We start from the raw sequence: 72,089 nt of genomic DNA on the forward strand, positions 1-72,089 counted from the left end.
GGCTCTAATACCATGTAGGAGTTGAGAATCCAACTCCAAAAATGCACCAAGATCACCTACAATGCAAATAGCTTGCTGAAGAGAAACCTAGGGAGCAAAGAGCTTGAAGCAAATACCACACAAGATAATATTTCACAATAAAAAATTAGAATTTCTATGTGAATGGAATGAATTTATAATGAGAGAGAGGTCACTTATAAAGACCTCAAGGAAGCTTGTAGAACAAGCTTGGAAGGTGGTAGAAGATAAGTTTGACAACTAAGCGCACCTTCCACAAAAGAGTGGAACATGCTAGAAGGGAACAAACTCCCGTGTTGTCAACAACTTATCTCTACAACTATTAACTACATGCATTTACCTAAGTAAGCTTAAGTAATAGAATAAATAATTAATAATTAATTAATTAATTATTTACTCTAACATTTTCTTTCCTATCAAGTTCTTCACAAGAGCCTTGAACTCTTGGAATCGATTCAAAACCTTGTGCTTGGTCTTCAAGAAGTATATTTAGGTTTTTGTGGAGAAATCATCAATAAAAGTAACATAGTACTCATATCCTCTAAGAGATTTTGTTAGAATTGGTTCACATACATCTAAATATAGTAGATCAAGAACACCCATAGATCTGGTGTCAATCCTTGGAAAATATGCTTTCTCAAACTTCCCCAACACACATCCTTTACATACATCATCATGCTCTATGATCACCTCTGGAATACCCATTAGTGTTTCATGACACAATTTAACTTCTCTATGATGAATATGGAACATCATCTTATGCCATAGCTCTTTAGGATATCTAGGATTATTGTTTCTTATGAGTGCCTTATGATGACATGAAGAAATAGAAGTTTTATCAGCCCTTTTTGTGAACATTTATCTATAACATACTAAACTTTATCATGCTTTAGTATAAATATTTTGAACTTCTGATGTATAAAGTATGGACATAGGGCATAAAATGATAATTGGAATTATATTTAAAAAGGGTTTCATTTTGTGGTAAAAATCTTTCTTCATGAATGTTTGATATGGTTAGATCTTCCTACAGTTGAAGAGATTGCAAAAACTGTTAGTTGAATAATTAATGCCTTTTCTTTATAAATTAATAAATGAAAATAAATGTTTGCAGGAAGTCTTGTGTTTATTAAATGTTGATTGCAAGATACAAGCTGAGTGGGAATTAAACAAACTACGAAGGAATAGTGCTAAAGCATTGATGAAATTAAGGAGAAGTGTTATGACACCGTTGCAGCTAGAAGACTTGGCATCAAAGTCAGAAGGGACCTATTTTAATGAATAACCAAGTGAGACCTGATAAAGCGACCGAGCAAGAAAGTAAGCATTAAAGAAATTAGTTAAACATGCAAAGCATGATACCTAGATTCCTAGAAAGCAGTTTGAAGATAGATAAATGAGAAAATCTAGCATTTGCTATGATCTCTATATTTGTGGGGAATTTAAGGGAGAATTAATGTCTTTCCAATTGCATGTTTGTAGTCTTAAAGTTGTAACTGACTTTCCTTTATGAGGAAGTCGTAGTTTTAGGAGTTTGCTATTCTTCCCTATAAATAAGACCTTGTCTGTATCTATGAGGTTAAGTAGTGAATAGAAAAACAGAGTTGATAGACATCTTACTATTTTCCTAAGTTATTGTAATACTGCATATTTGATGAATACATGCCTTTGTTGAGTTTCTACACTTTTATCTCAGTTTTTCTTTCCTACATTCTTCCATGGGGGCCCACACAGAAGGTGGAGTTTTACTTTAGTAAGTAGGAGTTAAACTCAATTTTCTAAGTTAGAGTTAAAACTACTATTCTTGTAGCCATTGGAAATAGAACCAGTCACTATTCCTGCAACAGTAGGTGCATAGATGTATGGCTAAATAATTAGAATTTCCTTCCAAGTATTTGATAGTCATCTTTCCTTTGGATAAACTAGATTTCCTTAATGGTTATTGCATTCAAAGTAGTAGTGAATTTTAGTGAAAATTAGAGCATATACTTTGCAGACATCATCTCAAGTTCACGCTCCCAGATTGACATTTAATGAAAATCAGCATAGTACTTTGGTGGTAAGGGATGTCCAATCCTGCAACTAAAAGGGTGTTATATTGATTAGACATATTTTTGGCACCATTTCCAGGGATGGTGTCAGTCTAGTATTTACTATTGAGTCATTTAGTTTCATTTTCAGCATTCTTACATGCATAGAAGAAGAGATCACCTTGGAAGATTTCTTCCCAACTTCAATCAGGAAGAACTTTTTTATCCGAACTCTGAAGAAAGAGAAGAGAGAGAAGAACTATTTGAGAATGTATTTGCAAAAGTATCAGAACAAGTACAATCACCAACTACATCTGAAGAATCTTTTCATTTGAATAATCTTTTTGCTGAGCCAGAATATCAAGATAATCCATTAGCTCTAGTCATTTATCAGCCACCACTAGGACATCTACAAATGGTAGCAGCTCAACCTACCTTTCCCTTTCCAATTCCTCCTCAGCAGGGTAATCAAAATTTGAAAAATATACCCTTAGTTGCCTTACCTAAATTCTATGGCCTTATTACTGAAGACCAAAAAACTTTTCTCTTTGAATTTGACATCCTTTGTCGAAGTTATGACTGCACAACTGATGCCCATAAGCTGAAATTGTTTCCATCAACTCTCAAAGAAGCCACTTTGAGATGGTTCATGAGTTTAGGTGCCAATGCTATGATAGATTGACCAACTATGAGTAACTTGTTCCTTAATAAATATAAGGAATATTGCAGAGGCCATGATTTGAAAGGAGATGACATTTTTAAAATGTCACAAAAGGAGGATGAGAATTTAGAGGACTATGTTGCCCGATTCATGTTTAACCTACAGTGCAACACACAACATCAGTTGAATGAGGAGTCTCAAAAGCATCTCTTTCTGAAAGGAGTACATGACAGGAGTATGGAAGCTTTAGACTTAATGGCTGGAGGTGACATTACACAAAAGACGTGGGCTGAAATCCAAAATATTTGTTTAAACTATTCCAGAGCAAAACAAAAAAAGGATGAGGTTTGAGGGATTTACTCCAAAAGACTCCTGGGACAAGAGTATCTAAGAAAAAAATGTCAAAACTCTTATTGGATTTCAAGCAAGACATCATTCATGATGTTACTACACAATTGGATACCATGCAAGCACATAGGAAGAAGGAAGATGCTGATAGTATGTTGGCAGAATATTGCCCCCATTGCAAAGAAAAGAAACACAACTGTTGATGTAAGCCTATTGCTAGTGTGGAATCACAGCATGTGCCTACTGAGTTCAAGGCAATTGATAAAGATGGAGATGTATTTTATGTTGCTCAACGAAGGCCATGGGCTCCAAGATCAGGATTCCTCAAGACCCACTCCATAATTATGGTAGTAATAGTCAATGGAAAGAACAAGATGGTAGTTATAATCATTGGAAGAAACCTTACCAAGGTTGGAAATAGCCTTACCAAGGTTGGAAGTAGCCTAGCCAAGGTTGGCCATAGACTAACCAAGGGTGGCAATAGCCTAACCAAGGTTGGCCGTAGACCAACCAAGGGTGGCAGCAGCCTAACCAAGGTTGGCACCAACCTCAACAGGGTTGGTAGCAAACCCAAAATTGGCAATAGCATCAGTAGCAGTCGGCTTTGACTCAACCTCTTCAATAGCAAGCCTTAATGCCTCCTGCAGCCAATACAACCCTTCCAAAATAGCCACAATTACCTGCACAACCTGCACCTAACCCTAATAGTACAAAACCTTCAACCCAACAAAAAAGTTATTCCATCACCCTAAATGATATTCATCTAAGATCTGGAACAATGCTTACCTCACCTCAGTAGCCCATAATAACAGAAATAAATGATACAAGTGCTGAGTTAGTTCAAGAACCTACCACCACTATTTCTCTCACAGCCAAAGCACCACCATTTCCTAGTAGATTAACAGAGTAAATACTGCCAAGTGAAAATCAAGCTGCACTAGATTTTCTTGAGCAACTCAAAAAAATGACGATAAAAATGCCCTTACTTGATGCAATCAAGGAAGTACCTATATATTCAAAAGCCATCAGAGAAGCCTATGTTAAAAAGCCAAGAAGGAAAAAGAAAGACCCAAAGACTATCCATGTCCTTGGACAACTTTTTGATCTTATGCTTGATAACTGCAAAATGCCTAAGTATGCAGACCCTAGTAGCCCAGTAGTAACCCTCACCATTCAAGGAGTACAAGTACATAATGTCTTAATAGACCTAGGAGCATCCATCAATATAATGACCAAGGAAGTAGTGTCCAAATTAAGTATCATTGGTCTCAGGCAGACGTCAACAATATTGCAATTAGTAGATAGTTCTACCATCATTCCTGATGGTATGCTAGAAGATGTCACTGTCATATTACATTCATGGGAATATCCAGTTGATTTTGTTGTACTCTCTCCAAAAAAATTACTGGAGGCTACCCTATCATTTTAGGATGACCATGGTTAGCAACAATAGATGCTTATATTGCATGACGATCAAGGAAAATGACTATTTCAGATGGAACAAACACTAAAAATTTGACCTTGTATTCTCTTGCTCAGCCTTTGCTATAGGATGATCAAGTTGTCTGGCCAAATATGGATGACTCTGATATGGACATAGATTCTATTCAACAATTGATGATGATCTCACAGGACTCATTTGTAAACATTAAAGAAGAAGATGATGTCATTTCTTCTATTATATTGAATGAGTATGGAACACAACCTGAGACATCTTCTACACAAGATTATGTCTTAGAAAGCATTCTACCTTTATCTAATGAACTACATTCACTTCTACCACATGAGATAGATTCACAACCAATTGTACAAATTTCAATGGCTGAAAAAGTAGTCAAAACAACAATCATTCCAAGAAGATAATTAAATATAAGTAAGTCCTTATCTCAGGCACAACATCATGATACCTTGCAGCTGTTACAAAAGCATCAAGATGCTTTTGCTTGGGAGTATACAGATATGAAAGGATTGGATTTTGCAATTTGTACCCATAGAATTTATATTAGTCCAGATTATAAACCTGTGAGACAACCTCAGCGTAGGATAAACCCGGCATTAAGGGATATTGTCAAAAATGAATTGCAAAAGTTACTCAATGCTAGCTTCATATATCCTATTTTTGATAGCCAATGGGTATCACCATTAGTTATTGTTCCCAAAAAGGGGGGAAAATGGTGAGTCTACATAGATCATAGAGAACTTAATTTGGCTACCAAGAAGGATCATTTTCCATTACCTTTTGTCTATCAAGTGCTTGACAATCTTGCAGGAAAGAAATAATTTTGATTCTTAGATGGGTTCAGTGGTTACAATCAAATCCAAATAGCACCAAAAGATCAGGACAAAACAATATTCACATGTCCATGGAGAACATTTGCTTATTCTGTCCTACCATTTGGTCTGTGCAATGCACCCACAACCTTCCAAAGAGCTGTTATTAACATTTTTTCTGACATATCTACAAATATTTTGGAAGTGTATATGGATGACTTCACCACATACAGGAAAACATTTGAAGAAGCCAAGGAAAATGTGGACAAGGTTTTACAAAGATGAAAAGACTACAATTTCTCTTTAAATAGTGAAAAGTGCTTTATTATGATGCAAGAAGGAGTGGTCTTGGGACACTTTACTTCTCCTAAAGGAATTGAAGTAGATCTGGCAAAAGTAGAAGTCATACATACATTAGGTGTACCAGCCAAATTGAAAGAAGTCAGGAGTTTTTTAGGACATGCAGGATATTATCGACGTTTTATCAAAGATTTCAATCAAATTGTGGCACCCTTATACAAATTGCTTCGAAAAGATGCAGAGTTTGTATGGGATTCATAGTGTATAAAAGCTTTCTTGCAGCTTAAGGAAGTCCTCTCAACAACACCAGTGCTTCGAGGACCAAATTGGGAGTTACCTTTTCATATACACATAGATGCTTTAGATCATGCCATTGGAGCCATACTTGGCCAAAAGACAGATTCAGTAGAACATGCAATTTACTATATCAGAAAAAATCTTCAAGGAGCCGAGTATAACTACATAGTGATAGAGAAAGAACTACTTGCTGTAATTTATGCTCTGAAAAAATTCAGACATTACATTACAGGATACCAAATATTTGTACATATAGATCACTCTGCTATCAAATATCTGATGAACAAGCCAACAATCTCTGGATGATTGGCTCGATGGTTGTTACTAATGCAAAAATTTGACATCACCATTATTGACAAGCCAGGTAAAGCAAACGTTGTGGCTGATTTCTTGTCTCATCTTCAAACACTTGATGATCCTACAACCATAGAAGATAGCTTTCCTAATGAACATCTCTTCCTTTTGTCAATGCAAAATCCTTGGTATGCTAACATTTCCAACTATCTAACTACTGGCAAAACTCCTTCACATTTTTCTGCAAAAGAAAAATGATTGCTAGTAGAAAAGAGTTTTAATTTCTCATGGATCTTAGGATTCATGTTTTACACTCGACCAGATCAGGTAACATGATGATGTCTCAGAGAAGATGAAACATATAATGTTCTTCGTGCTTGTCATGACGAGCCCTATGGTGGACACTTTGCTAACAAATGGACTGCATTAAAGATTCTAAATACAGGTTATTATTGGCCTACACTTCACAAAGATGTGGCTCAGTATACAAAAAAATGTGATAAATGTTAAAGAATGGGTAGACCAAAAAAAATAGGTGAAATGCCCCTATAGCCACAGATAGTAGTAGAACCATTTGATAAATGGGGAATTGATTTTTTTGGCCCTATTGAACCACCATCAGAAGGGAAAAGTTACATATTGGTTTGTATTGATTATGTTACTAAGTGAGCTGAAGAAAAACCCATGAAGCATCCCCGTGACAATAATGTTGCAAACTTTCTGTACGAATGTATCTTTACCAGATTTGGTGTTCTAAGAGAATTACAATCAGATCAAGGGCCTTAGTTCACATCTAACCTGATAGCAGCACTCATGGAGGAATATAAAATTTGGCATGGCAAATCATCTCCATATCATCCACAAGCCAATGGACAGGTAGAAGTAACAAATAGAGAGCTGGAACATATTCTCACTAAAATAGTATCTTTGCATCATAGAGATTGGGTAGCTAAACTTCCTAAAGCCTTATGGGCATACAGAACAACATGGAAATCCACTCCTGGGTTTACGCCTTTCCAAATCCTATATGGAAAGACAATTGTTATGCCTATTGAATTTGAACATAAAACTCTGCGGACAACTTTAGAACTTGATATTACCCTTCTTGTAGCACAACAGGATTGCATTCTGCATCTCAATGAGTTGGATGAATGGAAAAAATGAGCTCTTCATAACACAAAATTAATTCAAAGTCAAAGGAAGAAATGGCATGAAAAATTCATTAAAGACAAAGAATTCTCTGTTGGTGATTGGGCACTCCTGTATGATTCACGATATCAACATCACCAAGGCAAGTTTCAAACTTGATGGCTTGGTCCCTATGAAATCATTAGAATTTTTGACAATGGAGCAGTTCAATTATCAACAGTTGATCCAGTTAAATTCAAGCTCCTAGTTAATGGGCATCGCCTAAAGTTATATCATAAACTAGCAACCAAGGAAGAATTTCTTCAATAGTTCACAACAACAGAAACATCTCTTCCTGTAGCCACTTCATCTGAGGCTTCCACTCAGATGCCTATAGCCCCTTGAATTTATTTTCAAGGCCTTCATAATAAAATTTTTGCACTCATGTGCAAATTCATTCCTTTTCCACCTCATTCCATCCCATCTTCTTGTCTTTCCATCATCATTCCATCTCACTTTCTTTCTCTAAAAAGACACTTCTCAGTTCATCCTTCCTATCGCACGTCAGGTCAGTCACACTCGACCCCCTTTGCATTTATTTAATTTATTATTTATTTAGGAAAGCATGATATTTAAATTTTCAAAATTTGCAATCTTTACAGTCTAGTGGGACCCAGTCTTTGCTAGGTTGGGGGGAGGGGAAATCGAAATCATGAATGCAAAATCAAGGAAATCTTAAGTTAGCATATAGGATGTACGGGGAAGGCTCATTTCAGTAATGAGCTGGCAACCCTTTGTACTTCTAAAATGTGTGAAATAAAATTAAATCATGATTTTGCATAACTCCTCATTAATATGGCGTATGTTTTTAAGCACGAACTTTATTCCCATTATGGTTTGATGATTAAAATGTCGTCATGAAGTACTGAAGGGTGTGATGTTTGGAAAGTATTGAAGTATTGCAATTTCCCTTTGTTGAAACTCTAGTACCTACACTTGCATAGTCACCAGAGCACACATCACCTACTCCTGAACATAAAAATAATCCTGAGGAAATTCCCACAAAATTGAATAGTCCTATTAATGTTGATAGTGACACAGAGTCCTCAAAAGAAATAGTGCCCGAGGTTGGAAACCCAGTGGAGGAAACTAATAATATACCACCAGAGGAATATTTATCTATTACACAAGAAATGGTTTAGGAAATTGTTGAAAAATTTCAAGATCAAACGACTATTGCACCCCATCCTGCAGCCATTGCCCCTTCAGAAAAAGTTGATAACACTATTGCTTGTCAACATAATAATTTTGTTGAACAACACCATTCTCAAGATGACAACACTACTGACCACCATCATCCTGAGTACTACCTTGAAGATTATAGACCTATTGTTCGTCATCATACACCATTGGACATTTCCACTCCGTTAACAGCCAGCTTTAATTTGTACCAACAATTTCAATGGGAAAAATAAAATTGGGATTTAGAGAAGAAACAAATGCTCATAACTATTAGGGAATAAGCACAGCAAATTGAAGAAAAGGATAACGAAATTAAGATCCTACAACAACATGTCACAAAGATCATAAAGCTCATTCTAGAGCTTATAAATTGTAGGTCCCCATCTCCAATTTACACACTATTCCTAAAGAAGAAAATGACTAATTTTCAGTTATCTCAAATTACTTGAGGGTGAACCCTTCCTTACATACTCCTTAGAAATTTTATGCAACATTCAATTTAGTTCCAATGACTCTAAAGAATCTCCTCTGTGAATTATATGTTCATAATCTTGCTGTACCAGATGATAAAGATTGGAATTCATTGTTATATGTGGGAGATGTACAGTTTAGGGCCGTTATGTCATGGATGTAGAATGAGATCAGTTGAGAGAACTAGGCTGCTCCTTACAAGGAAAAGGAAATGTTTGAACCATTGTACATTCGACTAGAAATATAGAACACTTACAGAGTATTCTTTGATTGGCTTTTCGTTAGCAATAATCAAAGTCGGTTTGCCAAAATCCACCCCGTTCACGAACAGGCATTTTTAGATTGGGAGCAGCATTGTTCTGAAAATGCCCCTAATGCTATACAAGCTTCTCTTCAAAGATGGATTTGATTGCCAGAAGGCCTAAAAACCAGGGAGTTGCACTTTCCCCAAAATTTGGAATTAGCCATCAGTAGGATGCCCAGGTATCTGACATTGGGAAGAAATCAAAAAAATTATTGGGTACCACTTCATTTCCAACCGCCAATACTTTTGCATCCTATGCTTGGAAAATATGATTTTTTTGTTGAATATAACATGACTACTGAAGAACAAAAATGGGAAAGATTGAAACAAAATCATGGATATTTCAATTATAGAGCTCATGAACCAGGAGAGAAAATTGCCAATGACCTCAGACTGCGGATGAGGATCAGAAAGCTATAGATGCTGAAGGGACCAGCCTTAGGACGGTTGGGGGGAAAAATGATTACATGAAGAAATAGAAGTTTTATTAGCCCTTTTTGTCAACATTTGTCTATAACATACTGAACTTTATCATCCTTTAGTATAAATTTTTTAAACTTCTGATGTATAAAGTATGGACATAGGGCATAAAATGATAATCGAAATTATATTTAAAAAGAGGTTCATTTTGTGGTAAAAATCTTTCTTCATGAATGTTTGATATGGGTTGATCTTCCTGCAGCTAAAGAGATTGCAAAAACTATTAGTTGAATAATTAATGCCTTTTCTTTATAAATTAATAAATAAAAATAAATGTTTGTAGGAAGTCTTGTGTGTATTAAATGTTGATCACAGGATACAAGCTGAGCGGGAGTTAAACAAACTACAAAGAAATAGCGCTAAAGCATTGATGACATTAAGGAGAAGTGTTATGACACCGTTGCAGCTAGAAGACTTGGCAGCAAAGTCAGAAGGGACTTGTTTTAATGAATAACCAAGTGGGACCTAATAAAGCGGCCGAGCAAGGAAGTAAGCATTAAATCAATCAGTTAAACATGCAAAGCATGATACCTAGATTCTTGGAAAGCAGTTTGAAGACAGATAAATGAGAAAATCTAGCATTTTCTATGATCTCTATATTTGTGGGGAATTTAAGGGAGAATTAATGTCTTTCCAATTGCATGTTTGCAGTCTTAAAGTTGTAACTGACTTTCCTTTATGAGGAAGTTGTATTTTTAGGAGTTTGTTGTTCTTCCCTATAAATAAGACCTCATCTATATCTATGAGGTTAAGTAGTGAATAGATAGACAGAGTTGATAGACATCTTACTATTTTCCTAAGTTATTGTAATACTGCATATTTGATGAATACATGCCTTTGCTGAGTTTCTACACTTTTATCTGAGTTTGTCTTTCCTTCATTCTTCTATGGGGGCCCATGCGGAAGGTGGAGTTTTACTTTAGTAAGTAGGAGTTAAACTCAATTTTCTAAGTTAGAGTTAAAACTGCTATTCTTGCAGCCACTGGAAACATAACCAATCACTATTCCTGCAGTAGTAGGTGCATAGATGTATGGCTAATTAATTAGAATTTCCTTCCAAATATTTGATAGTCATCTTTCCTTTGGATAAACTAGATTTCCTTAATGGTTATTGCATTCAAAGTAGTAGTGACTTTTAATGAAAACTAGAGCATATACTTTGCAGACATCATCTCAAGTTCACGCTCTCGGATTGACATTTAATGAAAATTAGCATAGTACTTTGGTGGTAAGGGATGTCCAATCCTACAACTAAAAGGGTGTTATATTGATTAGACACCTTAGGATTATCAAACTATAACCTATAAAAGCATCCACTCCTAACTCCAATAGTTATGGGTGACTTCCAATCCTTATGCTAGGCCAATACATGTGTCCCTCTAAAGAGTACATTATACCCCTTATCCTAAAGAATAGATACAGAAAGAAAATTCATACCTAAGCTTGGCACATACAACACATCATGAAGTGGAATTATCTTTCCCTCTAAAACTAAACAGTCCCTTTCCCAACTAAGTGTAGTTTGGAAAATTTTCCCATAGAAATTTGGTTATTGGTGTTCTCCTCCTTATAACTAGAGAGGTACTCTCTAACTCATATCATATAAAATGATTCCCCAATATATATATACCAAACAAACTATGAGGTTGAGCTAACCATATAAACTATGAGTGCAAACTCATCTTCCATTCTATTGGAAAGTTCTTCCACACTTGTTGAAGCTACCACCTATTTCTTTTCCTTCTTCCTTTCTGGGCAATCATTGATGTAGTGACCATACTTGTGACAACCAAAGAACTTTACCTTAGAAAGGTCCTTCTTCTTCTTCTTCTTCTCACTGTGTGAATTTGAACCTTTTCTAGACCCCTTCTTTGCTTTCCCTTTTCTCACTAGGGAAACATTTTCATGTTCCACCTCACTTTTCTGACTCTTGTTGGTTCCTTGGACTAGACTTAGTCTAAACTCCTCCTAAGTTAAATTACTCCAAATTTCATCCCAACTTAGTAAGATGTCTCATTAACTAACAAATTAAACAAAGACACTTCATTTCTTAGTAAACCCATTTATGACTATTCGTATTAGCTCATCACTGCTAGGGATATCTCCAACAACTACTCACTCATCCTTGACAAGTCTAAGTCTAGTGAGGTAACTTCTGACATCTTCTCCCTAGTTCATTTGGGTATTCTTCAACATCTTTCCAAGAATAATCTTCCTATTGGTGGTAGAATTTTGGTACATATTCAAAATGGCACCCCACATCTTCTTTGTTGTATCTAACTAATATATGTGGAACAATATGATCCTTGACACCAACAAGGATTAACCTCCTTGCCTTGGCATCATCCTTCTTGTATGATGCAATTTGTATCGCATATATATATATATATATATATATATATATATAGTTACATAATTAGTAACATAATCCTTGATACCATTCTCTTCCAATAGTAAAAAAAGTATGGCCTTCTAGAACCAAAATTTGAGGAACCATCAAATCTATCCTAATCTTTCAAACTAGGTGAAGCCATCTCAAGGGATTAAAGAAATAATAAATCTAAAGAGATCAACCTAGGTTTTATAAACCCCCAATTTATTTCTTAGGGAAAAAATTTTATACCCTTAACATTGCTCTAATACCATGTGAAAATTACTATTTTCATCTTTGATTATTAATCTCCTATCTTAAATAATTATTTAACTACCAAAAATAAATTTACGGCTAATATCAAAAAATAACACAGTTGAAACATCATTTATAAAATATGGAAAGAAAAAAGCAACATAATGACACAATATTTTCTAAAAAATCATCCCTAGAAACCCCTTAAGGTAAAACTAGTTCTGCAGATGAGGAATTATATTAAATTTTTGAAAATTAAGAGATACAAAATTCCTTGCCTCTCACTGGGAGAACTCTGATAGCCTCCCAATTTCTCCTATTGATATTCCTCCACAACTATTCCTAACAATAGCATTTCTCTCTTGCTAACACTACAAGACTATTTCCTAACACTACAAATTCTTCTCCAAACTCCACCTAACCCACTTTTATACTACTCATGTTGGAAAACCAATGACCAAAATCAATTCTCAATCGATGGTCAAGATTTAAAACAACTTAACAACCCTAACCGAATTGGTTTCTAGTTCCTTCTTAAAGGAGTCAATTAGTTAATAAATAATTGTCCCTACTCTAACTAATTAGTTAGGAAAACTATTATTTGCTAAATAATTACATAAGTACAAACAATTTTCCAAAGCTACCAAAACTAATAGAGCAAAGGAATGGAAAATTCTGCAAAAAGGCAAAAATAAGTTTAACATAATGACTTTGATAAGACAAGGCCTAGGTGCTTGATATTCAATTAAAATGTTTAAAAAAGAGTTTCCACTATTAGAAATATTATGCAAAAGAAAGAACAATGGGTTAAGAATATTTTGTAAAGTGTGACTTCTTAGTAATGTTTTCAAATCACAAATACAAAGGCAATGACAGGTGCACAACTCGCATGGCATATATTTGATGAAATTTCTAGACTACTCTCTTGTGCGAGGATGTAGAAATATGTCTCAAATTGATTGGTTGGCCTCATGGATATCTTTATTTTTTAAAAAAAAAGGTGCCAATGTAACAAGCAAGATTATGGGGACATTTTATCAAAATCATGTAAAAGGCGGAGTCATACAAAATATTGACTTAATAGAAATTACTTTTAAAATTGCCACATGTCATGCATAATATAAGAATCATAGTCAATTCCTATGTTTACTAGAAATCAAATGCCCCTATAAAATATAATCTAATAGATTCAAAGTGGATGAGATATGTAATTTGCTAAGAGTTCTTCAATCCTTATTGAAGTTTTGCTTGCATATGCATGATAGGACCTCTAGAATTTGGTGAATTATGTAGATAAAACTTGAAAGACTATTCCCATGGAAATTCCCAAATGTTTAGATATATTCCCAAGGGGAAAATAATGTGAAGCAAATAATGAAAAGAGAGTCGTGGGTCAATTTCTTGACAAAATGAATATGTACACAAAATGCATGAATGATGATAAGATAAACCTTGACAGTGAGTGACAATAGGGTACATGCATAAGAGACTTGTTGTGAATATTTGAATACCTCTAAATTGTTTGCCCTCTATTTTGTGAAGTCAAAATTGGGGCAACCCTACACACTTTTCTTATGAATTATTTGGTGAATCCTCTCACTTTTAATATATTGATAAAGTATCATAAAAACAATTTTTTATCCCTAAATTGTACTTAGTGTTGCTCTATCTTGCATTTCTTTTTTTAAGGTTTTCATTGAGTTGAATCTCATCTATTTATTGGTAAAAGCTTTTCTTCTTTGACACAAACACTCAATTTTTGGCAAACCTTTGTATTCTTTCCTGATTTTTCTTTTTATTATAAATAGTTTTTAGTCTTTTTTTCCTTTGGTAAATAGCCCTTGGATTTTTCTCATTTCAAGCTAACTTAGGTCAAAATTAGAGTTGTCTAGCTTAACTTATAAAGGTTAAAGTAGGGTTTTTCAAGATAACTGCATATCTTTATTTTAAAACCTCATAAAAGTGGGTTTTTTTAATGGTAAAAACATGATATAAGTTTATATTTGATAATTTTAGTAGATTTTGTTGTCCATTTTCAAATTTCAACTCATTTTAGGTTGATTGGACTATTGTTTTTTATGTTTTATGAAAATGGCATATTTCAAGACTATTTTATATGTTATTTTATTAAAAACTATAGGTAGATATTAAATTTAATTACATGAGACACTTAAATGTACTTAAAGTGGGATTTTTATTACTCATCGCATATATCAACATGCAGATCACTATGTGAAAACTTACTTCCAATATACATAAGTCTCAACATTACTTTTTCAATGCAATAACACATTTTAATGTGTTAAAGTGAGTTTTAAATATGTATTTGCATATTTAAAACTTATTAAATAAATGTAAGTGGAAAATTCTAATCTATTTACACATGTTATTGTATGTATATATTTATTTTAAATATATGAATGCATTTAAATGAGGTTTTTCTAACCCATTGCATATGCATCTTTAAAAAATACCACTTAATGGACTTTCTAAATCAAATTGCATATTTTTATAACATGCAAATGCATGTCTAAAGTGAGTTTTCGCTTAACTTAGATGACCCAATTGCATGTGTATGTGATCATAAAAAACCCATTTCTACCTAGCCTAAGCCAAAGTAGCAATTTGGGCTTAATTAAATGCACTATAAAACATGTTTTGTGTTTTAAAAGTCCACTAAGACAAAATGGCAATTTTAAGCCCAATTACATGTCTTATGAAACATGTAAATGGTCATGAAAAGTGTATTTAAGTAACTTTTAATACCATTAAACACATGATGGTGATTTTTGACTGAATTACATGACTCTTAAAATATGGAAATGACCTTAAAAAGTGTGTTTTTCACTAAGTTACTTATTAAAAGCTAAAAGTGGCAATTTTATGCCCTATTGCATGATTTTAAAAGATGTTTTTTCTGTCTAAAAGTGCATTAAGGGAAAGATTTGCATACAAAAGGAAAAGTGGCAATCTTCTAACACAATGCATACATTTTAATACATGCATTTGCTCATAGAAATCTCATTTTTTTTTCACTTTTAACATGGATTTGGAGGGTTTTTATGCATTCTTTTCATATGTAACGGTTCTCTAAATGTGCATCCAAATATTAGCAACCATGTGTTAGGTATTTTATGTTAGAAAGGCTAGGGTTGTTGTTGCACCAAAAGATTGACTTATTAATGCATGATACAACCAATAGTCTTATAAAACCACACGAGGTGCTTAAGCCATGTCAAAAACCCTGTGAGGGATGTTGGCCCGACAGTGCCTCTCATGTTTGTAGTCTATACCCTGTTTATTTTGATTCAAGAGATACTTGTTACTCTTATTATTTATACTTTGAAATGACCTGAGGGTTGGATGTTATACTTTGATTTTAGTATCATAGATGCTATAGTGGTATGTTGTTCAGTTTATCATATTTGCATGTTGATGCCATTTTAAGATGACAGTAGGTCTATAATTATACCTAGTTATCTAGTATTTGGATATATCTCTGATTCTATTATGTGATGGATTTTATGCTATGGTGATTTACTTCATTCTATTTCATTATGCTTTATGCAAATGTGAGTGATGTAAATAGATTATTTATGTATAAATTGAATAAATGGTTAAATTATCCATTTAATGCATTTATTGCTTTGGCTATAATATTATATGCAATTGTACTTGATTATGTGTTTTAGTGTATAGGATTTATATCCTTAGCAGTAGCATGTGGACTTAGTGATTCAACTATTCATATTTACTAATGTCATCCTTGTATGGTTGACATATCTTTTAAATGTTAAATTAAACATTTTGGTGATTTGTTAAATCTAGACTTATTTGCATTATGTGATTAGACCAATGAGTGTGTCTGTGTATTTAAAGTTTCACATTTTGCAAAATTATTAAGGCCTTCTGTGATTTTGGTTTTAGGGTTTTCGGGCATTATTTAATTGATTTTTAATTTCTACCGATTTTGCCTTAGGTGAATTCCTATTACGAGGGATAAGCTATTTTTATTTGGGTTGACTGAGAATCTAGTGAGTTTAACTGGCTATTTTCCCTAATTGAATATTCACTCAAAAAGTGAATAAGTATTGAAAAAGGAATTTGTTTCCTCACTTCTCACTTTTCCAAAATACAAAATTGAGAGCTTTTTTGAGAATCCTCTTCTAGAGGATCATGTTTCTATTCATTGTGAGAGTTGTGGGTGTGGGATCTTCATGAGGTCAGTCTCATTGGATCCAGCCCGAGGAGACCTTGTTGTACCATGATTTTTGGCAGTTTTAGTAGTTGATTTATTTTATTGTGTTGTTTCCTATTTCAACCCCTTTTGGTGTAGGTAGGACTCTCCCATTTTCTTGTTTTAGCATAGTTTATGTATCCTTTTTTAGTAGCTATTTTTTTGGAGGCTTAGAACTAGTGTTCCCCTACATTTATGTTTTTTGGTTCTACCCAGTTGATAGGGTATGAACATTTTCTCTATTTTTGGGATGAGAGTTTGGGCTTTTGCACTATTATGCTACTCATTTTTACATATAGTGTCTGAACCCAAATTTTATTGGATTTTTTAGGCTTTTGTGCCCAAAGACCAAATGGGTTTTTATTTGGAAGTTCTTCCATTTTGGGGTTTTTACCTCATTTTGTGTGCCACCCTATTTTCTCAATTTTACTTGGCATGATGTTGGTCATGGACTTAGATCATCCATTTTGATGTTAGTTAGACCATTATTTCACTTTTGTTGTTGCATTGGGATGTGTGTCATATTCATCCTCTCAAGTCTAATTTTGATTGAGTGGTTTTCTACTTATGTTCTCATCCAGTCCTTATGTTATGATCTTCATGATGGTGGTGCACCACATACAAGCATGTGCACATGTATTTGTCAGGTGACTTGCGAGGCTCGATCTTTTGTGGTATTTCTGGGAGTTATGATCATTAGGATTGGGTTGTGAATATGCATGTCCATGGGCAATCATCATTGGATGAGAATGCACTAATACATTTGGCATCATTTTGCAATGGCTATGTGTCACAATTACGACAAAAATGTGTCACCACTGTGACAGTCATAGACGTCGCTATTTTTTAGTCACAAATTATGACGTCTATCTTATACCATCGCAATTGTGATGCCTATCCATTGCTATGCAACCACTTTATTATGACATCAACCCCATCCTAATTCTTGTGGCTGATGTCATAATTGTGACAGACACCCTTGCAATTGTGATGGTAGTTGGGCATCACCGCTACAACAACCCCATCGCAATTCTTGTGGCTGATGTTGCAATTGTGACATACACCCTTGCAATTGTGATGGTAGTTGGGGATCGCTGCTACAACAACCCCATCGCAATGCTTGTGGTTGATGTCGCAATTATGACAAACACCGTTGCAATTGCGACGACAGTTGGGCATCGCCACTACAACAACCCCATTGTAATGCTTGTGGCTGACATCATAATTGCGATAGACACCCTTGCAATTATGATTGTAGTTGGTGTCACCACTACAGAAACCATGTTGCAATTCGTGTGGCTGATGTTGTAATAGTGACGGAGACAAAGTAAAACCAAAAAAAATATTTTTGGCTTCCAGCTACGTCAAACCAAATCAAACCTCCTAAACCCTACGTAAATTCATTTGGTCACATCTTATATTTGAGCAAGATGGTGTCTTATTGGTGCTCCTTCCATTATTTCATGATATATTATTATCAGGCCATCCAATCGGCTATAGGACAAAGATGATTCCTGAACAATCGAATTAGCAATATGGTCGATCTGCATTATATTTGGACACTTGGTTTGAGGTTCATCTCATCAATTCCCATTCATCATAGGATCTTTATCTGATTAGACCTCGATAGAAAATATTGAGATTTCCTAAGCCCCAAGCCCAAATCATGCAGGCTTCAATCTCCACATATCATAAAGCCTATATATAGAGTTGAGCATCCCATAGCTGGAAGCTTCACCTACATTAGCTCTCAGATGGTGTGAGAATGCTCAGCTCTATATACAAGCTTTATGATATGTGGAGATCAAAGCTTGCATGATTTGGGCTTGGGGCTTGAGAAATCTCAATGTTTTCTATCGAGGTCTAATCAGATAAAAATCTTGTGATGAATGGGAATCGATGAGATGAACCTCAAACCAAGTGTCCAAATGCAATGCAGATTGATCGTATTGCTAATTCGATTGTTCAGGAATCATCATTTTCCTATAGCCGATTGGATGGCTTGATAATAATATATCATGAAATAATGGAAGGGGCACCAATAAGAAACCATCCTGCTCAAATATAAGATGTAACCAAATGAAGTTAAGCAGGGTTTAAGAGTCTTGATTTGGTTTGATGTTGGAGGTAGTTGAGAATGATGTAGTTGGAAGCTTCACCTCCCTTGTCTCATCCCTTTGCCTCACTCCTTCTCAGGCCTTAATATGTCATACTTATGTTGCTTAAATCATTGAGTAGTGATAATTTTGCTAAAATTGATTCCTTACATTTCTCTTTTCAGAAGCTTTCTTATAAAGATAAACTATTATAGAAACAATCTCTTGAACATGCACACACTTTTTTGGCTATGGTGGACTAGGAATGTGCAATATATATTTTGTGCACTACAATATCATGTAGTGAAACCATGGAAGCAAAAGCTAGTAAATTTGGGAAGGTTCAATGAAAAAAAATATTATGAAGAAAGATTGCAATGATGTGGCATTAGATTGAATACATCGATATATGTAATTGGATCAAAAATATCTCTGGATATTAATGCTAGTAAAGCAGCATCATAATTTTCTAAGATGTGTGTATTGATCTCATTAGTCTTTATTTAATTAATGTTACTTGAATGATTTGAACAAAAGCTTACATAAAATAATAAAGCTACTTTGATTTTTAATCCATGTCACTCAGGTAGAAGAAAAATAGAACAACTTTCTTTTTTAATATGTATAGCATACCTAAAATACACCCGTAAAGCCCCATCTCAGTTGATTTGTTGTCAATCTTGGGATGATAACAGAAATTACTAGCATAGTAGGCATGTACTTCACAATCAACTTGGGGCAAATAAAATATAAATATCGTGCTGAGAGTCAGAATGCGTAGATGTCTTATCTGTATATCAAATAATCAAATTCAGATATAGAACAAACCTTAATTGCATCATGAAATTTATTTGAAATTTCCAACCATTTTTGTTGCCCTTCTATTGAGACCTTTCTACATTCTTCCTGTCAAAAACAAAGCCTAACCATCAAACTATCATGATCATACTTAAAAAATTTACTATTTAGCTTTTGACTTCACATTTCAAAAGTTAAATCACAACAACAAAAAAACAAAAATCCGTTTTGTGAATTTCATGAACACCACTGAATCCAGAGGGGCATGCTTGGGAAGTAATTTGTTCCCTATCACATTAGAACTGAAATAAGAAACTAGTTTGTGTTCAAAAGAAACATTGAGACCATAAACAAACAGAATGACAAAATAACACAAAATTCAGATATTATAATTTATTATCACAGTTTGAAATAGAAAAATTTCATAACAACAAATGATTAGGGAGCTCCATGAAATTTGGCTTACATGTGCTTTTAAAAAAATGTAATTTCATATTAGCCCTTTGCAACTTTCACTAAAATAAATACACAAAACATATTGAGATACAACTCAAGCTAACTTCAGTAAATAAACAAGAAACAATGTTTAGGAAAGCCATGAATAGTAATAGCTCTTTTAAGTAAGCTGTGGTGAAATTTAGAAAAAAAATGAGGATACAATTCATAACTTTGTTGAATGTTGAGGATACAAATCTAGTTAGGACAGGCTTGAACGGGAAGATAGTTGGATCGAAAAGATTAAACATTGAATCCATATTGCAATATCTCAGACTCTCTTGGCAGAAGCAGTAGCTATGCTTAGTGAATTGACAGAGGGCCCATTTGATATAAAATTCAGAGAGTATGGGTAGGAAGATTTGGAACTTGGAGATAAGCTATGTATCTGACCATGAACTCATGGATACAATTGATTTGAAGCCCAAGAGTTAGATATATTTGTCAGGAAAGCTATCTAATATGATCAAATCCTAATTCCCTTTACTTAAAATAATCTCTTCCAAGCAGTGGCATATTCAGATAACACAGTCCCAAGACAGTGCTAATCAAGGGTTTCCCTAGTTAATTATGATAATCGTATCATTGGTGATAACACAGTCCCAAGACAGTGCTAAGATCCAAGGATGCAATAAAAAAGCTACAATTTTAGAACTTCATGATAGTTCAAAGCATGAAGCCTTAGATGCATAGGACAATAGTCTAAACATAGGACAAAATAGAGAAATATTTAGTATCTTATTGAGCTTCACTTTGTTTCGAGAATAGTCTAATATTCTCTACTAAACAGGGCCAACCATGTGAAGGTGGAAGCTCATTTGGCCCCATCCCCCTCCCCCTAACATCACTCTACATTCCTCGTTAACATCTAACATTCATTCATTCTTTCAACCATTAATAAAATGTAACATTCAATCAATATCACATGATAACATTCAATCAATATCACATGATAACATTCATTAACACATTAAATTCATTAACATGCAACATTCATCAATATTCTACATTAACACATAATTCATGAACATTCATTAACACATAATTAAATTCATTGAGACATAAAATTCAGTCATTATAAATTAAGGTATGTAGATGACAATCATTTTTTTTTTTTTTTCTATTTCTTTTTTCTATGTAAGCTCTAAGAGGAGCATCAGTGTCATCATTAATTCCCCCCTCATCAGTTGTTTTGTTCTCTGTTCTTGATGATCTCAAATTCCTATGCTATTGCAAAGGGGGGTCCTCTGCAATAACAAATAAAAGAGTTTAATTAAAAATAATTTATTATAATTGTTACAAGTATTTAATTATTTTAAATAACATAACTGTGGCACTCTTTACCTGATCTGACCACATCATTTTGTATGGATTCAATGTCAACATGGTCATGAACATCAACCCCTCGATCCTCTAAAACTGTTATACAAAATGTTACGTTAATCCAAAAACCAATTGCAATTACATATAAAAAATTTAATAGAAAATGTATACCTCCACCACTGGGATGCACATCATTCAAACCTTCAACATCCACAGATTGTGTAGAAGGATTGTCAGGCTGCATTCCAACATCCTACGCATTGTTATCATTGCTTACTTAAAACAGATATACTCACTTTATATTGGAACTTAACATAAAATAGACTAATTGGTAAAGTATTCAATTTGAAATAAATTTCATTTAGCTTATTTACCTATGGCTTAGATGCATCATTATTAGAACCTTCCACACTGATTTCAGCTCGTAGCTATTCAGCCACGGCTCTATAGCCTTGTTGGAAGCCAATTCTCTTATCCTCTTCTATGAGGCATCTCTTGAACTCTAAGCCCTGCATTTTTGAGTGGTATGGTGAATTTTACTTGCATTATTTCATCAACCAATGGAGGGTACTCAAAATATGAAAGTTAAGGGACCTATCTACATGATTCCAAGAGTTGGAGGCATGGTGAGCAGGGCAAGTATTTTTCCAAGCCAGCCCTAGGTCAAGCAAGACCATGTGCTTGACTGGTTTTTACTGTTATTGTGGTGACAGTCATGTTTGGTGGCACTTTTGATCTGTGTGAGTGCTGAAGTTAGATGCATTGAATGTGTTTAGGATTTCCATAAGTGATTGGGGTCTTGGGAAGCCACCTAGTTGATCCTTCCTTGAAGCCCTAGCCTAACTTGATCAACTAGGCCTAGGTACCAAGCAGCAGTTTGGAGGGTGCTGGAGCAAGATCATCCTAGAAGCTTTTGGGATTCTAGCAAGTGTCTTAAGAGGTGCCTAAAATAGTGGAGAAGTACCTATGCCATAGAGGGATAGTTGGTGAAAATACAAGAAAATGGATTGGAAAGGCTACAAGGATTGTAGGCCTAGAAGTGCAAAAGATTGTTGTAGATTTGGTAGATTCCAAACAAACTAAGGATTGTGGTTGGACTGAAGGTCCTGGTTGCTATCACCATTGCTTGTGTTAGTGAGTGAAGTGTCATTCTTTGTGGCTTTGATGTAGTCTCTTCTTTCCCATTGAAAAGATGTTTTTCCATACTTCGATACTTATGATTCCTGTGGAGGAAGTGTCACCACTCATCAAACACTTGCTTTCCTAAACTTTTTGAATGACGAGATTTCATCTTTGGACCACAAATTGGACATGAAAATTTTCCCTTTGTTTGAACACCTACAAGATAATGATATAATTGGATAATTGAATATGTTTATTTTTATAATTAGAATTATTGTGTGCAACTTGAATTCACTATAACATACCACAAAAATGTGTTAGCCCTGGGGCATCATGTATTGTCCATGCAAGTATTGCATGGAATTGAAATTGTCTTTGTCCTATTGGTCTAGACACATCATACATAGTGACACCATTCCATAACTCCACCAAGTCATCGATAAGAGGCTCAATATATACATTCATATCTTTTACTTGATATTTACCTACTTGAATGAACAGTAACATTACATAATTATTGTGACCATTTTACTACAAGATTTGTAAGTACATGTAAATTAATAACTATCAAATGATAAGATACCTAGAACAATCATTGCCAACATAATGTGCTCCCTCTTTATTGACATCCACGGAGGAATGTTATTGTTGATAACAAAAATAGGCCACACCAAGTAAATAGATCTCATCTCTCCAAATGGATTGACACCATCCACCACCAATGAAAGCCTGAGATTATGAGGTTCTTCTTTGAAGTGTTGCCACTTTTTCTCTATGTGCATAAATGCTGAACCATCCGCAGGGATTCAAATAATGTCATCTCAACTTCTATTGTGTGTATGATAATCCATAAATTGAGCCAAGCTACTACACCTAAATAATTGTCACATTCATGGAATAATGGGGATGTAATGAAGAACCTTTTGAGGCACCTTTTTATTTAGTTGATCTGTTCGATATCTACTCGTATGACATATAGAGCATTGTGTTGAAAATTCATGTTCTTTATAATATATAATATGATCATTGGGACAAGCATGTATTGCTTCATACTCCATTCCAATATATTTCATAACAGCAAATAATTCTCGATATGAGCGAGGTAGAATATTTGATGGTGGTAACAAAAACTTTTCTATCAATCTACAACAAAAAATATAAGTTGTTAATATAAAAAATATTAGTGGTACATTATTCACCCTTCATTAACTATAAAAACATATATGACATACCTTAACATACGTGACATTGTTATATTGGATAAACAATTCATAACCTTCAAGTTCAACAACAACAATATAGAAAAGAGAAGAGTTTTTTGGGAGTCTTTGTATAGGGGCTTGTATGCCTTCTCAAGTAGAGGTACATCAAGGCAATCATCATCATCATGATCAGATATGCTTGGACTAAATGTGTCATGGATCAATGTATTTATACCATCATCTTCAATTTTTTTTTCTGGCACATGATTATCATCTTCCATGGGATCATTATCTTCACCTTGGATATTCGCACCTCCATGTTCCTCCACTTCAAAAACCATATTCTTCGAATTCTTGTGGTTTATATCATGTGCTTCCATGGGGAGATCAACCTATATAAAATTGATTAAAATAAATAAACTACGATCATCAACTCATCATCAAGTGATTTCATATGTGTATAAATTGTTAAAATGATATAATGAACAACTTACTAGTGGATGATAGTCATGCCCCCTTCAATGTGACCATTCTCCCTACAATGTCTCTTAACTGTTTTGAGTAGCAGTCTTCTATGGTTTAAGCCCTTACAAATTTTGCAAGGAAAATAACATTTTCCATCACCTTTTCTTTTCAAGTTAGATCACAATCTAGTGAGTGTCTCCCTATTTTGTTCTTCACTTATATTATCTGACATGATTGTTCTTTGCAAGAAGCAAAAATCGGGCTGTGAAAACTTCGGTCTACAACTTTCAAAAACTAAGAAAAACTGTCAAAAGTACACAAATCTTCTTAGACATAGCTAAATACTTTAATATTTTAAAAATACTTTCTTTGACTTTATTCCTAAGACATTTAATCCAATCACATTTTATAACATTCAGTCAATTGCTCTAGGAAAATTTGTGGATAAGCTTATTTGTAAAACTTTGACCAATCGCTTGAAGGTCTTATTTCAAGAGACCTTACAACATTAAGCCACTAAAAGCAATTTCAAAAAATATAAGCTAAAATTCTAGTTAAAATATACATTAGATTAAAAAATATACAATTTTCATACCCGAGCGCACGGCTATAACTCATGCAACGACCTTCTTGCTTAGTTGTAGAAGCTCTCTAGCAATCAAATTATACTGATGTAACACCCCAACCTTGCTTCCAAACCCCAAGCTCTCTCTCAGGGCTAGCTTAGGTCATTCACTAGACCCACTAGGGCTTCTTCACACCCTATAATTACTAGGACCTTGCTCAAGAGATCCTAATCCTTCAGTTGGGGGTACACCAACAAAGTAACATCAAATTTCTTACTAGCCGGCTCCAGTCCGCTATTAACCCTCAAGTCCATCTATAGCTCCAAGGGTACCAGTTCTTCATCTAGGGTTTTTTTTAGACTCCTTCGAACATCCATGACCCTAAACAATGCTGATTTCATAGGCGCATTCAATCTACTAGGGAAGATACACCAAATTGCTCCAAAAAGGCTACTAGGAATTAGCCCTCCTAAATAGCTGGAAACAAGATTTCTTGAAAAACTTCTTAACAACCCTACAAAAAAAATTATATTTTTGGATACCCTTTTTAGAGTACTTCAAGATTCTATAATTTTCTAGCCTCCAAACTTTCCGTACAATGAAAGTACAGTTTTAGGCCAAAAATGAGGATTTCAAGTGCTTTATCGCTGTTGTGATGGAAAACCACCTTAGAAACCTTTCCAAGACCTCTCCTTTGGATTGGAGCAAGGTTAGACCTTCTCATTACTTGCTGTGCAGCCGGATTAAGGTATTTGTACACTCAATCCTCTCCATAACTCATTTTCCAACTGTGATTCCTAGCCAAGTTGCATTTGGCTTGCCTAGGGCATCACCTTAAAAATGCTTGCTGATGCTTTCAAGGGCCCTCCTTCTTTATAAATAATGTACATGGATCCTAGTTCCAAATCCCAAAATACCAGAGGTTTCCAGTGGTGGGAAGTGGCTCTAAGATCCCATTTTCTAAGTGCAGCCCTGTTCAGATCAGCAACTTGCCAAGAACAAAAAGATTTTTCTACACTAATGCAAACGAATTAAAATGATCAAACCAACACTACAAAAAGATTAAAAAAAATATTTCAGAACTTTTCCAACACAAAAATCAGGCCATTCAATCCTCCTCTATTAAAAATGCCTTCAAATGCATAAAACCGACAACAAAATACTTGCTCAATTCGTACAAAAAATGCAAAACCAACTTGTCCAACCCCCTGAAAATGGCTGTCCTCATGTTTTTAAAGGCTCCTCCATCAGTTCCATAACTGTTCTAAATAGTTAGGATGTTCTAAACACACAAATGCCAAAAAGTTGCTTTTTGCAAGAAAATGTTGTCATGACAACATGACAACATTTCAGTAACTTTTGTTCTACATGGAGTTAGACCTCCAAATTTGGAACAAAAAAAAATTAGACATATAATATGCATAAAATGACTTCAAATAAAAAATTCAAAGCCATTGGAACCTTTCTAGACCATTTTAGCCTTTTCCGGACCTAAGTCACCTAGTTGACAATAGTCGGCAACTTCTAGCAACTTGGTCACTTTGGGTCTTGCCAAGTCTCCTAAACACACCTAAGGACCACATAGGAACTATTATTAGAATAGTGATGTGGCTAGCATCACTACAAGCCAAAAATAAAGAAATACCTAGGTTTCACACTTAGCCTACCTAGGTGCTCCTGCACCATACTCCCCCCTCCAACAAAGAACTCAAGGTGGATCAGTTTGCAACAAATCTAGAGGTATGCCAACCTTCTTGAACTCTATCTCAGCAACCCATGTAGCCTCTAAAATTGGTTTCTCCTTCCATTTGATGAGGTGTTCCATGTAAACCTTGTTCCTTGTAGTTTTCTTTACCCTTGAATCTAACACCTTTTCTACCTCCAACTTGTTGTTTGTAGGTGTTGAAGCAAGTTCAAGATCTTCATGAACATCGGGACTGAGCTGAGATGGGTCACCTTTGTATGCCACAAAGTCTTACACATTAAAAATAGGGGATATGCCCAAATCAGAAGGTAAATCTACCTTATAGGCATTTGCTCCATATTTAGCCAATATTTTGCAAGGCCCTACCCTCTTCATCTGTAACTTAGTAGGAATGCCTTTTTGAAGCCTTTCTTTATTCAAATGGACCATCACCTAGTCCCCAACAGCAAACTGAACATCCTTCTTCTTTTCATCCACCTTGGCTTTGAGTTTTAGAGTGTTGTCTTGAATAGGTTTCTTGACTTGCTCCTGAATCTCCTTCATGGTTTGTACAAAGTCGTCAGCTTGACCACTAATCTGATCCATGTTTCCAAGACACCTTAGTTCACACACACCTCTTGGGTGCATGCCATAAACAATTTCAAAAGGACTCTTTCCGGTAGTCCTATTCTTGCTATCATTGTAGGCATATTCTGCTTGTGAGATGATAACATCCCAAGTCTGACCATACTCCTTAGTTAGGCACCTAAGAAGGTTACCTAAAGTTCTATTAACCACCTCAGTTTGACCATCAATTTGAGGATGGTAAGCTGAACCAAAAGACATGTTAGTGCCAAGCTTCTTCCATAAAGTCTTCCAAAAGTGACTCATGAATTTCACATCTCGATCCGACACAATGCTTAATGGAAGTCCATGAATCCTTACAACCTCTTTGAAAAACAAATGAGCTATATGACTTGCATCATTAGTTGTCTTACATGGAATGAAATGTCCCATTCTACTGAATCTATCAACAACAACATAAATGCTATCATACCCTTGCTTAGTTTTAGGCAAACCAACAATGAAATCCATACTTAAACAATCCCATGGTCTGCTAGGAATTGGTAAGGGCTGGTAAAGACCTGCATTGCTCATTCCTCCTTTTGCCTTCATACACACCATACATTTCTCCACATACTTGGTTACATCTTTGACCAATTTAGGCCAATAATAGAACCTTTGCACTAGTTCTATTGTCTTGCTGATACCAAAATGCCCACTCAAGCTGCCATTATGATTCTCTTGTATTAGATTCTCTCTCATGGAACCTCTTGGTACACACAACTGGTTACCCTTAAATAGCAACCCATTTTGCAAAGTGTATTCTAAAAATCTACTATGAAAGTGGTTTCCAAAATCCATGCATACCTTATAGGCTTCAGCAAAGTCCTCATCATTCTTGTAAAGATTCTAAAAACTCTCCACTCCAATGCTATGGAGCTGAATCTCTTGGACTGTTAAAACCCTTCTACTTAATGCATCAGCAACCTTGTTCATTTGTCCTTTCTTATGCTTGATTGTAAAGGTGAAGGCCTACAAATATTCCATCCACTTCAAGTGCCTGTTGCTCAACTTCTCCTGTGTGTTGATGTAGCTAAGAGCTTGATTATTTGTAAACACAATAAATTCTTTTGGCAACAAATAGTGTCTCCACTTCTTAAGACACTGGACTAAGGCATACAATTCTAGATCATAGGATGAGTATTTCTTCTTGGCCTCATTTAGCTTTTCACTATAGAAGGCTACTGGTCTACCTTCTTGACTCAACACCCCACCCACTGCTAGGCCACTTGCATCACATTCTAAGGTGAGCAACTTTTCAAAGCTAGGCAATTTTAGGATGGGTTGAGTAGCTACTTGTTTTTTTAACATATCAAATGACTTTTCAGCCTCTAAAGTCCACCTAAACTTGGACTTGACTCCCCCCTTTATGGTATCAAGAAATGGTGCACAAATACCACTAAAGTTCCTAATGAACTTCCTATAAAATTGAGACAAACCATGGAAACTTCTTACCTCACTAGATGTGGTAGGTGTAGGCCAACTTAGGATAGCAGAAACTTTCTCCTTGTCCATCTTCAAAGTTCCTTTAGACACCACAAAGCCTAGATACACCAACTCTTGCTTGAAGAAGTCACACTTCTCAAGGTTGATAGATAGCTTCTCCTCATGAAGCCTCTTCAAAACCGCTTCTACATGCTTGACATGTTCCTCTTTGGTCTTGCTGTAGATGAGGATATCATCCAAATACACCACCACAAATCTGCCTGTGAAGTCTTTGAGCACTTCATTCATGAGCCTCATGAAGGTGCTAGGGGCATTGGAAAGACCAAATGGCATCACAAGCCATTCATAAAGACCATCAGTAGTCTTAAATGCTGTCTTCCATTCATCTCCCTCCTTTATTCTAATTTGGTGATACCCACTTTTCAAGTCCAGCTTAGTGAAATACATAGCACCTCCTAGACAATCCATAAGGTCTTCAATTCTTGGAATAGGAAACCTATACTTGATTGTAATGCGGTTAATGGCCCTTGAGTCAGTACACAACCTCTATTTTCCTCCCTTCTTGGATGCCAAAACCACCGGGACTGCACAAGGGCTTATGCTCTTTTGGATCAAACCTTGGTCCATCAACTCTTGGACTTGTCTTGCCACTTCAAGGTTCTGATCTGGGGTTAACTTGTAGGCTGCCTTATTAGGTAGTGAGGCACCTGGAACAAAGTCAATTTGATGGCTGATAACTCTTCTTGGTGGTAGGGTAACTGGTGTACCATCACTAACAATCTCCTTATACTTTACAAGCAACTCTTGTACCTCTGCTGGTAAAGGTTCTTGGACTGGCTTTTCTTCACTTGCAGCCTTTAGTATGACTGCAAATCCTTGGCTCTCCTCATGCTTGAGGTCTCTAATAAACTCTTTCTCTCCACATAGCAGCACATTAGGCACCTTGGACTATGGTTCATCCCCTTCTAACAATGACTGAATTTTGAAGGTCTTGCTTCCTTTCTTAAATGTTATGGTATTTTCCTTGCCATCATAGACCACTTCCCTATCAAATTGCCAAGGTCTCCCTAGCAAAAGATGACAAGCATCCATTGGCAAAATATCACATAATAAGCGGTCTTTATATCCTGCAATTGAGAAGTCCACCCATGCTTGTTCATTCACTAGGATGCTTTGCCCTTTGTTAAGCCATGTGACTTTGTAAGGGTTGTCATGAGGTATCTTCTTCAGTTTGAGCTTTGTAACAGCCTCCTCTGATATTACATTATCAATTGATCCAGAATCAACCACCACCTTGCATACTTTTCCTAGGATCTTGCACTTGATCCTAAACAATGCCCTTCTATGTCTAGGCTCATTAGAAGCTGGTTGCTTGATTAGCACCCTCCTAAACATGAGGTTCTCACCTTTTTCAGACTCAATATGGTCTATGTCAACATCCTTGCAACTTCTATTATCTTCTTGTGCATATGCTAGCCTTTTATCTTGGCTTGAGGAAGAGGGTTTGTCCGGGCACCTATAGGAAGGATGGCCTAGTTGACCACAATTGTAACACTTCATTGTTGCAAAGTAAGAGCTGCTCCTACCTCCTCTACCCCTACTTGATCCTCCTTGATTGACTCTCCCTCTATTATAACCACCTCTTGAAGAGTGGTCAATAGTTTGCTCCATGGGTTTGCTTTCACTTTGGCTCTTTTGATCACTACCTTTGCCTTGGTAGCCTCCTCTTTGATTTTTCTAATTTCTGCCTTTGCCTCTATCTTTGAAGTTAGAATCTCCTTTCCTCTTATTCTTTTCTTCTACCTTCAAAGCTAGCTGATGACATCTTTGGATAGTGGTAGGGGCCCATAAGCTAAGCTCCTCTTGAATGTTCCACTTCAAGCCACCAAGATACCTTGCCACCTTGAGTGACTCCTCTTCTTGCTTCTTGGATCTCAAACACAACTTCTGAAATTCTTCAGTGTAGGAGGTCACATCAAGATCTTTTTGCTTCAGTCCTTGCCTCTTTTTATGGAGTTGGATCTCAAAGTCTTCAGGTAGGAAGTTCTCCTTGATTTTGTTTGCCATAGCACTCCAATTTTCAATTGGATTCTTTCCCATGCTGACTCTTTCATCTTGTACATAATTCCACCATGTTAAGGCTGAGCCTCTAAGCCTTGACTTAGCAACCTTAACCTTTTGTGCCTCTGAGATACCCTCTAACCAATCCATAACTGCATCAATATCCATCTTACCACTGAAAAGTGGCACTCCTTCCAAAGCTTTACCTCCTAAGGCTTTGATTTCCTTCAAGAAGGGCTCTTCTTGCAAGATAGGATCATGTTCAGGTACAATATCTTCCTCTGCTACCTTTTTACCATTCCCATCTTCTTCTTCATCTCTTTTCTTGGCTGCCTCTACAACTGCATCTAGTTTTTGCTTCACCTCTTCTAGTGCTTCTTCAAGAAGCTGATTTCTTTTCCTTTGCTCATCAACTTCTTTAGCTAACTCCACATTTGTCACCATCATGGATTCTCCTACTGATTCTTCAGCGGCTTCCAACATTAACTACCTTTCCCAAATCTTTAACTGGCTCTGATACCACTCTGATGTAACACCCCAACCTTGCTTCCAAACCCCAAGCTCTCTCTCAGGGCTACCTTAGGTCATTCACTAGACCCACTAGGGCTTCTTCACACCCTATAATTACTAGGACCTTGCTCAAGAGATCCTAATCCTTCAGTTGGGGGTACACCAACAAAGTAACATCAAATTTCTTACTAGCCGGCTCCAATCCGCTATTAACCCTCAAGTCCATCTATAGCTCCAAGGGTACCAGTTCTTCATCTAGGGTTTTTTTTAGACTCCTTCTAACATCCATGACCCTAAACAATGCTGATTTCATAGGCACATTCAATCTACTAGGGAAGATACACCAAATTGCTCCAAAAAGGCTACTAGGAATTAGCCCTCCTAAATAGCTGGAAACAAGATTTCTTGAAAAACTTCTTAACAACCCTACAAAAAAAATTATATTTTTGGATACCCTTTTTAGAGTACTTCAAGATTCTGTAATTTTATAGCCTCCAAACTTTTCGTACAATGAAAGTACAGTTTTAGGCCAAAAATGAGGATTTCAAGTGCTTTATCGCTGTTGTGATGGAAAACCACCTTAGACACCTTTCCAAGACCTCTCCTTTGGACTGGAGCAAGGTTAGACCTTCTCATTACTTTCTGTGCAGCCAGATTAAGGTATTTGTACACTCAATCCTCTCCATAACTCATTTTCCAACTGTGATTCCTAGCCAAGTTGCATTTGGCTTGCCTAGGGCATCACCTTAAAAATGCTTGCTGATGCTTTCAAGGGCCCTCCTTCTTGATAAATAATTTACATGGATCCTAGTTCCAAATCCCAAAATACCAGAGGTTTCCAATGGTGGGAAGTGGCCCTAAGATCCCATTTTCTAAGTGCAGCCCTGTTCAGATCAGCAACTTGCCAAGAACAAAAAGATTTTTCTACACTAATGCAAATGAATTAAAATGATCAAACCAACACTACAAAAAGATTAAAAACAATATTTCAAAACTTTTCCAACACAAAAATAAGGCCATTTAATCCTCCTCTATTAAAAATGCCTTCAAATGCATAAAATCAGCAACAAAATACTTGCTCAATTCGTACAAAAAATGCAAAACCAACTTGTCCAACCCCCTGAAAATGGCTGTCCTCATGTTTTTAAAGGCTCCTCCATCAGTTCCATAACTTTTCTAAACAGTTAGGACGTTCTAAACACACAAATGCCAAAAAGTTGCTTTTTGCAAGAAAATGTTGTCATGACAACATGACAACATTTCAGTAACTTTTGTTCTACATGGAGTTAGACCTCCAAATTTGGAACAAAAAAAAAGTAGACATATAATATGCATAAAATGAATTCAAATAAACAATTCAAAGCCATTGGAACCTTTCTAGACCATTTTAGCCTTTTCCGGACCTAAGTCACCTAGTTGACAATAGTCGGCAACTTCTAGCAACTTGGTCACTTTGGGTCTTGCCAAGTCTCCTAAACACACCTAAGGACCACATAGGACCTATTATTAGAATAGTGATGTGGCTAGCATCACTACAAGCCAAAAATAAAGAAATACCTAGGTTTCACACTTAGCCTACCTAGGTGCTCCTGCACCATATACAAGCTACAAGGCCTAAATGCAATTTTAAAACATATAAGCTACAAGACAAGACATATTACATGACATGGAAAAAGGAGAAAAATTTACAAGCTTTAGCAAGACATATTAAATGACATCATAGTGCTAGAGAGATCACAATTATATGAGTCAAACATAGTCATGAAAAAGCACATAAATTAGTTATTATATGCAATTAAAAGATATATAGTTAGATAGGGACATACGTAGGGAATATTGAAGAAATGAAATGGTCATCAATAGGGCATATTGAAGAAATGAAATGGTCATCCATGGGGAATTTTTCTTGCCCTCTAAAGAAATGATAGAAAATTTAAATTAAACATCCACAAACTTGGATCAAAATTCTTAGTAGGCATCTGCAGTTAATATTTCTAATGCACCAATGCCAGAACAATGTTCTCAGTAGGCTCGGGGAGTTAACATCACCGATGCTCAACTAGATAATGATTCAAAACAAACATTAACAACTACTGCTTGAGATTTAATTGTTGAAGATAAAAACAAGGTTGATGTAGGAAGCAGATCTAGTGAAGTGGTACAATGGTGCAGGGGCACCCAAGGGACACATGAACCTACAGGGTACACCAGGAGTCATGAAGGAGACCATGAAGGTACGAAGGGAAATCAATGCCTAATGTAGACATGTCAAGTCATTTGATGATGGATTATGGCTATTGAAGCCATCAAAATGTAAGGAATTTCATAAAGTTGTCAAATTGTAATGTATTGCCAAGAACAGGCGATGTGATGTAAGGGGTCATTATGAAGTCATTTGAAGTCCTAGAGTGTCCTAGGAAGAATTATAGGTTGATGGCAATGAATAATATTGTTTACATAATGTAATAAGGCTCTAATTGGTGTAAAATGCACTAAAAGTGCAAGATCTTGTCAATTGCCAATGTTGGCAACATAAGCCAAATAAGGCTTGAATAGGTTGGTTGAGATTATAGGGGTGTGAAGGTTGTTTTAAAAGTCTTTTAGAAGTCCCTAGGAATAAAAAAAAAGGTTTTATAAGTCCTTTTCATGAAGGATAACAAAACAAATAATGAGTGCTATTAAAAAAGTGTTTGTTACTGTCATGTGACGGTTATGAGGGACTGTTGGTGACCAAGGGGTCTTTGGTTCAGTTTTATGAGTCAGTTAGATGGGAAAAAGTCTAGAAAAGTAAGGTCTTTATAAGACACAAGATTAGCAGTTGAGGGAGTAGCGAATGTATCAAGAAAAGAAATCAAAGTTTGTATCCCAAAAGTGAGTGTAGGGTTATTTTTGAGAAAACCCTAGTTAAAAGCTTGAATTGGAGAAGAATGGTGTGTTGGGTTGTAACCAGGGGTTCCATGGCCCAAAGGATGACAAAATCCTTTGTTTTGATTCATAACTAAGGAATTTTGAAAGTTATAGGGTCAGAGTATATACCCTTGATAGGGTTGATTTGTAAATGGAGGGCTAATTAGGCCTAGAAGCATGTAGGGTCAGCCATAGAAACATACACCAGTTAAGGGTTGAAGGATTGAGATTCATAGGGTTTCAAGAAATCAATAAAGGGTATTTGAAAAGGTGAAGAGGTTACTAGGTTGTTTGGGAAGTTTGAGAGTAAAGTACAGATTACTTGTAGGACAGGGCTAATTGGGTAGGCCTATTGAAGGCAGTTTTGAAGATTGAGATAGAACTGATGCTTGGTAGGTTTTGGAACTCCTTAGTTATCTTTTTTGAAGGTTATTGAGGCATTATAAGGATCAGGGGAATCCTTGAATACAAAAATCAAGACTTGGTTAGATGAAGGGTGAATTAGGAGTGTTCCCAAGGAGAGGGAAGCTGAACAAAGACAAGGTGAATTGGCAAGTTTAAATAAACCTTAATTCCTAGATCTGATTAGTTAGAATTTTCATTTCATGAAAGACTCTTATACCATTGTAATCACTTCAACTTTTTTCTTTATTTCAACTAAGTATTTTTATTTTAAAGTTCTAATTTTGTTAATGTTTATATATGAGATTTTTAATTTTGAAATCGTTAAAATTATTTTAAGCTTATTTCATTGGCAAATATAACCATTAAATTTTTATCTTTACTACTTTATCAAATAAAATTGCTATAACTTTAAGGAAAATATAGGTCACTACTTTGATTTAACTATATTTAGTTGAATGTTGATCTAACTATTTTGATAAATTTCAATATTTAAATTTATGATCCTCCATATATAAATTGATTTAAAAAAATTAAAAAATAAAGAATCCAACTTTCATATAAATAAGACAAAAGTGGAGGGAATGCATTGGAATTGGCTACGATGATTAATCAAAATTTGAGATGTGTAGCTTTTCGGTCTAGCTCAAGGGAATGGAGGAATGGAACAATGTGGCCAACTATCTAGCTAAATGAGTCTCTTACAAGATGGGGTTATGCAATATTGGGGATTGAAATGACATATCTTTGGAGTACTCTAGGATTTTAAAAGATCTAGTGAGAGTCTTTATTGGGACTATGGCTTGATTGGTTGGATGTTTCTTTTACTGTTTTCTTCAAATTTCAAGTCAAAATTAGTCAATAATATATTTTTTACCCTTTTCTTTTAAATAAACCATAATTCTCAAATCTAATTATTTAGCATTTCCATTTCATCAAAGCTTCTTATTACAGTTGTCTTTCTTACCCTTACTTAAAAACACCACCTTTTATAAGTCCTTGAATTAACCATCTTTGTTGTTAGGTTTGGAACCAAAATTGTAGTCTCTTTTGAATAGACCTTAACACAACACAAAAATATATATAGTCACTCTACACGCAACTGCAATCTAGGTGCATATAGTAGGTGCCATCTTCCCAACCCACAATTAATAGCTGTGCAAGATTTAGTTTTTATGGAGTCCTCAGCTCCTGGGGTTTCGTTATACACAAACCCTATCTCCTACTCTACAAAATTTAGACAACAGTATATAATATATGTATACCCAACAAGAGTATAGGCTGTCACCAATGTAGGCACCATAGCAATACATCCATAACTTCATTACCAATAAGCATTCGGTTTTTTTCAAGCAAATTCGGCAGCTTTGGCTTCATGAGAATGGTGATAAGGAAGGACAATGATTTGTTGGATGATCAGTGGATTTTAAAAATGGCAGGAATGTTTATCTTTAAAGGTAAGAAATGGATGCAATATGAGGAATATGTTTTAAATATGCCAGTAAGTAATCTAATGAATGTTTGCATCAACTCTTTCATCTCTTCGACTAGATTAAGATACCTGAAGCAAAGCTATCTTTAAATTGTTAAATAATTAAGATAGAAACCTCAAGAATGATGTAATTCTTGAGCAAATTTGGTGCTTTTGATTTGACAGTGTGGATTAGGATATGGATTTGATGAAATTCAAAGCTAATAGGAATGTTTATCTTTAAAGCTAGAAATGGATGCAAATTTAGGGCCTGGAATTTACAAATTACAAACACGAGGAAGCACTCCTTTGAAAAATTGAATATTGGTGGGACAATGCTAGATATTTTTGCTCCAAAGACTTTGACAAATGAGAGCCAAAGAAATAATCAAATGCACAAGTGCATCAATTTCATATTTTCTCAGAAGTTAACACACGTTCTTTAATCTATGCAAATCTGCAACCTCCAAACTTAAGTCTTAAAAACACAATCAACTTCGAAAGAGATTTAAGACATTTTAGCTACAAACTTGAATTGAAAGAAAAAAACTACAAAAATAGCCAATCAAATCCTCTAAAACCAGAAAAAAAAATTAAAAAGGATTCCATTGCAGCAGCTGGAGTCGACACAAGCAAGGATCGATTGACCTTCATGGTGATTTTGAAGATCAAACACATTTCTTTCCTTCGAATAAAGTCACAGCCTGCATAGGTTACAAGACAGTCACTTTCTCCACAAAAACTTCACATGCATGGTATGATTTTCTGGCCCCCTACTCGGACAAATGAAAATATATTTCTGGGTAGTCTAAATACTAGCGATTGCACCTAAGGTTGCAATAAGGACGTCAAAGATAAATATGTTATGTTATAATTTTGGTAAGAAGTGACATTAAAAAAAATTTGATTCCATATATTTGAACAAAGATAAGTAAAAAAGTTTATGTAGCATACAGATAGCTTTCAATGGAACCATTGAATTCATGTTCGATATTGCTTAGTTCCTAATAAAGAGACTAATAATACATGCAAGAATCAAAACACATGTCCAAATCATTTGAAGGAAACTAAGTGTGATGTGTAAAGAAAATTTATATATTATCTTCCATATATTTTAAATCGAAAAGTTTGATAATGTATTGCTCATTTTTTACTAAAATAAAATAAAATTTAGAAAGTTTGACCCACAGACCATGAAAATTATGAGTCACATTGGTATAATGACTCCAAAGATGACCTTGATATAAGAAATTTTTGAAATTTTGACTACTATGAAGACTATGGTAACAAAAGATTGAATTTAAAAAATAGGGTAAAATTTACAAATATTGGTTATATATTTTATATCAACATGGGGAAAATTGTTGAATGAAATGAAGTTGGAAGCTCCATATTTTCTTTGATTGAGAAAAAAAATCTAGTAGTCATGTGGATACAAGTCCTTATACAATGAATCCCAAGGAGTGGACTTGGAAATTAGATTCACCAACATGAGCAAAACAATACATTTCTTCCCAAAAGAGCATTAGAAATGAATCACGATATTACACCAAAATTTAGAGCTCATATGGAATTCAATGTTGAATTAAAGATTCTTTCCCATCTATTTCAAGGATCCAATTCCTCTAGCTGAATACTACTCTTGAGAGGCACATATTCCTCAAATAATCTTAAAGATGAAGAGAAATTGTAGATTTATCAATGCTTTGATAATGCATGATATACAATTGTCTACACAAGTAACATTAAATGAACAGCTACTAGAAACACCACAAAAATTATTTAGTAAATCCTCTTGAGACATCCCACTCCAAGAACAACCTTCTTGTCAAAGTCACTATTAACAACCTTCTTGTCAAAATCACTATTAATATTTGCAAACATCACAAAATATTGGAACACCATGAAAAAAGAAATGAAACTCTTCCCTTAATCAAATCCTGCTCTTCTAAATAGAAGCCACCCCATGCTTATCTCTAACACAGAAATCACATTAACCAAGTACCAAAAAGTATTGATATAAATAGTAACATTGAACATACATAAAAAAAATAAAAAAATGCTCTAGAAGGTGCTTTACTCCATGAATATCCTCGTTGCCAAAAGCACCATTAATCTTTGTGAACACCACAAAACATAGGAGCACTATGAGAAATGCAATGAGCCTCTTCCCACTCTTCAAATCCCTACTCTTCTGAGTAGAAGCCATCGAATGCTATCTCTAGTACAGAAATCACAACTACTTAGATGCCAACAAGCATTGATACAATAGTCACAAAAACACCTCTAGCAGAACGTCCAAAAAATAATTTCCAATCTAGCATACAAGCAAGGAGCAAGCAACACTGTGTCTAGGCTTTGGATGGACCTATGGTGTATTATATCTTGAATAGGAATAAAAATAGAATATTTGAGAGGGATTTTGATTTTTTGTTAGGTGTAAAATTTGTGAGTTCCAAAGATGAGTTGGTACAAGGCATGCATGGCAGTGTTGGTGTATTTGGAAAGCATTGTGGGTGTTGTAACTTCAATGGTAACTCATTGACAAATCCTTAGATATCAACATCCAGATATTATGGTTTCTATTATCCCACAGTTGCTTCCAAAAATAACATGTTCCCCTCTGCAAAAATCAGCTTAATCAATATACTGTGGGTGGCTTCAAAATGGCATTGTCTGAAATACTTTGAATCTTATAAAAAATATGATGCAGTTGTAGAAAAGTAAACAGTTTACCGAACTGCAAACAAAAATAAAATCCATGATGAAGATCGATCAATTTAGCCAAAACAGGGTAGGAGAAATCCAAATGCAAGGATGGTATATTGTAACCAGAAATCAAGGAAAAATAGCAAATATTCCACCAAAATTGAGCTACTTTCAAAGAAAAGCATCATATTATCCACCACTAATCTTTTTTCAAAGCATTCATTCTCAGACATAAACAATCAAAAAAATAGAAATAATTTGTTCATTAAGAAATAAAATGGATTGAGAAATGATAATAACCTTTGTTCCATGAATATAGGTTTAAATGTAGGGAAGGTAAATTATTTTGCACTTTAAATGGCCCTAATTCCAACACCACACCATAGCCAACAAATGAGTAGCCAGGCCCTGCAAGGGTTACAAAAGCCCCAAATTAATTGTCAATATTAGAACCCTAATTTTCAAAAAAAATAAAATTGAAGATGTTCTAATGAATGAAAATGAAAGACATTAATTAATAAGATTGAATATACCTCCATTCAACCAAAGAACAAGAGGCCTTTCTGATGGATCCCTCATGGCTTCGAAGAACCAGTAAAATAGGGCCTTCCTTTCATTAATGCTCACATAACTAGCATACTAAGGAAAACCTATGGGGGGTTGGCCTGGGAGGCTTTCCACTCTGTCTACTTCTTTAGTGGCTCCATTACTCCCCTTCACCAGCAAAACCAAATCAAACTCAGGTCAAAATGTGAATAGGAGTTCAAAAATGGCCTCACCTCAAACTTGCTTTAAATCATCCATCCATTCGACATTGCATTTGGTAGCAGAGAATAAGATAGTGGCGAGCCAAATGAGGTGATTTTGTATAACAAATTACCCAAATGAGCAATGTTTTTTTTTTTTTTTTTTCTTATATCCCGTTAGCATCACAATTGTGACATCGTTGGGCTATAATTGAAAGAAAAAAGCCAAAAACACATTACATTTGCCTGTCATCGCAAATTGACCCCTAATGTATTAGTGATGTGTAGGGTAGGGTAGCACATTGAGGATCTTCTATCTCACAACATGGTGACTATTTCCCATGGGTTGGTAGAGGAATTTTAAATAAGAATACTAAGTGGTAACTAATACAAGATAGATAAAGTGGATTTTGTGCCTTCCGTTGGGTAGAGTTATTGCTTGGATTATGTGCCTTTCATTGGGGACAGTAGCTGCCAATAGTAGCTTGCACTTTTGGATGCCAAGTGACTCTCCATGATGTCAACCCTTACTTAGTAGCCCATTAAGTGTCTAACCAGGAGCTATTGTACTTGCATTGTCTCAAGATCTTGGTTTTAGTCAATATTACTTTCTAGCATGAGTGTTAGCCATGGATATTTTCTTTATGTTTGTTTGTGGTTAGATCATTATCTACATCAACACAGTGAGAGTGGAACTATAGGTTTCACATATTTTGGAGGAATAGCTACCTATATCACTACTAGGGACTAGTGTACAATGATGGTCTATTGTCCTAGTGCAACCATTGCTAGATGTTCACTTGGTACTTTAGGTTCTAAAGTATGCTTTCTTGTGATTTATGTTTTCATTGGAATGCTTGTATATCATGTATAGATGATGTTACTATTAATGCATTTCCTTATTATGATGTTTAGCATATGATTAGATGATGTTGATTGATTAGTTGGAGTATCTATTGCTTGTTGTTTTAGCATGTTCGATTTTCAATTCTTATGATGTTATTACACTTTAGTAGTTATGTCCTTATAAGACAACTCCAAATATCTAGTTGGTAGTTTGGGATGTTATGCATGGGGGATGGCCAAGACCTTTGAGGTCTCATGATGCTATTATGGTTGGGAGGAACTGCGCATTTAGTTCATTATTTTGCTACATTGCAATGTTGCTTTTAGTTGTTTCCCTTCACTACTATGTTTAAATGTTTAGATTTAGATTTTTCCTTTTCTTCTTTCATTTGAGTGTTTTTACCTTGATATGTGGATCTAGTACTCCCCAGTGTGGAAGAAATTAATTTCTTGACTATTTTTAACTTTATTTTTTCTAGCTTGTTTTGGATTCTTGTGCAAAATTGTACTTTCTTGCATGATAATGCAAAAGCTCACGTGGTGTGTTGGGCTTTCCTGTGTGGCTTCTGGCACTTCCTTGCATGAAAGCCCACACCAATTTTGGGTGCTTTGGCTTCTAGGCCAAATATTTCCTCACATTGTTTGGTATACTTCTAGAAGCCAAATACTTCCTCACATTGTTTGGTACACTTCCTTACATAGAGGGCAGTTTCTTGCATGGCATGCTACACTTTCTCACGTGAAATTTTGTCAATCAGTTGTCCTTGCACAAAAATAATGGGTATCTACCCTAGTTTTTAGGAAATTTATTTTGGTGTTTTAAGTACCCTTTAGGTTTTCTAGTGTTTCCTTGTTTCCATAGTTTGAAGATTTTAGGTTCTGTTGTCATTTTTGGTTTTCTTCGCTCTTCAACTAATCATGTCAGTTTGGTAGTGGTGTTTGGAGATCCATTGGGTCTGGATAGTTGGTTAGTCTTCCACTATAATCTTTAAGATCCCTGTATGATGTTGTCATGTGCTTTCATACTTGTAAAAAAAAAATCTTGGCTTATATTTATCCTTGTTCCAAGGATCTCCAGGCAAGGCATTATAGGCCCACTACCAACAAACCCCCTCCCAAAGTCACTGACCATGGCTTGCAAGATTTGAACCTATGACCAAGCTCTAATACCAATTGTTAGAAAGGCTAGGGTTGCCATTGCACCAAAAGATTGATCTATTAATGCTTGATACAACCAATTGTCCTATAGAACCACAAGAGGTAGTTAAGCCATGTCGTGAACCCTATGAAGGACATTGGCCCACTACTAACATTTTCACTCAAAAAATTCATGTTTTGATCACAAATAAAAAACTTATTGGGGCATTTTCACAAAGTGGAAAATTTGAGAGTGAAAGCACATTGATATACACATATTTTTGGTATAAAAAACCCATCTAGGGAATAAATTCTATAAATAATATTTATTTATGGTGATTCTTGGTTTCCAATCATTCCAAGAAGAAGTTTAGGGTACATGTATTTTATTTCCAACTTGTTCTTCATCATTTCCAAGGTAATAAATTTTCTCTAGATGATATTTTTCCAGTCCCTTGCACCGGTATTGCTAAGTCAAAGTTTGTTGCCAATTTTGGGCATTTTTTTTCTCTCTACTTATCTACACTTGTCCAAACTTGAATGTTGACTATCTCTAAGGTTTGAATTTTGAAATCTATATAAGTCTTGTGATGATAAACAAATCTAAATCCAAAATCTCTTGGATTTAATTTTAGATTTAAAAATATTTTAAAAAGACTTTTTTTTTTGTGGTTGGTGAAGGGAGGTATGTTTTTCCCTTATTTTATTAAGGCATTTTGTTCTTTTTGAAAGTCTTGTTGCAAATATTTCTATTTCTATTTTTCAGATTTTCATGGTTTTGTATATATGTTTCTCTTTTTTCTTTCATCTTCTTCTCTAAGTTTCATGTTCAAGGTTTCATTTACTTGCATACACAATCAACATAAACTCTCATTCTAAGGAAAGACAAGTTCTTCATTTCCTCTCATGAGAATGCAAGTGTAATTCCCACCAATATTCATTTCATGAACCTCCATATGGCCACCCTATAGTTGAAAAAAAAATTCCCACATTCTTTTTGGATTAATAGTTTGACTTTTACCTATTAAATTATGTTATATTTCTATTTCATTATACTTTACTCCTCATTTTCACATTTTAAAGCTCATTGTTCACATATGCAATGCATCCAAAAAAAACACTTTTTTGACTTCTCTAGTCATATTTGAGCCATTGTAATCTTGACCCATTTTCTTATTCATTGGACACAACCATTCCATTCATTCTCCTTATCCATACCTTTCTCAAAAATACCTTATAAACACAAAAAAGCTTGCTATGGATCCCTCAAATGATGGTGTTCTTATACTATGAAACTTTCATGTAACAATTACCCAAGTACAACATTCTACAATGTCAAAGGATATTAAACTTGAAAAAATAAAAGACAAGAAGAAGATGAAGTACCAATACGATCAGTACCATAATGTCATCATGCCATCTCTATTAACTTCTTACACTAAAGAGGTTCATGATACTGATATATCACATATAAACATTGAATATTTCCTCACAGGGGTTAATTTTGAAACCACTAAGAATATGACTTGGATTAAGAGAAGTCATATACACTTGTCATTTACTTTTCCCATCAAAGATCATAATAGTTGTAGAATACACTGGTGAACTAGATGTTGATAGTTGTGCATGACTCACTACAAAAGTCTGGGAAACTAGTTGAGACTATGTGAACATTTAAAAAAAAAAAAATCTTTAAAGTACAATAAAAAGATATTACATGTAAGGAGTGACTATCTTGTAAGTACAAGATAACATGCCCTTGTATAATCAACTCATGTGATCAAGTTAGAGTCACATTAGGCATGCAACTTTGAATAAGTCAAATTAGTTAGTTAGGAGTTTGTTAAAGAATAAATAAAGGTGGTTTAAGATTTCCTCTTTTCCCTCCAACTTTCTCTCTTCTATTTTTCTATCTAAAGGAGAGATCTCTTTGTAAATAATAATATTTTTCTTTATCAAAAGGCTAAGATTTTAACTTGAAAACTTTATATTTCTTGTTACAAAATTCAAAATTGAATAGAGAATCAAGTCTTCCCAAACTTTTTATTTTGAGTTGTGTAATCAATATTTATTTTCTTATGTTGCCTTGATCAATTCATTTTTTTCCTTTTCTCTTTGTGATGCATTCAAGCATTTAATTTTTTTCTTGAAGACTTTGAGCTTTAGGAAACAAGATAGGTTTAGTTTAATAGTGACTACAAATACTAGAAATTATAGACTTAGTGTTTGAAACCATAGTATATCATTTCAATTGGATAGTTGATAAGAGACTTTGTGCCTTATTAGCTATTCACATTTATATTCAAAGAGGATTGATCATAAGAAACTATGGGTTCTTATTCTACATCACATAAGTAAAGTTGTAAAGTGACATCTTAAAGTTGTTCTTAGGTCAACTTCTAAGTTGTCATTATTATCCTAGTAGTAGATACCTTTTATTAATTCATGAATATTTGTTATTAAGAGAAAAATCATTCTTGAAAAATAAGGAAGTGATTTAGAAAACCACCAATTTATTAATTTCAATTAGGTTTCTCTTATAGCCACCTATGGTAAGAAGGAGGCCTCTCTTTATTGCTAAGAGTAGAGATTGATCTCATTATACCATTTCCTAGAGTTCCCATGTTGTAATTTTCAATTCTAGTTACTTACAAAAAATTTAGCCAAAATTTTTTGGCAACTCTGTTAGGGATACAGATGTATTCAAAAGCCTATTTCTTTCATTTGAAGTTGTATGCTCTCAATTTAATTAGTGTTTGGAACATTATATGCTATCACACTCACAAGTTTTGAGCATGTATATTCAAGGAGAAAGAAGGCTAAAAGTTCATTAAGTTATGTTGGGTATTTTTGAGCCCAACAATCTCATTTTGATTTACTCACTAAAATCCCCTCTCTTTCCAAAATTACAAGCTACCCACTTTCCAAAAAGAAAACTACTATACCTAGTGAAGACTCCCATTATTTCCTTAAAACTCTAATTCCCATTATGATATTTTGCATATTCATATTCCTAATACCAATATGACTATCCTAGTTCTATTGGTCAATGGGGAACAATTTTTTTCCACTGCATTTTGCACTGTAAGAATTTGCCTTAGGGAAAAATAACCCAAGACCAAGAAGCACAATAACTAGCACAAAATGGACCAATAGAGTATGATCATAATAACAATATGATATTCAATTAATTGTATAGTACACTAGAGGATCCTATATATAAAGGCCTCTAAGATTCATCTAGAATGTCTAGGAGTTAGCCATATGATAAGCCTCACAACTAAGCACATGTCCACAAGGAATGGGTTATCCTCCATTAAGCACAAGAATTAGTGCAATAATGAGAGGATAAGCCTAAAATTGTGTGCCACATAAAATTATGATGTAGACACCATGTGCTAAATTGGAGTTTCTTACTTTTGTGTTGTCAACAAGACAACTCATATGAGTATGAAAACTCCTAGTTGTATAACCTTATAATAATAAAATAATACATTTATCCTAAGTAAACTTAAGTAAAGTGTAAATAATAATTATTTACACTAACACCCCCCTTAAGTGCAACTTAGGGGAATGCACTTAAGCTCACAAAAGATATGATGAAATGAATAATGGGTCCTAGCCACTAGGCCATGTTAGGTACCCAAGTACAAATGCAATGCTAAGATGCAATGAAATATCTCTACAAATGGAGAAAGATGGAAAACCTCATGTGAAAAACCTTCCCCTAAAAAGATAGATATGTATAATAGAGAAGAGAAGGATCATGTGACACCCCTAGTGAAAAATCCCTCACACCCAAGAGATCTCGCAAATGAATATACTTGACCTCTATGAAGGGCTTGGTGAAGATGTTGGCTACTTGTTGCTTAGTAGGAAAATATAGCAATGTGATGACCTACTCAAAAATCAGCTCTCTGATGTAGTTCATATGAACCTCAATATGTTTGGTATGCTGATGTTGCAATAGATGTTTTGAGATCTCAATAGCACTCTAATTATCACAATGGATGACTATGGGTTAGGGTAGATCAAAACCAAACTCCTTCAGGATTTTTTGTAGCCAAATAGTCTATGTTTCTATATTCATAGCTCCTTGATACTTAGCCTTAGTCAATGAAAGAGCAATGGTGTTTTTCTTTTTACTCTACCAACAAATGGGGTCGAAACCAAGATGAAACACATATCCTGAAGTAGACATGTTAGAATCAAGGTCCCTTGCATAGTCTGAGTCTATATATATCACTAACTGAAGACATATACCAACTACATAGTGTATCTCATGTGTATGTGTACTTTGGATGTAATGTAGGATGTGTTTGGATGTCTTCCAATGAAGTTCATGTGGCTCTTGCATGAAGTGAGAAACCATGCCAAATACAAATGAGATGTTTGGGTGTGTATGTGTCAAGTAGATAAGGATTCCAACCAATTGTTTATAAAAAGTCACATCAACAAGTGGAGTGGAACACTTTGTTTCTAACTTAACACCAAAAAGGAATGGGGTAGATGCATCCTTGCAGTCACTCATGCAAAACCAATCAAGTAGATCAAGAGAATACTTGGGTTGAGAAAATGTTATCCCTGATGAAGAATGATGTATCTTGATACCAAGGAAATAGTGTAGTGGTCCCAAGTCTATCATCAAAAACCTATCCTACAAAATAGCCTTGAAATTATGGATGATGGATGCTATGCTCCCTATGATGATCAAGTCATCAATATAAAGCACAAGAAGCAAATGTGAATCATCCCTTTGAAGAATGTAGACATTTGGATCAGAATGGCATCTAGTGAAGCCTTTGGAGAGAAGGAAGGAATCCATCTTGGCATACCATGCTCTAGGAGCTTGTTTAAGTCCATAGATAGAATTCTTTAATTTTCAAACCAAGGTAGTATCCTATATGAATCCTTGTGGCTGCTCCATATATATCTCCTCATGAAGATCCCCATTCAAAAATGTGATTTTCACATCCATCTAATGAAAAACCCATTTTTGAGTTTTCGTAATAGCTAGTGTCAAACAAATGGAATTCATCTTTATAACTAGTGCAAAGGTCTTAGTGTAATCAATGCTTGGTACCTAAGAAAAACCTTTTTCAATGAGTTGAGCTTTATGTTTATCAACACTTCCATTCGCTACAAATTTGGTCTGATAGATCCACTTACATTGAACCAATTTTCTTCCCTTAGGAAGAGAGACTAAGTCCCATGTATCATTTCTCATAAGAGAGTTATACTCTTCCTCCATTGCTCTATTCCATTCTAGAATCTAATGCTTCTTTGAATTATTACGGATTTGAAGCAACTACAATATAAGCATGTGGGAGTGAGTTGTGATGTGATCTTTTCCTCCTATTATCTAAAGGATTCCTTGCCAATGGTCCTACTACATCAAGTGTCTACTTAGCCCATATAGGTATATTGAAAGAAGATGTAGTAGGAGTATCCTAAATCTCAACTGGTTGATGCCTCTATGTTGGTTGAGGATGTACATCTTCCAAGTCATTTTTTTCACTATCACTCTCTTTAATGAAAGAGGAAGAATGAGGAGTTGAAGAAGCTTGGAAAAATTTCTTCAAAATGAATGCTCCTCTCATAGAATATATCAAGTGTCTCTAGATCCATCAACTTGTAGGCCTTATGTGAGTCTGCATATCCAACAAAGATGCAAGGTTTGCTTTGAGCTTCCAATGCCTTATGTTTCTGTGGAGGTATTTTTGCCCATGTTAGACAACCAAAGACTCTGAAGTGGTTAAATATAGGTTTCCTACTAGACCATGCTTTAAAAGGAGTTACATCATCCAAAGCTTTGTGAGGACTCCTATTTTGGATATAGTTAGCACAATTCATTGCTTCATCCCAAAAGACTTGATCAAGAGACTTGTTTAGTAGCATGCAAGTGGTCATCTCTTTGAGAGTTCTATTTTTCGTTTAGAAAAGCCATTCTACTATGGCATATATGGTAGTGAATGTTGAACATCAATTCCTTCTTGAGTTCAAAAGTCTATTAGTCTTGTGTTGACATAATCTCCCCCATTATCTATTTGAAGAACTATGATGAATTTCCCTGATTGCTTTTCCACTTGAGACTTGAAGCTGAGAAATTTTTCAAACACTTCACTCTTATGAGCCATGAAGTAAAGTGAGAGTAGTCATATATGAAGGTGACTACATAGAAAGACTTTCCAAATGATGGCATTGGAAATGGTCCTACCACATTACTATGAATTAATTCAAGAACACATTGTGCTGTCTAAGACTTCCCCTTTTCATACAATTTTTTTGGATGTTTTCCATGTGAGCAACCTAAACAAACACCACCTAAAAACTGAATTTGAGGTAGACCATTGACCATTTTCTTGCTGCTAAGCTACTGAAGATATCTATAGTTGAGAGGTCCAAATCTCTCATGCCACAATTTTCTTTCTACATTTGAATGTAATAACAAGGTTTGTGCATTTGATTTTGGTACAAAGGAGGAGAAAGTGTAAAGCCTTGAATCATAGTTGGCTTCACCAATTGTAATCATAGAGTCATCCTTGATGATTTTCACTACCACTAAATCTGGAAGGAATTCAATTTTATTTCCACCTCCATAGTGAGTCATTTGGTAGACTGAAAGAAGGTTGGAGGTAAGATTTGGAACATATAGAACATCCTTGAACACTCCATTATTCATCTCAACTTTGCCTTTACCTTCAAATTCCACCTTAGTATCCTCACCTACAAAGATGTGTGGTACCTCTAAATGTTTCATGGAAGAAAAATCTCACTTTGACACACCCATATGATGTGTGGCACCTAAATCAATGATCCAATCTCCCTAACTAACAATGTTTGTGAGTAAAGCATGCCCTTTGCCCTTAGAATCTGATGATGAGGATCCTATCTCTTCATAAGCATTAGGTAGTGGAAAATTTTGTTTCTTCATGATGTTCTTAAACTCATCAATCTTCTTATGCAAACATTGATGTTCATCATGACCCATCTTCTTACAATAGGCACATTTTTTCTTCTCCTGATTAGTGTCCCCCTTCTTGTTTGTATTTGAGGAAGACTTGCCTTGTTGATTTGATGTTGGTTTTTTTTTCTATATCCTCTTGTTTTTTGTTCTTCTACTTCTTCTTCTTTCCCTTTCCTTTGTTTGAACTTTGACTCACTAAATTTTGAGAACCATCATTATTAGCTACCAATACCTTGGACTTTAACAACTTGAGAATCCCCATTGTTTGCAACTTCGCTTGTTCATCTTCTAACAATTGAGCATAATCATCAAAAGTGATTTTCTTATAGGAAGCCCCTAATGTAGTCATTATGGTCTTGTAGGAAGAAAAAAATGTGGAATACTTAGATGGTAGCTTATTATGAATGAAATAGATCAACCTATCATCTTTAATAGGACTACGACAATCATCAAGCTTTGTTCTTAATTCATTCACCTTAACGATAAAATCTTGTATAGAATCAAATATCTTAGGATCTAGGGAAACAAGCTCATCTTGAATTTTGTAAACATCCTCCTTAGACACTTTATCACATAGGTTTTTGAGGGTATCCCAAGCTTCCTTGACTGTATTATACATCATGGTTTGATAGAGGATCTTGTCTTCAACCCCCATCCTAATATCACTTAGGTTTTTCCTATCTACCAGTTCCCAAGCATCGATATCAGTTTTGGATACTTGATCACCTGTTGGTTTAGGAAGAAAACCATCTACGTATTGAGAAACTTCATTATGCATCAATTGACACCACATTTTAATAGACCATGTGGCATAGTTATATGGTGTTAATTTTGGAAACTTAAGATTTCCCATAATGCAAGAAATGAAAGATAACAATAGAAAAAGAGGAACACAACACCAAAAGGTACCCCCCTATTCACTCAATCAAGAAAGCCCCCCTAAATGAAAGATTTTGGCACTTTATACTTAGTGCAATTACAATAGCCACTTTCCAAATTAAGCCTTTTTGGTCTTCTAATTTACTGTTTCCAACCTCCTTTTGGAGTCCAAATCTAGAACTTTACAATGTATCTCAAATATACAACAATTCTAAAGTTATATAAAAATATTACAATGTAGAAAAGGACCTAATTCTAAAAGTGGTATTTTTGTCCACACAAGCCTATAATCTGATTGTATATCTAGAAAGTAGATGAAAAATTATGCACTTTCAAAAAAAAAGAACCTAACTTGGAGTCTACATGAGCCCATATGGTGTAATTAAAGTTGCAAAATGTAGGATTGGATAAGTATAGTCACCAAAAATTGTAATTTCTAAAAAAATTGTGCACCAAAACCAAAAAATAATAGCAACACTGAAAAGTTTAGGAAATTTTAGCCAAAATTTAAAAAAAAAGGCCTCTGATTTGGAGCCCGAATGACTGAGATACGACCTCCCAAAGTCAGAATGTCAAATTAAAACTAAATCTAAAGAGGGGTTTGATCAACAAATTGTGAGGTTAAATTTGATGTCTGTAGGTGCACTTTCAGTACGCCATTTTTTAAAAAAAAAACTTTTAAAGTCGCCCACCATAAAGAATTTCCCAAAAATTGTTCCCAGTATGCTTAATAAAGTTTCTATGAAGGATTGAATTATTTCTGGGTCCAACTATACAAATGTGGAAGCAAATAGAAGCCAAAGTTCATTTTTCCACCATGGAGAAGCAGTTTTCTAATTTTCCACAATGGAGAAGTCAACTTGGGGTTTTCCACCAAAGGAAAAATGAAGTGTAGTGGAAAACTCATTTTCCACTACGACTTTCGTAGCACTTTTCTAATTTTCCACCATGGAGAAGCACTTTTCTGATTTTCCGCAATGGAGAAGTCAACTTGGGATTTTCCACCAAAGGAAAAATGTGTAATGGAAAGCTCATTCTCTGCTTCGCCTTTTGCAATCATTTTCTAATTTTCCATTGGAGAAGCAAATATTTCATTTTCCAGCAAAAAGAAAAATGCATAGCGGAAAATTCATTTTCCACTACGACTTTCACAAGCAAAGTCCAATTTTCCACATGAGGAGAGAAAAGGAAAATCTCAATCCAAAATGAAGGTATATGGGGTCTAGCATCAAGATTACTCCAGAAAAATAATTTGTGAATCAATCTACATCAAAATTGTGCCCACTACATGAAAATGGAAAATTCATTTTCCACTGCGACTTTCGCAGTCAAAGTTGAATTTTCCACCAAAGGGAGAAGACAAGAGTAAGATTTTTGCTATAAGAATTCCAGAGAATTTCTCCCAAATTTTAGCAGAGAATTAACATTGTAAGCATTGAAGATAACATTGTTGCAGATTGAAGACATGGATTATAGAGCATTGAAAGAACAATGGCTGGAAATTTTATTTTATTAATTCTGATTTTGTTGCAGTCATATAGAGCAGAATTCAGAAATTCATATATTTTTACTCATTGATTATTTTTCCGATCACTCCAGTCAGGATAAAGATAACTAAGTTTGGAAGAACATATCAAAAAATGAGCTCAATCCAACGATGGAATAAAAAGATATGCCCCACGAAAAATGGCTCATTTTTACCTGGCAGAACTATTTATTTTGCTGTCCACTCAATGAAGGAAAGATTTTGATATTGATTTAACATATTTAAATGTCAATTATTAACATATAATTTAAATATGTTAATATCTATCATTATTAAATTTAAAAGTTAATAAAGCATATCAGTTTTCAAATGGAAAAATATGAGAAGTTGAAGAGACAAGATCAGTTACAGAATTGAAAAGCCACTGGAAGAAACCAACGGTTGCTGGAGAATGTATTTATTGTAAAACCTTTTCCATTGAGAGGGGCTTCTTTTTTGCAAGAGTAGGTATTGCTAGAGTAGAGGGAAGATAGTAGTTTATTTTATACATTTCATTTCATGCATTGATTTCTGTAATAGATTTGGCCAGAGTTGCAGGCAAATAAAAATCAGAGCATTGTATTTTTTGTGTTCAAAACAAAGAAGAGTTTTGCTTCAAATCAGAGAATTTGAGTATTATTTTCTGAATATATTCAATCAGAGTATTGTTGTGTTCAGTTTTGGACATTATCTTGCATCTTGCATCAAATAATGAATGTGTTGTAGATCAGAGTATTTGCACATATTCCTATTGCATAAATTTGAATATTAAATCTTCATTTCTTCATTGCATTCACATAATTTTCATCTATATTGCATTACCGATATCAAGAAGTCATAGGAGTTGTCGATTCTTGGCATTGGGTAGATTTAGGAGTTAAAATTTGTCTGAGTTAGTTCTGTCTAGGGCTGGCTTGGTTTTCCTCTTCCGTTCTTGGGTTAAGAACGTACCCAATTAGTTTAGGAACAAACAAATTCATTGAATATCACTGAGAAGGGAGCTATACCTTTCAATTCAAAGGAAATCTATCAATCTCATGATAGATTATCCAACTGTTGGTATCAAATTATTTCTCACAGGTTCGGGCGTGTAAGAGTTACATTGGAAAGAACAATCTGTTTACCAACAATGTCCAAATGACTATTGCAGTAGTTCAATTTGGCTTGGAAATGATGGTCAGATGGCCATCAATTTTAACACAGTGGCTAGCTAACATTAAAAAAAAAAAGCCTCCTTAGGTGATGTGGCAATACAGATTTGACACATGGCATATAGATTACTTGCATGTTGTACAGTCATGTGTAATGATGTGTCAGCTTGTTGTTTGCTAATGTGTAGGAGGGATCCACATGTACAAGTTGGCACTACGTGGCATCTTAACTAGGTCTACAGGCTGACAAGGCATCACATGATGTGGATGATATTGGTCATAGTTGGCACTGGAGTAGTAGAGGAAAAGCACCAAAAAAGGTTTTACAATCACTGATGAAGTTCCCAACAATGGGCAATTCTAGCAGATTTGTCTATGCTAGAGTTGGATGTTACCAGGCACCAAAGTTTTTGTAGGTGGCTAGAGGACTTAAGATGGTTGGTGGGGGATGTTAAATGGCTGCTGATGTGGAGATATTTATTCCACATGCATGCAGACTTCAAAACTATGTGAGTTAAAAAACTCGAAACCACAAGGTTTACTCATCTTTGAAGCCACACTTCAATGCGAAGCCTGATTCTCAATTTTTGTGTCAATGTCATTGGTTGATAAAGTCTAATGCTAGTAGATGAAATTGGTTAGAATTTTTGTAGAGCCCACCAATTATGAAATATTCAATATGTCCACCAAATATGAGATGAAATATGTCAAACTGTGATTGAATATTCCCTATTGTGGCTAGGATTTCACCACCCAGTTCCTACAAAAAAAAAAAATCTCTACAGGCCCTAATAGACCAAATTTTTTTTGTGAAAAATTGTAGAAAAAAGAAAAAGAAAATATTTTGAAAAATAGTAGATCTGAAAATTAAATTAAATAGATCTAAAAATGACCATACCAAATTTGCAAATTAGGCCTCTGGGTGTTAGTTTGCAAAAAAAAAAATTCCTCAAATTTGACTATGGCCTAATATTGGCGTATTTATAGTCAATTTTCACTGAATGGACACTCTAGATGCAATGGTGAGGTATGCTTTGGCTCTAGATGCTCCTAATAGCTACAGATACTCTAGATCTGAATCAAGGTGTCCTCAAAGAGGTGAACCAAGATCAGTTTTCAATGGCTATGAAATGATGCTCCTATGGCTCTGATACCATGTAAGAAGTTTCCTTAGGGAAAAATTACCCAAGACCAAGAAGCACAATAACTAGCACAAAATAGACCAATAGAGTATGATTAGAATAATAATATGATATTTAATTGATTGTATAGTACACTAGAGGAGCCTATATATAAAGGCCTCTAAGATGCATCTAAAATGTCTAGGAGTTAGCCATATGATAAGCCTCACAACTAAGCACATGTCCACTAGGAATGAGTTATCCTCCATTAAGCATAGGAATTAGTGTGATGATGAGAGGATAAGCCTACAAAAGTGTGTCACTTAAAATTATGATGTAGACACCATGTGCTAAATTGGAGTTTCTTACTCCTGTGTTGTCAACAAAACAACTCATATGAGTACACAAACTCCAAGGTGTCTAACATAATAAATAATAAAATAATGCATTTATCCTAAGTAAACTTAAGTAAAGTGTAAATAATAATTATTTACACTAACATGCACCACCTCTAAACACTTTACCACAAGGCTCATGTAAAAGAATTTCAAGATCTATGGAGATGGAAAGCAACACCCTAATGAGCACATCAAGGTGTTCTACATAGCATGTGGTGTGACTAGTGCGAAACATCAAGATATTTTTGTAAGGCTCTTTATTGAGATCCTATAAGGAATTATAATATATTGATTCACTAATTGGGATCGCATAAAGGATGCATAACTATGTAGCTAAGAATTAGGAAACTTTTCCTCCTCCTTTGAAGAGACTTACTTTTGAAGCTCCACCAAGCAATCAAGCTACAAGGTACTTTGAGAATGAACAATTCATTATTCTACTAGATAATTATAAGGAGGAAGATATCAATGCTCCATACAATGATGATGATGAAGTAGTTAATGACTCTAGCTTCAGATATATCTACTATGAAGATCAAGATCTTGAAGATAACTTTGGTCAAGCCTATGTAGTTATAATGCATTCTCAAACATAACTAGCTAGACAACAATATGAAGTTACAAAAGAAAAAATGGATGTGCAAAATGTTAGAAAGTAAAGTCCACCGATATAACTAATAGGGAGGGAGGGGTGAATCAATTATACAACTATTATAACACTTATCAACCTTATTAATCCTAAACCATGTGATAAATATAATCAGCAATCATGATACTCATACACAATAACACTAGATATGTTAACTAGGGAAACCCTTCCTCAGAGGGAAAACCCTGGTAGGGATGGTACCCACAAAATGATGTACTAATATAAATGTTCCCTATTAGAAGATGGACCCTATTAGGAGTTAATAAATGCATTCATTACATATCAATCTTTGTTAGGAGACTTTGAATCTCTTTCAAGATATTCCAACCCTATTAGGAGTTATAGAAGGGAGATGGACCCACTATCCAAATAATTTTAGAGGTAAGATCACTTAACTCACTATCCAACTAATATTTTGTATTATTCCTTATAGAATAATAGAAATGAATTGTAATTATACTTACTCTTCTTCTATCCTATCAACCAGACTTCTTATTCTTCTGATCTTATGATCCGGGGGATAATTTCATCAAAATTGAAGTATCTCCAAAACTCCAACAATCAGCATCAGATTAAACTCCTTGAAATTTTGGACCCAATGCAATTTGAACGGACAAAAACGGAGTCCATATGCAAAAGTTATGGTCAGTCAAAGGTTGGTCAAATCGAGAACAAAGGTCATAAAAAAGGTATAAAAAAATCATCTCCAAAGTGCACAACAATAGATTTCAAAACAAAGAGCTCATCGAGAGCTTTTCGACGGTGTTTATTTTGTCAAAAAAGGAGCTTGTACGTGGAAGTTATGACATTTTAAAGTTCGGCATGAGAGATGAATATTAATGACATCATCATGATGTCAACGAAGTGGGAAATAAAAAGGTTTATGGTTGGATTTGAACCCATGACCATTTATTCCCAAAACTCATGCTTCCACCACTATGTCACGCATGGTTTTCAAAATCTATTGGTGGCAATTGATATTTAACCATTAAATAGCTCCCCTTTTAAAGTAAGGTGACCGCCGGCAGGATTGGAACCCCCGACCGGCGGTAACCACAAAATCTTGTTAACCATTGCACCATTTTAGCCCTTAAAGACTATTTTGCGTGAGTTGCTATTTGACTTTATCCAGAAAACTGCCAACCTTAGTAAAATAAGGTTATTAGTTATTTTTGACCCCAAAATTGACATGATGCCAAATCTTCAAGAATGGCTAAAGGTTAATTCGAAGGGGGGAATTAATTAAAAGGTTATTTTTGTAAAATTTTGTTATAGCCTTATTTTGGCTAATTTCATGTATAAAAAGGGGGTTAAGAGACTCTTAGGGGCATTCAGAAAAAGGAGAGAATGTCCAAGTGCTGAGTATAAGGGAGATCTTTGAAGTGCTCATTCCTATACTTTGAAACAGGGTGATGTTGTTGTACTTCAAAGGAATGACTTTGTAAACATTTGTACCTAATTTTTGGAGATAATCAGATCGGTCCCCCAATTAGAGCAGGACCCGAAGACGTAGTCCATACGGATGAACTCCGAGATCAAATTGTTTGCGTCTTCTTTCTCTCATTGTCTCTTTTATCAGCTTAATCTTGTTGCTCTCTTATTTCATTTACGTTAATTTGATTCGTTAAAAGTTTTAAATTAATTCTATGTACTCAATTAGCATTCCTCTGTAATAGTCCTAGATCCTAATCAGATCATCTTAGTACCAAATCACCAACTTTGCATCCAATAATCCCTTAGATTTCTCACTCTATTTTCCAAATTCTTTCCATGTCTCCTTTTCAATCACACTTCACCAAAATTTAATTAACCTTACTTTATAACATGTCCTCAAAAAAATTTCATTGAGTCAGCCTTGAGGCTTTCCCAATTAATTATAATAGGACCACATTAAGATAATTAATTAATTTACAACATTGTCAGAGCTCATAGTCTCAAAAACTTCTATCAAATAACCAACTTTGCATCCAATAATCCCTTAGATTTCTTACTTACATTTACAAAATACTACATGTCTCCTTTTCAATCACACTTCACCAAAATTAAAATAACCTTACTTTATATCATGTCCTCAAAAAAAGTTCCTTGAGTCATCCTTGAGGCTTTCCCAATTCATTATAATAAGACCATGTTAAGATAATTAATTAATTTACAACATTTTCAGAGTTCATAGTCTTGAAAAATTCTCACATGTGTAACCTTAGACATTGCAAACTTTATTACATCATCATAAGACTATCTATTCTCACTATCTAACTTTTTATATCATGATTCTATCTCACTAAAGAGATAAAAATCAATTATTAGAAATTGCTTCTTAGGTACTTTTCTTGCATATTGTTCTCTAAAAATCAAGCATATCTTTTTCATATCTTTGACTCTCTATATGAACACTTAACCACTTCATTAGGACACAATGTAGAACTCATCCTTAATTTTGCTTCACCTAGTCTTTAATACTTTGTTCATATGATCATGTTCTTTGTCTTCTACTTGGATAGTCTTTACATAAATACTACTATGTTGACATCAATAACAAACATAGTCATGAATGAAACATGTCAATCATGATAACAATCTCCCACAGGCTTTGGTAATGCCTAAGATACTCCCACAAAGGAATACCATCATCATTCATGCTAACAATCTCCCCTTTTGGAATTGATGGCAACATAGATGAAAAACATCTAAGCTCCAAGAGTACCAAATCACTACTCTATTTTTGTTGTTCTCTTCTTTTCAAATCCTCTTCATCAATCAAATCTAAAATCCTCACTAGAACACTACTTTTTCCTCATCTCTTTCTTTAGGATTGGCAATAGTTGTTCACACTCTAATTTCTCTAGAATAACTCTCAACTTATCCCCCATTCAATGTATCTCCCCATTGAAATCAATAATACTCTCTCCCTTATTGTTCTTAGAGGATCTTCTCCCCCATTCATGATACATCTCTATGTAATACTTCCCCTATAATAATGAGGAGATGTTTTTCATGCATTCTCTCCCCCATTGACATCAATGACAAAGGCTTCATTATGTCAATCATTTGCTCCAAGTCTTCAACCAACTCAATTGTCTAAAGACAATGTTCTACACTAACTACCAAGAGTCCTAGATGACTCTTCTCATCTCAAATACTCCCACATACAAGAATCATCAACATTCAGTCCAGTCAAACAATAGCGCTCTATACCACTAGACTAATGTAATCTCTACATCATCTATTTAGAAGTAGGCAAGGGCATAACCCCAAGCATACCTTGCAAGTACTAAAATGTATATTTAGGGAAAGGCTTCATAAAGATATCTACAATTTGATCTTTTGTACTAGCATACTCCAATTTGATTTATTTCTTTGCAACTTTCTCTCTTAGAACATGATGCTTTATATATATATATATATATATATATATATATATATATATATATATATATATATATATATATATATATATATATATATATATATATACTTAGTCTTAGAATGTAATACATGATTCTTAGACATACTCACTGTACTTGTGTTGTCACAATGTATGATAATAGGTTCTAAAAATTATATTCCAATATCCTTCAGTATCTTCTTCATCCACATGATCTAATTGCAATTATTTGTTGCTGCTACATAATCTACTTCTACTATACTCTATGAAATGCAATTTTGTTTCTTTCTTAGCCAAGAAACCAATCTTCCTCTAAGGAAAAATGCTCCACCACTAGTTCTTTTTTTGTCATCCATACTGCATGCCCGATCTACATCAGTGTAAGCACTTTGCTGCCCAAGTTTTAATTCATATCTTTTTGCTCTAGGGTTTTGAGTCAAGTCAAGTGTCAATACCTTGAGTCTAAGTCTATATTGCCTATAGGATGGCATTTCTTCTCATCATTCCTTTGAGCTAACTTGATGTGGGAAATCATCTGAGTAATGCACCAATCTAATGGCTAGGTGATTAGGTTTTGGGAGGGTTTATTATGCATTCCTCTAATGAAAAGGAGGTCTAGATATTATACTAATTCATCTTTCTTTGTTCCTAACCATGTTGAAGAGAAGGCTACATGTTGTGTTACAGTTTTCATGAAAGAAATTATAGATGATGAAGATAGAATGCTAGAGAAGAAAATAAATCTTCAAAAATGGTGAAAGAACCTAGTCAAAGGTCTCTATCTAAATGAAGGATGCATTTAAAAGAAATCATAGGAATATTTAGAGAAAATAATATTGGAGAACATCAAAGATTAAAGCTAAAATATGATATGCAGATCATGAGAACTAGCCAAAAATAATATCAATTGAATTCAATGTAGAATTAACACTGAAACATGCAAAAATGGTGAAGGACATGGTCAAAGGTGGCAATAAATAAGTTGAAATTACATTGACGGTCCAAAACACATCTAAATGTCCATGTCACCAAGTTGAATAGACAAGTAACCTTGGAAATAAGACCTTTTCCATGATCATTAGATCTTAAAAGATCTACGCTCATTGCTATGTCACTTTCTAAAGTTGCATGAGAAATAATCATGGTGACATAGCAACAAACCAACACATGTCCTATTGGGCCCATCACATTCCATGAAACACACCTAGAACCTAGTCACAAAGTGTCACAAAGAAAAAAAGGTCTATATTAGATTCTCCAAGCAATGAAATTATGTCACTTTTTCATCACAATGTGCATAGCTAGAAATTGGACCCACATCACAAAGTAAATAAAGGGTTTAGATATTTTATTGCCACTATTAGATCAACGCTCATTGATATGTCATTATGGAAAATTTCTCAAACATTAATCATAGTGATAGAATGACACATGTACATAGAGGGACCTACAAAGGAAGTTAGAAAGGAAGGTTTATAATTTTTTAATCATGATCCTTGGTTTAAGATCGATAGTCATTGTGACTATTATAATATGAATTATACAAACTTGGAACCAAATAGGTGAATACAAAGAATTGAAGATTTCTACATGATTTTCTAAAGTTGTGAGAATATAAACAGTCATCATAAATCTTCAAAAGTATCATAGATCCAAAATCATTGATAGAAAATATGCCACATGTTCATATCATTGGATAATTTATTATTTTATTCTCTTTTCTATTTTGTGACTATTGCTCTACTAAACTGAGGGATGACAAAAAACTATAAATGTAACTTCTTTTGATAATACAAAGGACAACAAACTTGGTGGAAAATTAGTCTATAATTCCATTTACTCTATTTTCTTATCATTTTTTGTTTCCCATTGTTAGATTAGTTTTTCATTGAGAGTTGAAGGGCAATGATATATGATCTTGTGATAATCAGGTAGATTCCATTTTACTTTGATGTTTGCAATATAGATAATTCTATTTACTTTCTTCATGTATGATTCTAATTCATCTCTTGGTGGTCTTATAACATGCTATATAACTTCATTTGGAATTGAAGGATAATGTATATGAATCTATTAGTAATGTTGAATTCCATCTCATTCAAGTCTAGTAGTCAAATAAATTATATTTTCCCTCGTGTATTTCCTCTTCCACTCCTCTTTGCATTTAGATGGTTAATCTACATTTAGAATAGGAGTAAGAGTTAGAAATATCAAGATAATCTACTCCAATCATTACATTGAGTGTGATAGGTTAATCAAATCCATCTTGCCTAAAGCATTTGTGTCTACAAGCAATTTAGTTATCCTTTACTACTCTCATGTTAAGAGCTTAATTCTGTCAAAACTTCTAATCTAATAAAAATATATTTATTGCACATCATTAAGGGAGTTTTACCTTGTAATTCAAAGGGAAATGATAGAACACATACACTAACCAATTTTTTGGTAACATCTTTTGTGTCTCCAAAACATTGGGTAGTAAAAAGCCAAGATTATAAAATCTAAAAGGGGAACAAATTATCAACTGATAGTTTTTGATAATTCTACTAGGAATATTCAAATGAAAGTTCTAAATAATTTTCCTTCATATTAATTTGCAATCTAATTCCATATATTTGAGTTGCAAGAAAGGACTTATGGTAGTCAAGTATTTTCCATAAGAACCTGATACTAGTTTTATAGCCTCAATCTACTAAAGACAAGAAGCAAATCCAAAGTTTAAGACTGGTAAAAATAAATTCAAAACAACACTTTTATGGAACATTTGATACATCCTAGATTCCAAATATACCAAGAGTGCCAAAGAAAGAGGAAATATTGACCCAATAAACAAAGAGCTCAAGAAGGCCAATTTTCCTATCCTAAAGACCTTTTCAAAAGAAGAGCACATGTAAGGAAATTTGTGATCAAGATCCTCAATTGTCTATAGTTGTTTCTCCTAATAGAACATAGAGAAGTCAATATTCTTCTCCTCCTATTGCTAGAACTTCCATTCCTACTACTTTTGGTGTTTTTTTGTTGATTGGTGCAACACTTCCACTTTCTATTACTTTTTAGACAAACCAAAATATTGTACCAATAGCTATGGCACAACCATGGGGAAATTTTATTGGTCCTCTTTCCCTCATAGTTAATAATGATCTACCAAAATCATCAAGGAAAAACTTTCCAAAATTTAATGGTGATGGTACCACCTCTGTAGAACAGCACTCAAGTTCTTTCCATAAGGCTTGTGGTGTAGTAAATCCTCAATATGAGGATGTGCCTATTAGAATGTTTGTAGATACACTAGTAGACAATGCTATTGATTGGTTTCAAGACCTATTGGCATGATGCATCAAAAATTGGGATACTATGAAACAAAAATTTGAGGAATGTTACAAAAGTATAGAGAATGCACAAGTATTGTTATTTTAATTGGTATAGATAAAGAATGAACCATCAGTTTCAATGAGAGATTTTCATGAAAAGTTCAATAAACTCATCAAAATAATACATGTTTCAAGTGCACCCACAAATGATAATAATAAGACATTATACATTAGCTCTATGCCTTTTGATCTAGGATACCAAATTAGAAGAATAGATGTAGCCAACTTGCAAGCTACCAAGACACTAGCTATGGAGATGGAGGATGATATGATAGCTTCTAGTAAATGGAAGAGAGAATTCCATTCTAGAATCGTGAGTAATACAACTAGTACTTCTAAGAATACAGAAACCATGCTTCAAAAATTGTCTAATGAGCTCATTTCTTTGAAGAAACAAATTAATAAGCCTGCTCATTCTTTTCATCAACCTCATCAAAAAGATTATAGAAACTTGTTGACTCAAAATTTTGCACCCTTGCCTAAGGAACTACATCTTAGGAGATCTTTTGTAACACGAAAATGACCTCCAAGTGTGGGACTTGTGCTCTAAGGTCATTTCCATGTTACACAAGGTTGCCTAAGAAGTAGTTCTTTAGGAAAGGGTGCAAATTTTTGTGTCAACAGTTTTTGGCATGCCCCGTGGGACTACATTTAAACATACTATGAAGTCAGCTATTTGTTGGTGTCAAAATAAGGACTTCAACTTCTATGTTGAGAAGATAGTGTTTCTTTTAGAATTTCAGCCTTCAAGAGGCTCACATTCAAGCACTTGGCAACTTCATCTCTACATATTAGTTTCTAGACCAAGGTTGTTGAGATTCATGCTCAAAGCTCACACAAGGGCATTTTCTAGAGGTACATGTTAATATACTAAGCTTTCATTTTCAAATCCCATAGGAAAAAAGAATAGACTTTCTCTATCACCAATTAGGAGTACAAAAGAAATGCATACACCTGCAAGATCTTTTTCTACTCCTCCTATTGATAGATCATAGCCTTGGGTACCATCCTTCCATTTGAATAGATCACTTTTTCACATGGCCCAACCTAGAGTGCATACATTTGCCACCTTTAATGGTAGGAGTCCCCTTATTTTAGCCCAAAGGCATGATATCCTAGTGTCAACTCTTAAAAGTATACCAAATTTTATTGGTGAAATTTCCATTTCCCCCGTAGACCACATTAAAGATGTTTCCAATTTTTTAAATATTCATGGTGTCATTGAGGATGATTTTGTTGTTAGACTCTTAGCCTCGTCATTTAAGGGAAAAGCTTTACAATGGTATAGAGGATTGCCTTACAACTCCATTAATAATTGGGATGAGCTAGGAGAAATATTGTGTAAGCATTTTGAAGATAAGAGCAACCATCTATCACTTTTGGAGCAACTAACTAGGATTAAAAGAGAACCCCATGAGTAAAACATGGGATAGAATTCTTGCTATAGAAAAAACCCTCCCTAGTAATGCTTTCTTACATTATCTTAAAGTTCTCAATCACAAAATTGCTACCACATTGCAAACCTATGGAGGAAATACCCTACTAGCTACATATGAATTTGCCATAATGGTAGAAAATACTTTGATCCAAAGTGGGGATCTATCTCTAAGGCCTCCAATGCCACTATTTCCTGACATGCCTATACATCAACCTGTAATGGCTCCCATCCCAACTACTTCCACATTTCAACCTCTTGTTGTAGCTTTAATAACTTCTACATCTTCTAATGAGGTAGATAAGATCGAGGCCATGATGAAAAAGATAGACAAAAAGTTGCAAGATCAAAGTTCAAATCTAGAAAGAAGCTAGAGGACAAGTTCTTAGTGATGAAAAAGATGAACAAAAATTGGTAACCTTGGAGAGACAACAAGCTCAAAGTGTTAGAGCCCTTCAACCTTATTATCACAACCCTACATATAGGCCTCCAATCAAAATTAGGGTTATGCCCCACATAATTATAATAGGCCTAATGGTAATATATCTACTACAAGTGCAAATACAAACCTCAGTAGGGCTCTAGTCCCTCAAAATAATTTGGCTCAAGATCAAGGCTTTTGTCCTTCTTGTAATTTATGGTTCCTGTATGTGCTAGAATGTAGAAGAGTTCCTAGTAGTATCTACACAAGATCAAACAACTAGACAACGATATAGTGTTGTCCAATCCACTAATCCTTCTTATCTACAATGGCAAGGTGATAGTTCTTTCATGAACCATAAGCCAGAAGAGCATTTTCATGCCAACCATGATAACTATGATGCTATAGCTCATAATACCAAAAGAAAAAGGAGAGTTGTAAAGGATGCTCCATCATCTTCATTGAATCAGGTTGCAAAAGCTATCTTGCATGCCATAAGTGCAAATGTGCAACACAATGTTGCTACTCCACTACAAAGTCAAAACAATTAGAAGACTAAAGAGCCACATCCTACTCCCATTCATATAGTAGACCTTGTGGTCACCAAGGTTCTATCCAAGTCAACATACACCCCTCTCAATATTGTAGATCAAATGAAAAGGACAAATATCAATGTTCCTATGTGGGATGTTCTTGCAATACCATGTCAATTAGAATTTGTGCAATAAGAATTAAAGACTATCATAGTACAGACCAATTCAGCTACCATGAATGATGCAACAAGTTTGGTATAGCTAGTAAAGGAAGGAGATAAAAGTAAGAAAAATAAGCCTCCTCCCTTTTATGTCTCTTTGATTATAGGGGACAAACTAGTTCATAATTGCATGATTGATTCTAGAGCTGGTAGTTCTATTATGCCTAAATGTATAGCTGACCTCCTTCATATTAACAATGATCCAATAGTTAGGCAAGTGCTTTAGTTGGATGGTAGCTCTATTAAGATAGTAGGAATCCTAAACAATGTAGAAATGGTATTACATGCATGCCCTAGTTGTATTGTTGCTTAGAAATATCAGTAGCTAAAGTTGATCCATATTTTTCCATCTACCTTTCTAGGGACTTCACTACATAGATAGGTGGTTATATTACCTCATATTGGTCCTATATGTTCTTCAAAACAAGATATGCGACAAAAGCCTCCCTAAGAGAAGAGTCCTTAGCCCTTAATCATATAGAAACTTATACTCCTAACCCCATAAACATGAATTGCACAATCCAAGAGGAAGATGAGGAATACATAACTCATGAACATGATACTTCCTTAGTGGAGGTGCCCGATTACCTTTTGGATGAGTGAGTTACTACTTATCAATTTGACCCAATGTAGAAGGCTATGGAGACAGGTCTTGGAATATATTGTATATTTGAGGAAAATTCCCCTATGCCCAATCTCATTAAAATAGAAGAAGGTATGAATGGACTATGGAGTGTGTTCTTTGATGGCTCAAGAAATAAAAATGGTTTAGGTTTTGATGTAATGCTTATTTTACCTAAACTAGAGAAATACTACTTTTCATATAGACTCCAATTTAGCTACACTAATAATGTGGTAGAATATGAAGCTCTAATCCAAGGTCTCCAATAAGCACAAAAGAGAGTCATAAAGCTCTTAAAGGTATTTGGGGATAGTGAGCTAGTTGTTAATCAAATAAAAAATCAGAATGTCATGAAGAACAATCTTCTCAAATCATACAAACATAGAGTTTGGGATCTACTTGAAGGCTTTTAGGCTATCAATAGTCAAAGTGTCCCAAGAAATAAAAACAAACATGTTGACAGGCTTGTAGTCATTTTTTCTCATTATGATGTACCAAAGCATTTTGCTAATGAAAGGAAACAATAAATCAAAATTGTTGTAAGACCTACTTTCCCAAACAATTGTACAAATTGGAAAGTATTTGATTCTAATTTACAAATTGTTAATTTCTTGCAAAATGAAGCAAAGTTATTAGCAAGAAATTAGTCCAAGATGCAAAGTCAGTATGGGGACCAGATTATGAACCTGAACTCCAAAAAACTACATGAAGATCTATTTACCTTAGAAGGCATTTTCAACTCTAATGATCAAGCAAAATGTAAAGGTTCAAACTTGACCACAAAGAAGGATGACTACACACCTATCACTATAGCTGATGGAAAGAATCTTAAATGGGAAAGGTATGCATCAATGTTGAACAAGAAGTTTTCATTAATTTTTGTCAAGAATTCAATGATTTTATTGCTTGGACATATGAAGACTTAAAGGGTTTTGACCCAAGTTTATTTCAACATACCATAGATTTAAACCATGATGCTAAGCCTATCAGGAAAAAATAGATGTTAGTTAATCCTAAGATTGAACCATTAATGAGAAAAGAGCTATCTAAAATTATAAAAGCTAATATTAGTTTCCCTATTAAGCACTCTTCATGGGTAGCTAATCGTGTTCTTGTTAGAAAGAAGAATGGAGAAATCAAACTATGTGTAGATTTTAGGGACCTTAATAAGGCTTCTATTAAAGATCACCATCCCCTTCCTTCTATGGAACAAATTATGTCCAAGGTTAGTGGCTCAGAAAGATTTTCTTTCTTAGATGGTTTTTCAAGCTATAATTAGGTGTTAGTCCAAGAGTTGGATAGATATAAGACAACATTCATGACCAAATGGGGTACCTATGCTTATTGTAAGATTCCATTTGGACTAACCAATGTAGGTGGCATATTTTAGAAGGCGATGGAGATGGCCTTCAAGGGTGTGCTGGGAAATTTTGTACTAGTCTATCCTGATGACCTAACTATCTTCTCAAAGCATGTAGTGGATCATTTTGATCATTTGAGATAGGTATTTGAAAGATTCAGAGGGTATGGTGTGTCCTTGAATCCCAAGAAGTCTATATTTTCCACTGACCAAGGAAATCTCCTAGGACATATTGTGTCAAGAAATGGGCTAACAATATCTATCTAGAGAGAGTAGAAGCAATTCTCTCTCTCACTTCCTATTCATAAGAAAATATTACAGAGCTTTCTCGATAGGATCAACTTTGTAAGAAAATTCATTCCTAATATTGCCTCCATGGTGAAGCCTCTCACAACTATGTTGAAGAAGAACTTGGTGTTCACCTAGACTAGAGAAGGGAAGGCTAGTTTCAAAGAGATCAAGAAATTGATTGCATGAACTCCCACTCTTGTCAACCCCAAGTTTGACAAAGACTTCATCCTTTATCCCCTTGGAGGAGAGTCAAGTATATCAGTTGTTCTAACATAGCTGAATGATGAGAATTTGGAGTGGCCCATTGCTTTCTTTAGTGAGGGGCTTAAAGATTATGAAAGAAGATACAACTATGTAGAGAAACAAGTCCTTTTTGTTGTAAGAGCTCTCAAAAATTTTAGACATTTTTTGTCTCATAATAAGGTTCAACTCTTGGTTCCACATGCAAGTGTAAAGGAGTTCCTACTAAACAAAGACATCAATGAAAAGAGAGTTGGATGGATCACAAAAGTCATGGAATATGACATTTATATTAAGATCACCAAGCTCATAAGAGGTAGGGAATTGTGTCAGAAAATGGTTTCCTCTTTCAAGACACTCAAGGAGGTTGCCCTCTTAATACAAGATGAGCAACCAGTAGAGAATGAAAATTAGAATGATTGGTTGCACGATATGACTACTTTCTTAGTAGAGGGAAGATATCCACAAGGCCTAGATAGAGCTAAGAGAAGATAGTTCACATTGTATTCTATCCCTTATGTCTTAGTGGATGGAATACTATTCAAAAAGGATAGAGTCTTATTGAGGTGTATCAAAATAGATTACATAAACAATCTAAAAGAAGAAGACCATGATGGGCCTACTAGTGGTCATTTATTAGCTAGGGTTATAGCAATGAAGATAATGAGGGCTAGTTATTATTGGCCAAATCTTTTCAATGGTTACCATAAGTGGGTGAGGAAATGTGAGAAATGTGCTTTCTTCTTAGGACAAAGATTGGCTACCCTTCCTCTCCATCCCATCCAAGTTGACCAACCTTTTGCCTAATGGGGTATAGATTTTATTGGTCCAATAAACCCACCCTCTAGTACTAGTCACAAGTGGATCTTGACAGCCACAAATTATTTCACAAGATGGATATAGGTAGTAGCTTTGAAAGATGCAATAGATAATTTAGTGGTTGAGTTCCTTGATGGGATAGTAACTAGATTTGGTTTTCCTTCAACTATCATATCAAATAATGCCAAATATTTTATTGGAAATCATATGTGCTCTTGGGCTTTAGAACATGGAATATATTTGAGCACTTCCTCAAATTATTATCCCTAAGGGAATGGCTTGGAAAATTTCTCTAATAAGAACCTCATTAGAATAATGAAGAGGATAATTGAAGACAACAAGAGGGGTTGGCATGCTAAGTTGAAGACTACCCTTTGCACTAATAGAATCACACCCAAGAGAGCAATTAGGAACTTAAGTTTTATGTTAGCATATGGAAGGGAAGAAAGGCTTCCTATTTCACTTGAGTTTCCCTCCCTTGAACTAGCTCATCAATTGGAGCTAGCTAAAGATGATGCTATGACAGTTAGGCTAGCTAAAATAATAGAACTAGAGAAAAAAAGACAATAAGCTATGCATACACTTGAGGTACATTAGCAGAAAGTCAAAAGAAGCTTTGACAAGAAGGCTACACCAATAATATTTAAGGAAGGAGACTCTATCCTCAAGTGAGATGTTGATAGAGCCTATCCAAGTAGGCACTCTAGATTTGATACTATGTGGAGTGGCCCATATGTTATCACCAACTACAAAGAGGCCAATGCTTTTCAGCTATCTAGGCCTAATGGTGAAGTTTTCCCAATCCCAATCAATGGGATTCACCTTGAACCTTTCTTTTAAAGGAGGATAAATGCTTTTTTGTATATATTAGAGTAACTTTCAACATTCCAAGAAGTGCACAAGCACATTTTCTCCTTTTTTGGAGTTATTCTAAGCTTTCTGGAGCTCCATGGAATTTTTTTTTTGCTGGTTATAGATTTTCTAAAGTTTTAGGTGGGATAACATGCCATTTCTTGCTAGTGACTCTATGCCCAATGGATTTCTTAAGGCCACTAGTTTATGCTTAGTAGGCAAGCATCCCATTGAATCACCAAAAGTGTTGGCCATTTCTACCCACATTTAGCCCATAATTGATAACGTTTGACATGTCATTTGGTTAGTGTTGATATTTGTGTTAACTTGGTCTCTTCATAAGATAAGTTGGCTCAGTTCCTTCATGTGCTGATCTATTTTAGTTTGTTCATTGAACAAGCTGACTCATTTTTCCTTCATGGGTCAAGTTGCAGGTTAATGCACATTTTCTATCAGGGTTAACATTTTGCATTAACCATTTTTGCTATTTCAAGAAGTGACTTTTCTTGCTTCGAAAAAATCATGAAATTGTATGCGGCCTCTTTGACTGTGTATTGGGAAATGTATTGACAAATGAATTAGCACCAAGCGATAGATCCTTGTCTTGTTAGGATGCTTTTGATCTAATGGCTCTCATATTTTTGCACCATTCCTTGGGCCTTTTATGAAGATGCAATGGCCATTAGATTTAGATGCATCTTTAGAGATTTCTTGCTTCATCCTAGCCATCCATTTGATGTGAAGAAAATCTTGATCAAGGGCTATGTTTTAATCAAGCGTCTAGGATATTTCATAGCATCTAGGCTAGTTTTTCTTAAATGAAGATCTACATCTACAGTCATCATTTTTTGAGAAAATCTAATTTATCTTGCATGTGTTAATTCTATAATTTTCATGGTGGGTTGACATTGCATGTTATCACATCCTATGTTTTTTGATAGCAGCATGAATTGATTTTTTGTATCCATGGTATGTTACCAAGACTATTCATTATGAAAAAGAAGCCCTTTGGTCTTTTTAATGCCAATGATGATTCCCCTCCATACCTATTTAATATTTTTTCAATAATGATGATCTTTTAGCCACCAAATTATTTCTTTGGCCCTTCCTGTCACTTCTATAGTAGATTATACCTCATGATCAGCTTTAGTTCTAATATTCATTTATTGCTTCTCTCTACAACTTGACTCTATCTTGTGGGGTTTGAACTTCAAGTAAAGATTTGAGTTATGCATGAGCTATAAAGGAAAATTTTATAAATTTTATAAAGGTCAGACCCTCTCTATTTTTCTGGCATTGCTTTGGCTTGCTACTATAAATCCCCTTTGCCTCTAAACTATATGACATTCTACCTTATCTCCTTCAGCCATTGATGTATTGTGCAAGAACTATTTGCCTCTCATTGGTGTATTGTGGATATCTAAAATCTTGAATGATTATATCTCCTTTGGCCTATGAATGATATATAAGTGAATTCTCTCCTTCCTTGTGTCATTTATTTGGGTTTTCTGATCTACATGTGATTGTTAGATTAAAACAAGTCTAGATTTGTATATCTTTTGGTGTCATGATGGTTCAATAGTGCATGTATGGGTAGAGATTGGTTTGAACACTCTATTTTGGTGCATCACCCCCTTAAGTTAGAATAGGTAGACTTTCTTTCTTGCATTCCTTCTCTCTTTTCCTTTCCAAGAGTAGTTAGGTGCACCCAGATGGTAAGGAAGTTGGTCTTCTTCAGAGAGTCAACCTCACAGTTAAAGTCCCACAGCTTGGAGGTTGTTTCCATTTTTCACAAGGTTTCCCTTAGGTAAAAACTTTGGACAAGGGTGCAAAATTTTGTGACAAAAAAATCCAAATGGAGGTAAAGCATTATAAATCCCACCTATTCAATAGATATTAGCAATTAAAGGTGCCCCAAAAAGACAAAATATGTGTGTTTTTCATCTAAAGGTAGATTATGATGGAGATACTTGTGTTGATATGATCAGATACAGGTAGATGGTGGATAACAAAGAGTAGACAATTGAATATCCTGAAAGTGACGATGATCATTATCCTTGTGGTGACTCTGAAAATTATTTCTTGGAGTATGAATCAAATTTAGAAGCAAGAGGTGATTTTTTTGATAATCTAGAAGGACCCCAATTAATAGTAATGACTAGAGGTTAGAAGAATAGAAATCAAACTAACAATTCAATTTCTATCAAGAATAATGCACCATCAAACAAAATTGATGAAGATAGTTTCATAGTAACTTCAATTGCACAAAAGGAGCACAAAGGTAAGTTAGCTAATTCCTTTGACATCATATAATACTGTAAAGAGGTAAGAATCCAAATATCTCCATTGGATTACTTGAAGTCTAACCCTAATCAATTGCAAAGATCAGTTGAGCAGTGCAATAATAAGGATGGGGGTCATATTAATAGTAATGCTAATGTTGATCATCACAATAAAGCTAGCACTAGTGGAACTTCTATAATTGATGAAGATTTTGTACTCCCTAAGTTTTTTAAATAAGAACTTCTTGTCTTAGCCACATGCCCAAATGAGAAACTAAATCCCTTCTACATTTCCTTGTTTAACAAATGAAATAGATTGAGTAATTGCATCATAGATTCATAAGCCTTTGATAATGTAATGCCTGCTTCTCTAGAAAAAGCTTTAGGACTTCCACTAACTAAAACTTTTGGTAGATGTTATTCAATGGATGCAAAACAAGTGCCTTTTCTTGGAAAGACAAAAGATGCTCAAATTGTCCTTGCTTCTTATCTTTCCAAAAGACTTAAACTCACTATTCTAGTGACAAACATCCATACAAGCTATGGCATGCTCCTAAGTACTATTTTTTGCAAAGATATGGTGGGAGAGATAAAATTACACTGGTCTAGTGCCACTATTCAAGTTGGAGATAAAAATGTGAAGCTAGAACTAGAAGAAAAGGGGAAATTAACTTTCTTGAAATTAGATGATCCTAGGTCTCAAATCTTGTATCATGAGATGTACGTTGGTAGTTATATGTTGTTCTTTGATATCCCTAATATTTCAAAAGAATCATAACAAACTAAAGGTGATCAATTGTGGACTTTAGAATTTGATGGCAATTATGTTAATATTGGTTCGAGTGCAGAGGTAGTGTTGACATCACCTAGTGGGGAAATGAATTGCTTGGCTTATAAGTTATATTTCAAAAATACTAACAATATTGTATGCAAGAAAATTCTAACCTATGAGAAGCACGCATAAAAAAGAAAACATTAGTTGTACATGTGCATGTGAAAGATTGGAAAAAATTGAAATAATACTATTTAAATAGGCTTGAGTTTAACAACTTATGCAACCAAAAATTAAAATCCTCATGAAACCTTGAAGCAACTCAACAAGGGCACTTATAAGAGGCCTTGTTGGTATGCTCAAGTGTGAGGGATGTGGATGTGCTCTCCCAAATACAACTATTGAATCCCAATGCAATGAAAATGCAATATGGAGTATGTGAATCTAGACTAAACGAGTGTAGAATACCTTCATGAAATGGCTATGAGTGAGCCAATCTCAAAGGATTCTAGGATGTGAAATAGAAATTCAAATAACTAAACTAGTAACAATAATCTATCATGAAAGATGCAAGCATAAATGCAAGAAATCTAACATCTACCAAAGGGTTAGTAACAATGCATAAAAATCACTATGGAAGCTCTAACTCTATACTAGTATTATAACAATGCAAATGAGGGAGATGTGGAATGCTTGAGACAAGGACTCTATTTATAGGTTGAGGCCTTGGGGAGGTGGTATCTATGTGGCATCCACATAGGTGCCACAAGGGAGACACACGTGCTAAGGAGATAAGCCATGCAAAGGTCAACATAAGCTTTTTTAGTGAAAGTGATGGCTCAATGGTTGCTCACACCTATGTGAAGCAACCTTGGAGAAAGGAAAGGGGGACAAGTGTGTAAAAGTGTAAGACACTTTTGAATAAATTAATAAAATGGAAGCTTTATTGGATCTTGATTTTCTCACACGTGTGAGAAAACAATTAGAGGGGAAAATGTGCTTAGGAAGGTGTTTAAGATAATTAAGTGGGATTAACTAGTGGGTAGGCTTAGAAGGATGAGAGTGATGGGTAGTACACTAGGTTTTAGGTGGGATTAAAATTAAATTAAATAGGATTTAACTTAATCATAGAATTATAGAATTTAATAAAGTGGAGGGAATTAAATATATTGAAATTTATTTAAAAGGAGATTTATGGAGAACTATGCATTAAATAAATTTAACACATTAGAGGGGATGCATTTAAATTAAATTCAAATACATTGGAGAAGTGAACCTATTTAATTAAAAAAAATTAATTAAATAAGTAGAGAAACATGAAAAAATATAATTAATTAATAAATAAATAATTATAGCATCAAGGGAGATATTAAATCAATTAATATAGTGTTTAGGACAATTTTGAGTTTCTACATTTTGCCCCTCTTTGATGTAGTGTGGGGACAACATTGCATCAAAGAAAAGAAAATATAGGTTGC

This window comes from Cupressus sempervirens, chromosome 8 (assembly GCF_028749045.1).
Source record: "Cupressus sempervirens isolate cs-2001-9-10 chromosome 8, ASM2874904v1, whole genome shotgun sequence".
NCBI classification, from domain to species: domain Eukaryota; kingdom Viridiplantae; phylum Streptophyta; class Pinopsida; order Cupressales; family Cupressaceae; genus Cupressus; species Cupressus sempervirens.